Below are 72,089 nucleotides of genomic sequence, written 5' to 3'. Positions count from 1 at the left end.
CTTGATTTAAGCTTAAATCTGATTGAATCGAGAGTACTTTTTCTTATCAATGTTTTTAAGAGTCTGGACTCTAGATCCAATGTGTTTTTTTTTCCAGTGTACAACACGCCAACGATTGATTCCGTCGAATTTGTTTTAGGTGAGTGGAAATGGCCTCAGCGCAGGGTGCCTTTCCGTTTTTGTCGCATGCAGTCACATCCATCCCGACCCCTCCCCCGATCAGTGGCGTGGCGTGCTTTGCGATATATCGATTGCCATGCCATTTAGACCTATGGAAAAGGATCGATAAACAGGGTGTTCGCTGTTCGCAGCGAACACCTTGATAATCGATTCTTTACCATAGGTTTAAATGGAATAACAATCGATACATCGCAATTCACGCCACGCTACTGCCCCCAATGCACAGCCCCGCGCTCCGAATGTAAGTACTTATTTTTCTGCCAAAGGATCTGTTACCAGAGATCCAACCGACCACTAGTGAGAATTTGAGAGTCTCATTTGCAATCTTTATCATAATTTACTAAACTTAGTGCGAATTGAACACACTTGAATCAACGAACCACTCCCAAGTATATCTAACCTCAATCTCCATTCCCGCTGCGTCTTGCTCTTGCCCGTAAGGATTACATGTGAAAATTCCCACCTTTGTTACCATGAAATATTTTGAGGTGTGCCTTCAAAGTTCCTATTTTTTGAGTAAAGAAGACCGTGCGAAGTGCACAAAAAAAAAATATCGGTGTATTTACTAAGAAAAGGGTAAAATTACCAAGAATTCAGGGTTCTATTTCATCCCAGATTTTTCTTGGTAAAATTACCATTTATGGAATTGGTGATTTTACCGAGAAATCTCGGTAAAACTATTGAACTTTCTCGGTAATTTTACTGGACCTTGGTAAAAACGCCAATATTTTTTATCGACTGTGGTAGAATTACCGAGATAAAATGGCAAAGTTACCGGGAATTGATTACCAATAAAAGTGGTATTCTTACCTGAGAAAAACAGTAAAAATACCGGTTTTTAGGTAAGCTTACCAGACTGTCTTGGTAAAATTACCAATAATTGGTAAAAAAGTGAGATGGTAAAGGTACCAACGGGCCTTGGTAAAAACGCCGAGAATTTTTTTTCAGTGTAGTGTCTAACATGGGTTTAGATGGCAGCTTGCAGTGTGAGCCCAAGTACTTAATATAAATCAATTTCAAAATGTTACGCAGTGTTTGTACATGTCGGCCATTCTAAAGGTGTAGTTCGTTGACTTTAATGGAAAAAATCTGTCTGTGTTGATGCTATGTTTAGGATGGACACCGTATGAGCATTCCATCATTGCGAAGATTCACTCGATGTTACTTGAATTCTCTGGAGAACTTTTGGGAATTTTTCCTCAAATTGTTCTGAGACTTGTATTTGCTATGGGTCGCCGGACAGGGTCTGGTCTAGAAAAAGGGTCCCATGTTTTCATTTTACATTTTACGCAGAGAACGATCGACACAACAAAAAATTTGGAAAACATTTCCTAAATGACATATGAACAATTTTTTGCCCCAACGCAGATAAAATGGAAGTTGGATTATACGAATTTACAGAATTTGTATTTTTGCCTCTCGACCAATGTTAATGAAAAACGTGTCTATCGTTTAGGAGTTCATTTTTAGATTGCCTGTTGCGTGATTCAGTTTTTTCGTGAAATTTGGAGGGGTAAAAACGTGTCGCGTAGTGTTTCATTTCGTACCTTGTCTAAAGGCCCGTTGTAAATATTTCAATAGAACAAATGAATCTACACGGCTGTCATGTTCAAAAGGAACGGCATGTTTTGGTTGATGTAAGACACATTATCTGGAAAACTAATGAATATTTATTTATACTGCTGAGAGAATTTTATTCACAATTTGATCAAAAACATCCCAATAATCTCAAGGATTAATATTCGTAACTTCTCTACAAATTTGACAGTTAACATTTCATTCCGATCTAATCAGAATCAGCGGAACTAGTTTTATTCTCTGAACAGGAAGGCGAGTTACTAGCTGATTTAATTTTTTGAGTACATATCTCGAGGATTGGAATAATGTCATAAAAGATTTAAAAGTTATTAAATAAATTGATCTTAATCAAGAATCGTTTTATTACTCAATATTGACTTATTCTGAGTTTAAACCATCACTGGAAAAAAACACATTGGATCTAGAATCCAGACTCTTAAAACATCGACAAGAAAAAATACTCTTGATTCAATCAGAGTTTTGCTTAAGTCAAGGACCAAACGTACCTCTTAATTTGAGCAGATTTCCTTTTGATTTAAGCAAAAATCTGATTGAATCAAGAGTATTTTTTCTTGTCAATGTTTTCAAGAGTCTGGACTCTAGATCCAATGTGTTTTTTTTTTTTTTTTTTTTTTTTTCCAGTGACTCAGATCTTTAAAAGATCGGTACTAAAATGTGATAAATTAAACTAAAAAATTAGAGCGCAATAACATTAATAATTTTCAACCATGAAAAATATAAAAATATGTACAGAAATCTTTAGTTTTCGTCAGTTAGTTTCGTTATTTGTTTAGTTTTTCGCTACTGAGACAAAACATGAGAGGATTGAGGAAGTCAAAATACCACTATATTACAGTCAGGCTAATGGCTAAATCCTCCCATTCGTGAGGAAAAGATTTACAGGGTGAGGATGGCTTAATGAAGTGGTTTAAACAATGTCTTTAAAGAAAATGCAATACTGTACGCAGCGGACTTGGGTATTGTACATTTTCGGGTAACTGATGCGTCAGTGAAAGCGTATGTCACATCTCTTTAATTCAAAAATTTTTGCCACCGCTCTTCGTAATTCGAAATCTCGCCAAGTCAAAGACCCTTTGATTAGAAAAAAAAGCCTCGGTCCCTTGAATTTTGAATTAGCGAGCGTGCACTGTGTGTGCAAACATCCAAGGCTTGTATAACTTAGGAATGCTAGTGAAATCAAAAGAAAATCAGTAAGATTGGAAAAGGAAGCACTCCTGAGAACTGCTTGATATTCCATATACAAAGCAGAGAGTTTACCTCTCTGTAGATAGACTGATTTGCCGCTATGCCATACTCTCACTCAAATCATCAACATCCTCATTTGTGTACTTGACTGTTTTTTTTTAAACGGATAATGGATCTGTTGCACGCAAGAGGTACAGCCAACTGAATGTATACTTCAAGAGTAAATCCACTCAAAAATCACGTGAGGCACAACAAAAAAGTCTGAAATCCGCTCTTAAGCGCGTAATCTGCATCACTGAAAAAAAAAAGCTTGGTGGAATTTACCATTCCTTTCACGCTGTATTTCACACAGCGAGAAGGAATGGTAAATTCTACCAATCTTCAAGTCGATTCTGCCAGAGGAATGGTTACCTGTACCAGTTTATAGTAACGTTTACCTTTCTTTTGACAGAGTTGACTCTGAAGTAACGTTGTGTGCAATACAGCGTGAAGGAATGGTAAATTCTACCAACATTTTTTTTCAGTGTATTTTAAAACACGATTTTTCAAGTTTCCTGCGTTTGCGCTCAGTTTTTCTTAGTCACCGCCGACCAGGTTTGCACCGGCAGATGAGTAAAAAAGAACTACCTAGAGTAAACAAACTATTAACTTATTTTTTTTGTATGATTTCAATCGTTTTCAAGCGTTTGTTTCCTGTTTCTTTCTTTATTTTGCAAGAGTAAAAGATTTGAATCAATTGAAATCTTACGCAAGGATAGTTTCAACAGTTTGCGAGTTCATAGGTTTACTTAGGTTAGGTACCTCTCCTGGCAAACCTGATTGCCGGCCACCAACAAAAACTGCCCGCATACGCGGTAAATTTGAAAAAGCGTGTTACAAACTGCGCAGATGGTGCGCTAGGGTGTGCATTTCAGACTTTTCCATATGCCCAATGTGATTTTCGAGCGATTTCACCCTCAAAAAGTGTATTCAGTTGGCTGCATCACTTGCGTGCAACAGACCCATTTTTGGGAAAGAAGTTCCGTTGCACTTTTAAGGAATAATTTATGCTTAATCTTATACCATTCTGAGTTTCGTCATATGACCAATTATTCTGTCCGAAACGTAAGTTCCATTACTTTAACGTAGTACCAACCTGTGCAAACGCAACATTTACTTTTTTAAAATGGGAAGAACTTATTGCCGTCATTCATATTAAATGGTGTACTTAAAATTGTATAATATATCAATAATATTAAATGATTTGAAAGAATGACACTCAATTGACATATACGTTGTCAATTGTAGCTCTTCCTTTTGCGTCCGCGTTTGGCTGGCATTTTGCGTGGTGGAGCTGGAGCACTTGCAGGAGGTTGTGGAACCACGTACGGACCAACTATCCCGTAACTTTCAAGGCCTATTCCACACCTTCCTTTTTTTATGAGGGCGTGACCCTGCAACATATCGAATTTCTGAGTTGATCCAAATTCAAAACTTGCCTAAAATCCTGAACACTCTGAGCTTCAAGCGGGAACAATTCGATAGTCGGGTGGTTAACGCTTCGCCAACGATTTGTTTCATACGATAAATCGATTGATCTCTCGTTTAAACACATGGAAAAATATCGATTATCAGGACAGTCGTAACGAACAGTTTAGTATCGATAGCTAAAGTGCGAAATTGTGCGTGAAATGTGGTCTGCAGACTTCCTGCGACACTTTACTTTTTGTGTGCAAAACTGGTCACCATAATTCCCTGAAAACTTCCTTGATTTTCTTATATACCAGCAGAATATCGATATAAATTTTAAGCCATAAATACTGGTTGTTTTCCCCCACAAAAATAAAATAGGACCAGACATTTTGAAAAACCGCACTGGAAATAAGTGGACTTCGGCCAATGATGGTCAATATTTTACCATAGCGTCAAATGAGAAAATATGATTAACCGATGATTCATACCTCGCCACTTACGATCTTTTTATGGTCTCTAATGGGTCACTAAACCATGACCGAATTTTGACTTGCGAATAAAGTTTTCTGAAGGAAAATGACGCGTAGAACACGATGCGCACATTAAAAACGCGAACAAGTAACTAAATTGCCGAGAAATGCGCAGTTCAAATCGCTCAACTTATGCAAATTTAAAACGCCCCGGTTTCACGCCGCACCGAATGATGTCATCCGGCACCAATTCGAGGCGGGCACGGGTTTCCACGACGTCCGTCAAATGTCTATTGTCATGGGAACGGAGTTCCCCATGATATTAGAATCGTTCCGTTGCTTTCGCTATGGGATTCCCTATACCTCTGCGACCTTGAGCGTTTCGCCCCGTCTCCGATTTTTGGTTGATTTTCCGATGTATCAAAAACCGTTGTATTTTTTAGCCAATCATGTCTCTACGTCAAGTTGTGTTGATTGCTAAAATTCGCTTTCAGCGAGTTTTTTTCCACCTTAAGATGTCGTGTCTGACTGGTAAATCTGCGCAGAACCACGAAGTTCCGTTTTTAGGCAAATTCTTTTTTTTTGGGAGGTTCTGATTGGTTATTTTTCGCCATCAGTTTTCTGTTCGTTGGTGCAAAAGATCGCCTACCTCGGTGTTCTTGAGAAGCCGCCATTATCCCACCTCAAATTTTAAACATAGATATAAAGAAATAATAACCATCGTACAAGGTGGAAAATTGCTCTGGAGGACCCGTTACGGATATATGAGCCAAAATCAGAACTCGATTGATGGATTTAATCCATGAATACAGAAATATTGCCTCAGCTTACTGCCGCGATCGCAAATCCATACTGAGATGAACCTTGTGACATATGACAGCATAGGTAAACAATGTCTCACAGAGTAATGCGCTTTAATCCGATGTCTCTTATGACGCCAGTGGCCGAACTGCCGAAATCTCAAGGTCGTCTTTTGTGAAGCCCCGCTCAGCGTCCGAGATCACTTAACTGTGCTGTTTTCTCCCGTCGCTCTCACACGGCGAGATGGCTCAGTCAGCAGAGACACCATTCTGACGTCGGGTAAATGTCACTTTTTGTGCGAGCGGGGGTTCGAATCTCGCAGGGGACAGTTAATTTTTACTGGTTGTATTGAATGTTTTAGACCAATCATCAAACAATAATTAATACTTGGCAACTTAGGAAGCACATAGGTCCCTTATGATGCGTATTCAGGCATATGTGTAGAGTAAAAATATCATACGTAGGGTGTCCCAAAAGTACCGGGACTGGTTCTGTAACTTCAAAAGTAAGATAGATACAGACATGATTTTGGTCTCATTTTAAAGATCAACTCAATACCTATCGATTAAAACCAAGATCAGCTCAATCGGATAAAAATTGACCGAGTTATGACAATTTGAAATTAGTGAGGAAAGTTTACCCCTACGGTTTTTAGGAAGATTTTTCGCTTACCAGGATTCAAAAAGTTAATATTCGTATCCACTTTCCTCCGAATCTTCCATAACTTCCTTTTGCTTTTCAAAGTACCGTCCATCAAACCGGATGCACTTTTTCATACGCTCTTGCCACTTATCCAACATTGTTTTCCTGAATTCTTCCTCTGGGATGGCGTTGAAAAAGTTTTGAATTGCATTCTGGATTTCGGTCTTCGATTCGAATCTTCGTCCACGAAGCTCCTTTTTAAGTGTAGGAAACATCCAAAAATCACATGGAGCCAAGTCAGGGCTGTAAGGGGGATGAGGGATTGTTTCAACTCCATTTTTACTCATAAATTCACGTGTTAAGCTCGATGTGTGAGGCCGCGCTTGTCTTGATGGAGTATCCACGAAGCTTTCAAGTCCGACCGTTTCCGGGAAATGTGCATTCTCAACTCCTTTAGCACTTTGCAATAATACGCACTGTCAACTGTTGTGTTTGGTGGTACAAAATGTTGATAAATGACACCTCGAAAATGAAAAAAAACACAATAAGCATCACTTTATAGGCCGACTTTTCGATTTACGGCGATGAAGAATCTTCCTTAAAAACCGTAGGCGTAAACTTTCCTCGCTGATTTCAAATTGCCATAACTCGGTCAATTTTTATTCGATTGAGCTGATCTTGGTTTTAATCGATAGGTATTGAGTTGATCTTTAAAATGAGATCAAGATCATGTCTGTATCCATCTTACTTTCGAAGTTACAGAACAAGTCCCGGTGCTTTTGGGACACCTTTTGTATACTTTACGCCGAATAAGCGAACCTGAAACTTAAATGCGGTAACTTCCGAAAACCATAAATAATCCAACGAAAATAAATAATTGGTACATAACAGCTTTCTTGTATGCAAAGAAAATAATTAAAAATGTTAAAAAAGAGATGTCAACACAAAATTACATAGCCCCTTCAATTCAGAAGATACTACAAACGAACTGTACCTTAACATTTTCATATCCCAGAAGCTAACGTTCCCATGACGAATATTGCTATCGCTAGCGATTGCAAAATCCAACTTGTTTATTCTTCGTGCAGACGTTAATAGCCTGAGACGCCGAATGTCTTAAAATTATAATAACTAACTAAAGTCGAAATTATATCTTTTGAATTCAAGACTCGAAGCTCATTCACATGTTAGCTGTAATAAACAAGCAACAACTCTACATTGAAATACGTTTTATTTTGACAAACATCAGAGGAAAATGAGAGAAGATTGCGATATGACTAACGCAGCACATCAACCGCGTCAGTTTCCCGCCATTCGGGTGCGTTTGAAATGTCTTGCAGTTTTTAGATTTTTCAAAAGCGGTTTTCTCTGCGATTTTGGCTCCATGAAAATGCGGAAAAATCACCACGTTATCTCCTCACATAGTACTTCAGATTATTCAATAAAATAAACAAGGTTTAGTGACCCATTAGAAGTATTTCTATCAAGCGGAACTACGTGCATTCAGACATGAACCCCGAGACCCTTAAGAATATATGCATAACACGGCATGGGCTCACGCCATGATGCATATAGTTCCGTTTGGCAGAAATACGTCCAATCATTCGTGCTCAGGATCGGTTGGGGGCCAAAAATCCAAAAATGAATTAGGGCACTTTCCCCCATTTTTAGACCCTTCTTCTTCTCTAAGGCACCGTAAGGCATCCCTTAGCCCCCCCCCCCCCTCCCCCCTCCAAAAATTACGCAAGGCTCAGCCCTACCTTCCTCCCCCTCTCAAGGCACCGTAAGACTGTTAAAGACCTTCTCCCCCCTAAAAGCCTCACGTAATTTATGGACGGCCCCTCGCAGCATATTTTACGCAAACTCCGCGTGGAAATTTCCCATGTTTTAATAATGCGAGACTGTCGACCGTCACGTCAATCAAAATTAAACCAACATCATAGTATTCTCATATTGAGAACGATGTCTGACGCAAATTGAACATAGGTCATAGATGATTGTGGTACACAGTAACCAGCTTGTGTAATAAAACCCGCGTTCACAATGTGGCTGACGTCTCTACGCAACACTCCAAGAGAAGGGAGAAAACAAAAAAATCCTGGTGTATTTATAGTTTCCTGGACTTCTCGCGACTAATGTAGTAATCGATGGCACTAGTGGTGTGGCGTGCTTTGCGATATATCTATTGATCTATCATTTAAACCTACGGAAAAGGATCGATAAACAGGATGTTCGCAACGAACACCCTCAATGATCGATTCTTCACCGTAGCTTCTTATGGGGAAATATCGATAATCGAGTATTCGTGTCTCGTCACTGAATGCCACGCATTTGCCTAGAATACGATCTTTGAAGTGCATTTTGGGCGCTTCTGGATACCAGATGCGCCCTTTCCAGCCGTTCGACTCCCCCGATGTAACATGTGCTATACTACATACCGTTTTGCCTTATGGGTAATGACGCCATTCTGGTACACCCGGGAAAATTTGATTTTCTTCTGCATCTGGTATTCGTAAAAGTTTTCGTGAAATGTTTTGCTTTTAAGCATAACAATCTCGCACGGACGTATTACCTGGTTAAACTATTTTGGGGCTTCGTTATGCTTAAATGCCTCATATTCGAGGTTGTAGTTTCAGATTGATTCGAAAAAATCACGAACAGTCACGTGATCTCTTCATTTTAGTGACGTATTACTGTGCTATTTTGTGATTGGTTCATTTTCTCGGCGCAGCATCGTCAAGCGTCAGCTGTTTGCGGCTCTGGGTTGAAGGTTTAAGGTTATGTCAGAGAGAATAGAAAGTTAGAGGCCCGACTCGATGCTAGGTAATTGAAACAGATGCGCTCGCAGCGCGCTCGCTGGCAACGTACGCAACTACTATTTACTATTATTTTCCAGAGACTAGCGGCGGGTATGTTGCTGCCGGACCACCTTCACGTAGGCAATTTGTTATACATCGTCCGTCTGCAATACTCTCGCTTGGCCGTATGAAAACGTTCCTCGCATGCGCAGTGTTAAAGAAGCGCCCTCCGACGCTTTGGCGTTGGAACTGCTTGTTTTTGCTTTTTGTGGGTAATTGGGTATCGATATTTCGCAAAAATGTGACCATCGATTTTGCAAACCCTTGCAATTAGGCGAGGAAGAAATATTAAATTTACATAAATTGACAGCGTCTCTTCTCTAGATGAGAATTCAGCTTCTATCGCAGATTACACGTTCAAAATTCTAACATTTAACCAATCCTTAGCATGATGTCAACTGCGCATTACATACCTTTATGCCCCAACTGCTAGTAAAACTGTTCCGAACAATCCATGCGTCTGAAATCAGAATATAAAATACAAATTTTATTTACCACCTCTCAACGCAGAATTTACGTAGGTACGTTAAAAATGATGAAAAAAGAGAAATATTTTTCATCTTGGATCTTTCTTCTTTTACCTTCTATGGGAAACAATTTTTGGCCACATTTTATCATAGTCTAATCGATGAAAATTGAAAAGGGGGGAGCTTCTTGCAAATGTCTCGACGAAGTATCAGGTTGTAATCAGGGGTTGCACAAAAAATGTGCTCCAAAGGCGGGGGAGGTTTGGTTATAAATGAATAATTATATCACGTTAAACTCGAACTTTTCCATTCTCAAGGGTGGTAATGGTACTCATAAATGTCACGGAAGAATGCTACACACTGTCAAAAATTTTGGAGTGGAATTCTGTGCCGTAGTGTTTATAGTGCTTTGAAACCCCAAGTGATATAGCCTGTGTCACACTGTCAAAGCTACCCATCAAACTATCAAGGTCAGGTGTTGTGATCTGCTTCGTCGATGACTTGGTCCAATCACAACAAATGACCTTGACATTTTGATAGAGTATTTTGATCGTGTGACACAGGCTCATGAATGCAGAGCGGAATGAATTCTCCTCACGGAGTGCGGCTTACGATCAGAGACAAGAGACCCTCCACTGGCCTCCTAGCGACAGGTGGAAGCTTATTTTACTTTCGGGGTTTCAACAATTCCTACGGACAATTACTAGGGAGCAACAGTCATCCCCCTGCCTAGTTTCGGCTGTTGACTTACCTACATGGTCGATGATGAGCTTCGGATGACGTCGTGAGCCAAACAAGTTTCCAAAACGTCGGCCATTTTCGGCTTGTTTGCTAAACGAAACTGCCAACACGTTGTCGAACATCAACCATGTAGGTAAGTCAACAGTAGAATGTTGAAGTCCCGAAAGTAAAAGCTGCCACAATGGCCAAGATACTAGTGGAGGGTCTCTTGTCTCTGCTTACGATACTAGGGAGCTCTATTCTACTCGTATTGCGGGGTGTCTAATGATTTAATGGTGCTTATTTCACTTCGCATTCATGTCATTTGGAGTTTGCGGGTGCCATATAAATTTCGGCACAGGCGAGCAGTAAAACGAGGAGTAAAAACGCCTCGTTTTATATCAGTGCAAGTGAATCAGTGAGAACGAAAACACACCAACTCGGTAACTCGAAAATACTCACTTTTCACTAAGGACAGACAATTTTCATAAAGGTCATTGAAGTTATCGTATCTGTTCCAACTTGGACACTTAAACTGTCCTTAAGTGCTTGCTTTTGGACACCAAAAATCTTTTTCTTAGACCAAGTTCTTCACCTTATATGCAGTTTTGTGTGTGTCTTGATTACTTTCATTTTTTCGAGTTGGTGTGTTTCCGTTCTCACTGATTCAATTATAATTTTGCTATATTCTAAGGGTGTTGAAAATGAGCCATGTGCCTTGCAAATAACATCGTGATTTGATTCTTTGAGTATCCGACTATTTTCCATAATTTTTGGACCAGATTTGAAGTTCTCGATGATTTTCGATGAAGTTCAAGTGAAAAATGATAAAGATGGACATACCTTTAAAATGACCAACGATAACAACACTATGGTTTAGGTCTCCTAATTCGACACCGCCACATCGAGGTACATCAAACACTCCGGAGACGTAGTGCTGAGACAGAGAATAGAAGTTTTAACGCAGCCAATATTGTAGTTGACTAGGAGGGTTTAAATATTTGCCACTGCGGCGACTTTTTGAAAAAAAAAAAAAGTGAAGCTCTTCAAATAAAAGCATACGAAGTATGAATGTCAAAGTTTGTTTTGACTCACTCCGCTCTTTTCCGAGGAATACACCAAGCGACCTCTTTAAAAACAAAAACCACCTTTGTAGGTCATTATCGGAAACTTTATAAGCTTAAATGAAATTCGCAATTGAACGAAAATACCTGATCCAGCCCTACACGGAAAAAATTAAATTGCTGATTTAACAATTCAATTTCTTAAAAAAAGTGTCTGCAATGTTTCAATGTAGATTTTTCAACCAAAAATGCAACTTAAACCATCCCCGTGGTTGAAGTAGCATTTTTACGTTGTGAAATCTACGTTGAAATATTACTGTCACTTTTTTTTAGCAATTGCATTGTTAAATCAGCAATTTAATTTTTCCGTGTAATTTAACCGTAGATAGCCATAGGATGCGCCCTTATTAGGGTACAAAATTGCGGATCGTTAAGAAATGTCCCATATTCTCTTGAAAATAATCAGACAAAAGGAATATAGGTACTGTTTCTAAACTTCCCAAATCTTCGTGTAAAATCACAGATAGAATCTAAAGTAAGCTTGCCTGTACTAAGGAAAGGTCACCCAAAAGCGATGAAACAAAATGCAGATTAGTAATCGGAAACACCGACCACAATGTTACCCTCTCATTGTTTTTGAGTGAATCCGTTTTAATATGCACAAATTACTGATTAACAATCTGACTGCGATTTTTTGCAAGGAAGTTCGTTTAAAATCGCAGATAGGCGATAAAAGCAATTGTCCCAGTTTTTAGGAAAGTCACTCAAATTCAGAAATGAAACATAACCAAAAACTGCGCACTACAGACTTGAGTAAATCCGGGAAACTTAATATCACACAGTTTAAATGCCATATTGAACTTATACCTTAAAATGAGATTGAGTCACCTTTAACCCTACTTCCGAGTCACATTTGACTTTGATTGTGCAAATTTATGATAAATGGGACTATGTGCATTGGGTTTGCGTGAATCATAGTATTTGTGAGCTCGTCGAATTGACTCTAAATAAATCAATTACATTTATTTTAAATCGGAATCTCGTTTCACTCGATCCTCGAGCCAACTGATCGAGTCATTTTCAACAAAGGAGCAGGTCATTATTCTTCTGCACTTAAGGTTCAGTTACACGATCAAATTGAGCCATCAAAATGAAGCTCTGATTGGTGGAAAAAGAACTGAGGTGAGGATGCGACCAATGAGAGGCCCAATTTGATGGTTCAATTTGATCGTGTAACTGGACCTTAAGGACAATCGCCTCATGAATATTCGGAAGTCGCCTAATTTCTCCCAATTTAATACCTATTTTATGGAAAGGTTGGGAATATTTTTTGTTAAAGGATCCAGGTACTGTAGATTAAATAGCTAATGAAATTCTCTAAAAATGGAAAAAATACCCCCAACTTTCCTCTCAAATTCGTATTTTATCTAAGGCAATTTGGCAACGGTTAATGGCTCATAATGGTCATGGCGGGAAAATAAACGGAGAATTTACAGCGCCATCGTGAAGAGCATAATTACGTACGGGAGTGAGGTCTGGCAATTGAAGAAAAGATCTGAGGATATCTTACGGGCAACCGAAATGGACTTTTGGCGAAGGTCCGCAGGGATCTCGCGGAGAGGGCGCGTTCGTAATGAACGAGTGCGTGAGATAATGGGAGTTGAGAAAGATATTGTGCACGATATCAAAACCAGGCAGCTGGTTTGGTATGGACATGTGCGGAGAATGGCAGATAGTAGGTTTCCCAGAAAGGTATTTGATTGGGTTCCTCCCGGAAGAAGGCGGCGTGGACGTCCAGTAAAAGGTTGGCGGGAGGGAGTGGAGGGGGAGATCAGACGGTGTAATTTGCCCGATGATTTGTGGGAGGATCGATTCCGATGGCGATTTGGAGTCGCAGAGCGCTCTAGTGCGCTGAGTTAGCGGCTTGATATGTATGTAATGGCTCATACGACGTTCTACCTCAGCACGTCAGTATTTTCAAAAGTGTAGATAATATCACTTGAGAATGGACCGCTGGAAAAGGTACGAATTTAAGGATTCTGATTCATGTTTCATAATCAGAATTTCAGGCAAAACACGATTCTTGCACCGAAAATTGCCGAAATCATTTCATATCTATGATATTAACGTTTTTATTTTACCTTGGTTACGGGAAATTTAAATTGCCCAATCACACGAAACTCAATACTTTACGTGAGTCCAATCGCGTACTACAACGATTTTGGCAGGCTTCTCAATCCAGCACTGTTCATTTCCCACCCTGTGTTTTTGAAACTAAAAACAACTTGCTACAGCTGAGCCAAAGCGTCAAGATTGAGGTTGCCAGGTTCTCATATCGCAGAGAGTGTCACGGTAATTTTCAGTGTGCGATTTGACTCACGTACACCGTTGAACTTTTCATGAGTGGGAGGTTTGAATTCACGCGTTAAGAAACATTAAATATGTTGGTCCGGAGTTAATTTCAGTAATTTTTGTTGCGCGAATCGTGTCCTGTACGTAAAATTCTATTTCAGAATGCTTGTGTCACACTATCAAAGGTACAAAAAAAATATATCAAAAAAGATGTATAATATAATAAAAGCTTTATAGTATATTAATAATGTTAGTGAATAATGATATAACTGGAACAATTTGTATTAAATTATGCACTTCTTGGAGACACAAATTAAAAAAAAAAAAAATCAAGGTCAGGGGTTGATATTGGTTTATTCGATGGCTAGGACCAATCACAGCACTTGACCTTGACATGTTGATGGAGTATTTTGATAGCGTGACACGGGTCTAAGGGATGTAATGGTACATGCGATGTTTCTATTAGGGCCAATAATTGGACTGAGTTAAGCAGAAAGGAGCCAACCCACATTTTGGAAAAAATTGAGGTATGAGTGGTTTTGAACTCAACCACTGCTCTACTGTCTATCGCCAAATATTCAAAGTTTTTTGTTGGAGCAAATTTTGCAGAAATTGAACTTTAACTCTTACATTGAGTCTTATGCAGGAGCTAAACTGTAAGCCTCTTTTTCTCGGTTCGATCCCGATGTGGCTTGGTTCCTTTCTGTTTAACTCCGTCCAATTGTAGTTCCTATTTTGCGAATCGTGGTCCAATCCAGATTCTTACCAACTAGAGATAACCTCATACTACGGATAAATACTTACTTGGAACTCTACAGGAGCGATCATGTTCGTTGTGATTGGACTAATTTGCAACCACCTTACGTGAGATTCTATATCGTCTGTGAGCCTCACGAAGTCTGTAATCTTTGCGTAAGGTGGTACGTCTGACCTACACGGCTCTTTCTTTGCCCTGTATGGGTAAGCATTGGAAGTTGGCAGTCCGGATTTTTTAATGTAGTCCAGAGCGTTTGCAATTTTTTCCGCCTTTACAGCCATCGCCAGGGATGCAGTCAAGCAACGCTGCCAAAATTACCAAACTTTTGAGAATAAAGACAATAAGCTTGTTGCAAACTTTGCTGGAGCAAAAAAAAGAGAAAAAAAAATAAGAAAAAAAAAAAAAAAAAAAATATGGTTTATCCTTATAGAAAATGGCTCAAAAATAACGATGAGCGCACTGACTGAGTCTGAAATGCACTCCTAACTTCACAATCTGCGTAAGAAATTAGCGTTTCTTTGAGTTTCCCACTTCAAAAACGATACTTTAAATTTTGGATAAGCTACAATTTAAGATTTCCTTTATACAGGGTGATTCATGGTTAAACAGCCAGACTGCAGGAGCCAAAACATCCCCAAACCCCCTCTTTAAATTAAGATTTCGATTTTTATTTAGATCATTTATGAATTCAGGGCATAAAATTACAGGAAAGTACACATCTCATGAAATTTGGTTCACAACCGTTGCCAAAATTCAGGAGAGACTATTTGATTTCCAATTTTATTTTTTAGGGAGGGCGTAGCTGCAACTGGGGACAATTTTGGAAAAACTTAACTTTATACAACAAAAAAGTCCTTATTTTGACCCAGAACAAGCTCCCGCAGTCTGGCTGTTTAACCCTTTTTTTTCTTCTTCTTTTCTTCTCTAGTTGAGGGGGCCTTAGCCTAGCAGGGCATTCTACTGCCCCCTCTAACCGGCAATCTTTTATTCATTTGGCATCTTTTTATTTTCTTATTTTCTTACTTTTACTGATACATTCTTTTATTTTCTTGCTTTTTACTTTCTATTTAGCTCCTCCTCAATCTCAGTGTGCCTTCTATTTTGTTTCTCTCCTATTGATCTCGTTGTGCCTTTCATCATTTTTCTTTCTCTGTCTATGTTTTTTCTCTATCGGTTTGTTTTGTTTTACATTGCTCGCGGCTATTACTTTGGCTTGCGCCGCCTGGCTGTTTAACCCTGGATTACCGTATATATTTTTAATGTACAGCCTGTTTTGGCACTGCCAGGGTTTTAATACTTTTCCTCATTTCGGAAGGGATTTGTATTGCCTCACCTTGTTTGGAGAGCGGGGTTATTTCGCCTGCAACCCTAGCGAAAAATATCTCAACAGCAGCGGCAGCCGCAAACGCCCAACATGAGCCGCACACACATCCTGGTAGTGACTGTAAGCAAATTTGAGAAAATGGTAAACGATAACTTCGCAGATCTCGAATTTCGTTTATTTTTGAAACACCTCAATTGAGGTCTTGCATTTGCCTAGTATTGGCGCTGCAATGTAGATACCTGGTTTTATCCTTTGGCCATGTGGCTAACTGCAACATAATTTGTTGCACTTTGCCACGTTTGCCACACTAATTTTTCTTGTTTCCTTTAGCCACATAGCACCTAAAGTCTGTGGCAAGATGCAACATTTTTTGTTGCATTTTGCCACGTGGCTAAATGAGCTGTGCCTAAATGAAACGTAATCAATTTTTGTCTTAAATTTACAGTTTTTAGCTAGTAAAATAGAAAATATTAATGGATAATCGGCTTTTTCCTCCAAGACAAAAGAAGTTGCACGATCTTAGCAACATTGCAATGCTAGTGGTTCCTTTTTGCAAAATGCTTTCCAAATACATTAATAGAGTTGCCTTGGCTCCAGCTTCCTCGAACAAATTGGTAACCTTGGTGTTGTATTTGGCTCTATCTATGCATGATGAAGTGTTTGTGCGGGATATAAGCACGGAGGAAACATTGTATTGGAAGCTGCACCAATCGAAGAGAAGAAGATAAACTGCCCCTTTTTCTTGTCCTCTCTCTTTAGACTCACAGCCTCTGCGTACTGGACACAACTATTTTGCTCCCGGGGATGTGCGTGAAGTATCTCGTCTTTTAAAGGCGTTTTTAATGTCTACACCGTTCGCGGTTCGAAAGTCACATGTACCTCTCGCTACTTTAAGTTCAATTTTTCATATGATACACATATTTTACCTTCGCAGATGTGCTTACAGTATCTCGACTTTTGAAGGCATTTTTGTGGTATGATGTCTCATCGTTCCCCTGGTAACATTTTGCTTCTTAATCTGCGTCTTGGAGGCTTCTTGGAGGCTTCTGAAAAGTCCAAGAAGCTCTGAAGAAGACGATTTTTCTGTACTTGGTGACTACTTTGAGCATTCTTGAGTCCTTCTTCGCCGTCCGATCCATTGTTTTCATCGAAGGGCGATAACTACCCGTGACGGCCGCGAGACCCGGATTCGAAAAAGGTCGTTCCGCTTTAATGAGGGTCGTCGAGGGTCGTCACTGATAATCGGACCCTTCTTGAAGAATGCTTGTACTCTTCCTGCTCTAGAAGTTTCGCATGCGGCCTAACTGTCAGGCACTTAGACGCGGAATCTATCGTTGTAGTTCCAGTTTGAGCGATTCTTCACGCGATTAGTTCTTTTTTCAATCCCCGAGAGTGCGGCACATGCGTGCATCTCCCAGAACCTACTATTTGCACCACTTATCATTTATTTTTGAAGTTCAGAATGAAGTTTTGGAAATTTCTTGAACGTTGACATGCAGTTCCTCCTCTAATAAATACTATTACGAATATTTTGACATCTCAAACCTTTAGCTAATTTAAGGAGACTTCAAACAGAAGTGCCAGCAACGACTGATATCCAATCAATTATCCTTTTAGTCTATTAGATTAATTACATTAAATTCGTTCGACTGTTAAAATGAATCAATGTAGCCTCTTGTCATCATTTTACTCTCTAATAATGTGGTATAATGATACTCAGCAAATTTTTCCGAGGTGCAGTTGAACGGATTTTAACAGTATTTGCCCACTTCATTAAACATTGCCAAAATCACTCTCATTTTTTATTTTTTCAACAGAAAATTATCCAATTTTTTTCCTTGAAATGTGGGGAATTCATTCTCTTAAACTTAGGAGAAATTTACAGAAGTTTCAAGGTGTTATGTTGTTTGGTTCTCATTTTAAGTAAATGAAACTTGAGAGGAAAATTACGCGCCATGAAATGCACTTTTGTCCTTTGCTCACACGTCAAGAATGAGAACTAAAAGTGGGAGTCGTTTGTGCGTTGTAGAGTGATGCCCTAAATTTTTTGAGTGTCGCGCACTCAGCAATTAATGCGGATTGGATACTCAACAGTTATCAGCTTGTCTGAACTATTTGAATACATTAAGTAAGTTAAGTTAAGTAAGTTAAGAAATTCTGGTGCAATCCTTCCAATTCATGCGAGCATAATGCAATGTATAAAGATGCTAATACGGAATTCTTTATTCGCCCCAATATTCTCTAAAAAGTAAAAAAAAAAAATAGAAATATGAAACAATTTCTTACTCGAGGGAAAAAAGCGTAACTTTGTATGGTTTTTAGAGAATGTCTCAAAGCTCGCCAGTTTTCAGAACGCGAAAAAGCCTCGATGGCTTCACCTTCTCTGCATCTTTCTGCCTAAAAGTTGATCCTTTGTAATACATGTCAATGCGCGCTCGCGCGGTGTAATCCAGGGTCGTTCCGAAATTTAATAGAATATTGTGAACTGATAATTTCATTCTTCTGCCCCCGCAATCAGACTCGGAAGATGAAGGCCAATATTTCAATTGTTTAGACGAGTCACTGAGGTTCAAAATCGCATACCTACCTTTCTTTGAATTTGAACATAATTTTTTAAGATAATGGTTGCTGATAACGTCAATTTTCAATTTATAAAAGTCTTCCTCCCATCGGAAAATCATTAAAACAGCTGTCACCATATCTTTGACGCTGTCGCGTCTGATGTCATGCGCCGACTGGTCTCATTTTCGTGCCCAAAGTAACTGAGGATCATGATGTGGGCTAACGCTAACAACGGCTCACCATTGTTACCAATTGAGTGTAGTATTGCAAGCTTGTAAGAATACAGATGTGCGTTTTCCAACACAAACCGACATCGTCGAAGACCGTCAAACAAGGCTCCCTCCGAACGAAAGGCAAAATAAGAACAATAATATTCCGTGGCCGTGTTTTTTTTTGTTCGAAAAGAGAAGAGTGCGAACCTTTCTGGTGGCACGGCGTGGCGTTGGCAAAGGCTCCTATCAAGCATAGCAGGTCAATATCCTCGAAGACGCGCTGACCCTAACCTTTGAGATTCGTCACACTTTCCATCGCAACGTCGCTCCTTCATTCATGCCAGTTTTTTTCCCGCATCCACCGATCCGACCTATTTCGGTTATATGATTCAATCTGATCTTTCCCTCCCCTCCCTCATCTATGTTCACTTGACACATCCCGATCATTCGGATTACCAATATGTTGAATCGTATATTTTCAAGACGGCGCGGCCGCGAGAAGACTGTGAGCCTTGATTTACTTTTACGATTTTCTAACGGGAGAATCCGTGTTGTATTGCCGTCATTTCGTCAATTTCAGTTTTTCACTGATTTACTGTTTCTTTCTTTCTTTCTTTCTGTGTGACTGCAAAAGGAGGAGGGGATTTTTCACACTATTATCTGGTCTCAGCATAATTTTTTTTCAAGGGAAAAGTTGGAAATGTAACCCCTGATGACGTGTAATCGAGTCCCTTCTTTAACTTTCCAATGGAATAAAATGCATTCATCATCACATAAGACTCTTCAGAGACAATATTTTAATTAGTTTGTATCCTCAATTTCGATAAAATGACAATCATAAGAGCATGTTTTCAAGTAGACTTGCGTTAGGTGAGGTGAGCTGAAAGACGTGTTATAGTGTTTCACGCTGTTATGATGACATGACCCTCCGCTGTGACCAGCAGGTCGCATGTATGTTTTTTTTTTTTTTTTTTTTTTTTTTTTTTTTTTTTTTTTTTTTTGGCAGGGTCCATTGCAGATTGTAGTTACACCCTTATGTCAGGTAGGCGACAAATAGTGATATAGGTTACGTGCGTAACACCGTAACACTTCAATATTGTTGGACAAAACTTCACACGAAAAAAATATGACTTTCGACGCTAAAAAATCGCCTCACGGTGGCAAGTATTCATAAAAAACCGGACGTGGGGAGAAAGGGGTTGAAAAGAGCGTTACGGAAAGTGTATTACGGTGTTACAGGCTGCGTTACGGGTATGCGATGAGGGGGAAGGGAAGTCAAAATATCCACTTTTCCTGCAACGTATACATTACTAGGCCCTGCCCGCTGACTGCTACGCGGCCCAACCCCCGGGAGGGCGCCTCGCGCCCTCAGGCCCTCTTCGCGGGCCCTTTACGCATATGTATAGGCAAATGTATGTTCTTAGATTTTAATACACCATTTTGTGTTCGAGCTGCATCGATTTCAAAATTTTAAATCCATAATAACTGTAGGAAAATTGGCTGGTGCTCAGGACGCCGCCATTTTGATTTTTCCAAAATTGAGAAAACCCACGATCAGTTTTTTGGAAATATCTCATCAATGGTTAATCGCGTCAACGTCATTGAGATCAGAAACCAAAAAAAAATCCAATCAGAATTAAAAATGTTGAGCTCTAATGAGTACCAGTACATAACTTACCGTGTTGCAATACAAAACTTTTACTTCCAACTTTTGCTTCGATGCAGTCTTGGATTTTGCAAGATTTTCAGTTGGGTTCTCTGACGAGTGTGATCTACTGATGAGGTGTGAACACAACCAAAATTATAGATCTCTCGATGTTACCTCAATTTAATAGTCCAATGCAAACTGCCTGAGCTGAACACTCTCCCCCATCAGTTCTGTACTTTAGAGCTTTTAATTAGAGCTCAAAATTTTTGGATTTGATTGAAAAGTTTTGAACTTTTTGGCGTTGCCCCCCCCCCCCTCAAAAAATGGTGTGGGCCAAGCACTATTTTACCAACTTGTTGCACAGTTTCGGCCACGTTTTTCGGTTTTTTTTCTTCTTTTTTTCATGATTTCAAAGGAGATGGTTGCCAAAATCAAGGGTCGACAAATTTAAGGGAGGAGCTAATAAACTGCTTTTTCTCAGGATTAAATAAAGTTTAGGAACCATTGACATATGTTTTCTAGAAGTAAATTTTACGTTCTTTTCAAAGAGCATAACAGTTTTTTTTCTCTCAGATAATCATGGCTGGAGATATGAAGCAAAGTTTCCCCTAAAATCAGCAAAAGTACGCCTTTTTTTAGCTAATTTTTGAAGAAAACGATAATTTTACTACCAAAAAATTAAGCTTGAAAAACAGAGGAGGGTGATTTCGGTAGGAAATTTTATGTTCTTTCTGCTGCTTTTTTTTTTTTTTTTTTTTTTTTGTAAGATTAACCGTTGAGGAGATTTTTCCAAAAACTGATCGTGGGTTTTCTCAATTTTGGAAAATTCAAAATGGCGGCGCCCTGAGCACCAGCCAATTTTCCTGCAGTAATTATGGGCATTTTTGAACTTCTATATCACCTAGGAATCGAAAAAAATTGGTTTGGTTTGAAGGAAAAAACCCATGTTGAGCGGTGTAAGTAATGTTTTGTAAAAAAATTGGAGACCGCAAATCTCCCATTAAAAATCGGCCTATACATTATGACGGTTCGATGATGCGGATAGGAATGGTGAGAAAGTGTATGAAATAGTATATTATAGGATCACAATAAGTCCAAACCGCCGTAACATATATAGCCAAGCGTCAAGTCACAGCCGTCCAAAACCCTGAATCTCACTACAGTGCCACGGAGTTATCGCATTTACTCAGCTTATTTTCCCAACATCATCATAAAATAGAAGCATTACGAGGCATATCGGATCAAAATGTTTACCATCTTCGTTTTTTCCGAATTTGGTGAAAAATTCGCATTTCTACGCCGATCTTTTTTAAATTCTATATCCAACCTACTGACACTAGAGAAAAATCAAGTGGACGTGCACTATATTATGGGAGGCCAACAGATTCGCCGAACGTCCGATTTAAAGGGAAAAATTCACGCAGTGACACTCAATGATCGAGGTTTATTCTCGAATTTTAATATGAAATTGGCAACTCTGTCCGGAACTACCTTTTCCGTTGAACGAAGTTGCCACATGAAACACGGAGGATACGAGATTCTCAATAACATATTGAGAGGTGACAAGAATCTTGGCAGCACTGTTGAACGTTGCATCGTAGTCCGTATAATCTTCCGGATCTACAGGCGAAGTTCCGGATCTACAGGCGAAATTCCGGATTTCGGCCGGTTAGAACTACGTTTTCTGATTCTTTCTTCAACGGTTCTCTTCCCCCTCTTCCCCCAACATTACTCCTAGCGAAATAAAAATGCCTCCAAATCGATTGAGCTTCCCGTTTTTTTATCTGCAGATTTTTTTCTGACCTTACTGCCTACCATCCAAGAAGTTTTCTCCGAAATATGGAATTAATGAAACATTTTAGGAGTGAATACCTAATCAACACCTGGTTAGCGCAAGTCGGTGTTAGTCAGATTGTACGTGGGTGTCCCTTGTCCTGTAAAAGAACCTGAATTCTTTCCGTTATATTCATGCAATTTTTATCCGAAAACTTTTTACATTTTAGCTCTATTTCCACGACAAGAGTTATTATTCTCAGGCCTCTGGATTTTCTCAAAAAAGTCTTCATAGATTCCCATGCATTCAATCAGTTGGAAATTCTCCTGACTAGCTATGACCTTTAGGGAAAAAAAAAATCAACAACAGTCTATTTTTTCGTGTTCGAGCAATCGAATGGGCTATATTTTGAAAGGTAATTCGGTCAAAGAGACATTTTTAAAAAAAAGGGTATCCCGGGATAAGAATGTCAAAATGCCCTTGTGAATGGATTTTTATTTTAACCATTTTAAGTCATCAAGGGGGTCCTAAAACTTAGGTTTTGGGGGGTTTCAGCCCCCCAACCCCCTCCGCCCCCCCTCAGACCCCCAAAAACCGCTTTTTTGGGCTATTTTTGACTATGCTAACGTCATTTCCTCATAACTTTCGTAATTTTCGATAGAATTGAACCAAAATTTGTCAGAATCTACATCAATTAGCTTAGTTTGTGTAGAAAAAAATTCATTATCATCGGATAATATTTTAGCCCCTAAAAAAATTCGTAAAATTTTTGAAAAAATCATTTTTTTTCCTTTTTTCGCGGCTAGGTGGCGTATGGAAACATGCACACAAACAAAAATTGTCTCTTTTCTTAATTTATACACCCAATAAGATACAGGAAAAATTTCGTGTTGATCGGAGTGGTGCGCCATACTTAAAAACGCAATTTTCTAACCTCAAAACGGCCTAAATGCCACCATTAGCCTCCTTTGATGACTAGGCGTGGAGAAATGTAGAGAGAAATATCCGGTTTTATCGTCTCACCTCTTAAGTGATCCACTTAAGTACCTTGAGTCAAAATTTCGAGTCGATCAGAGTGGTGCGCAACACCCAAGCACGCAATTTTCTAACCTCAAAACGCCGAAATTGCCCATTTCGGCACCCATTATCACTCCGTGTGAAAAAATAAGAAGAGGTACATCCGATATTATTGTCCTACCTCATGAATTAGACACTTAAGTGCATTTAGTCAAAATTTCGAGTCGATCAGAGTGGTGCGCAACAACCGAACGCGCCGATTTCTAACCTCAAAACGCCCAAATTGCCCATTTCGGCACCCATTATCACTCCGTGTGAAAAAATAAGAAGAGGTACATCCGATATTATTGTCCTACCTCATGAATTAGACACTTAAGTGCATTTAGTCAAAATTTCGAGTCGATCAGAGTGGTGCGCAACAACCGAACGCGCCGATTTCTAACCTCAAAACGCCCAAATTGCCCATTTCGGCACCCATTATCACTCCGTGTGAAAAAATAAGAAGAGGTACATCCGATATTATTGTCCTACCTCATGAATTAGACACTTAAGTGCATTTAGTCAAAATTTCGAGTCCATCAGAGTGGTGCGCAACAACCGAACGCGCCGATTTCTAACCTCAAAACGCCCAAATTGCCCATTTCGGCACCCATTATCACTCCGTGTGAAAAAATAAGAAGAGGTACATCCGATATTATTGTCCTACCTCATGAATTAGACACTTAAGTGCATTTAGTCAAAATTTCGAGTCCATCAGAGTGGTGCGCAACAACCGAACGCGCCGATTTCTAACCTCAAAACGCCCAAATTGCCCATTTCGGCACCCATTAGGTATCACTCCGTGTGAAAAAATAAGAAGAGGTACATCCGATATTATTGTCCTACCTCATGAATTAGACACTTAAGTGCATTTAGTCAAAATTTCGAGTCCATCAGAGTGGTGCGCAACAACCGAACGCGCCGATTTCTAACCTCAAAACGCCGAAATTGCCCATTTCGGCACCCATTATCACTCCGTGTGAAAAAATAAGAAGAGGTACATCCGATATTATTGTCCTACCTCATGAATTAGACACTTAAGTGCATTTAGTCAAAATTTCGAGTCGATCAGAGTGGTGCGCAACAACCGAACGCGCCGATTTCTAACCTCAAAACGCCCAAATTGCCCATTTCGGCACCCATTATCACTCCGTGTGAAAAAATAAGAAGAGGTACATCCGATATTATTGTCCTACCTCATGAATTAGACACTTGAATACCTAGAGTCAAAATTTCGTGTTGATCAGAGTGGTGCGCAACACCCAAGCACGCAATTTTCTAACCTCAAAACGCCCAAATTGCCCATTTCGGCACCCATTAACACTCCGTGTGAAAAAATAATAAGAGATACATCCGATATTATTGTCCTACCTCATAAATTAGGCACTTAAGCGCATTTAGTCAAAATTTCGTGTCGATCAGAGTGGTGCGCAACACCCAAGCACTCAGGGAAACCTCTAAACTCCCAGGATATATATGACGGTAAGGAGGCTCGCCCATCCCCACGAAGAAGCGTTCCCTCCTCCAAACTTCCATAATACGTAGCGGTGCAATGAGTACTGGCAAATTCAAGTCAATAAATTAACAAGAGGTTAGAAAGAATCCTAAAGTGAAAGGAAATCACTTTTTTAGTAAAGAAACTTTGTTATGAGTGAAAGAAACGGGTTTTTTTTTTAAATATAATTAAGATAAAACGGTAAATACGACTATATGTATAGTCGTATTTACCGTGGTCTAGCATTGGCCTCAGTATACCCTTCAGCTCGCCCAGAGGGATTCCCTTCATGAATCCCCAGACACACCACGTGAAGTCTGACCCACTTCAAAAAAAAAAGGAACCACACCTTCAATTTGTTTTTTGTTTTTGTTTTAACCTAATATACGTACAAATTGTTTCAGAGGTAAACAAAAAAAATTGTAATGAGCAAGTGTTTGTTGACAAAGTCTGTTAAAATGAACCTTCTTTGCCAAGAAGAAATCATACCAAATACCCATCAAATTAGGTCAAATTTATCTCGTGCTTCTTAAAAAAAATCTATCCTGTAAATTCAAACGCAAAATTGCGATTGACACCAGCAAAATGGAGCAACTTAAAACCATTGATCACTCGTCTTTATTTCTTGCCACTGATTTTTGTTTATTTTCCGATTTGTATATCATGTCTTACCTTAAGTAATAATTTTGTCATCTCTACAATTGTAAATATTAATTATATTTAAAAAAAAAACCCGTTTCTTTCACTCATAACAAAGTTTCTTTACTGAAAAAGTGTTTTCCTTTCACTTTAGGATTCTTTCTAACCTCTTGTTAATTTATTGACTTGAATTTGCCAGTACTCATTGCACCGCTACGTATTATGGAAGTTTGGACGAGGAAACGCTCCCTCGTGGGGGATGAGCGAGCTTCCCTACCGTCATATATATCCTGGGAGTTTAGAGGTTTCCCTGAGTGACCGGGTCTGCTACGCGGCAGGGTGCCATAATAAACTTTGAAATGTGCATCATGCAATTTTCAAGCGGGATCTTGGCTAACATACAGTGATAATGAATGCCAAAATGGGAATTTTGGGAGGTTTCAGGTTAGAAAGCGGCGTGTTCGGGTGTTGCGCATCACTTGATCAACACGAAATTTTGACTCTAGGTATTCAAGTGTCTAATTCATGAGGTAGGACTATAAAATCGAATGTACCCACCTCTCTTTTTTTACACGGAGTGTTAATGGGTGCCGAAATAGGCATTTTGGCCGTTTTGAGGTTAGAAAATTGCGTGCTTGGGTGTTGCGCACCACTCTGATCGACACGAAATTTTGACTAAATGCACTTAAGTGTCTAATTTATGAGGTAGGACAATAATATCGGATGTAACTCTTCTTATTTTTTCACACGGAGTGATAATGGGTGCCGAAATGGGCAATTTGGGCGTTTTGAGGTTAGAAATCGGCGCGTTCGGTTGTTGCGCACCACTCTGATCGACTCGAAATTTTGACTAAATGCACTTAAGTGTCTAATTCATGAGGTAGGACAATAATATCGGATGTACCTCTTCTTATTTTTTCACACGGAGTGATAATGGGTGCCGAAATGGGCAATTTGGGCGTTTTGAGGTTAGAAATCGGCGCGTTCGGTTGTTGCGCACCACTCTGATCGACTCGAAATTTTGACTAAATGCACTTAAGTGTCTAATTCATGAGGTAGGACAATAATATCGGATGTACCTCTTCTTATTTTTTCACACGGAGTGATAATGGGTGCCGAAATGGGCAATTTGGGCGTTTTGAGGTTAGAAATCGGCGCGTTCGGTTGTTGCGCACCACTCTGATCGACTCGAAATTTTGACTAAATGCACTTAAGTGTCTAATTCATGAGGTAGGACAATAATATCGGATGTACCTCTTCTTATTTTTTCACACGGAGTGATAATGGGTGCCGAAATGGGCAATTTCGGCGTTTTGAGGTTAGAAAATTGCGTGCTTGGGTGTTGCGCACCACTCTGATCGACTCGAAATTTTGACTCAAGGTACTTAAGTGGATCACTTAAGAGGTGAGACGATAAAACCGGATATTTCTCTCTACATTTCTCCACGCCTAGTCATCAAAGGAGGCTAATGGTGGCATTTAGGCCGTTTTGAGGTTAGAAAATTGCGTTTTTAAGTATGGCGCACCACTCCGATCAACACGAAATTTTTCCTGTATCTTATTGGGTGTATAAATTAAGAAAAGAGACAATTTTTGTTTGTGTGCATGTTTCCATACGCCACCTAGCCGCGAAAAAAGGAAAAAAAATGATTTTTTCAAAAATTTTACGAATTTTTTTAGGGGCTAAAATATTATCCGATGATAATGAATTTTTTTCTACACAAACTAAGCTAATTGATGTAGATTCTGACAAATTTTGGTTCAATTCTATCGAAAATTACGAAAGTTATGAGGAAATGACGTTAGCATAGTCAAAAATAGCCCAAAAAAGCGGTTTTTGGGGGTCTGAGGGGGGCGGAGGGGGTTGGGGGGCTGAAACCCCCCAAAACCTAAGTTTTAGGACCCCCTTGATGACTTAAAATGGTTAAAATAAAAATCCATTCACAAGGGCATTTTGACATTCTTATCCCGGGATACCCTTTAAGACTTTTTAAACCCCTTTTACAATTAGATATGTCTTTTTGAGGATTTTTGAAAATTTAACGACAACAAAGGGACCTGCTCAATAAAGTATTCTGCACGGACACTGTACTGAGCTGTGCCCATTTTCTCAAAATTTCATTTTTGGTAATGTGGCAACACTACTTTTCCGAAATCCTGGCACAAAATGCAGGTCAGCGGACCAGGCATGCTCAGTAAAGGGACACGGCGGGTCGGGCTTCAACAACGACTGGCGCGGCGCGGCGGCGCAGTAAAGAAAGAAAAGGCCTCTTGCATTCATTTCCACCCTTGTTTTCATGAAATAATAAAAGTAAAGGCACAAGAGTCAAGACCACTTCCATCCCAATGTTGCCAACTTGGAGCAACTGTAATTAAATATGTCATGCCTTAAAGAGCCTGTAGCTGACGCATAAGAAATGGCAGGGAGGCAACGCAGAGGAGCCCAGCCCAGCCCCTGGTTCTACGGCAAAACCAGCCGTTCATTGGGGGTTTTATTCATTGGCAGCGTTGTGTCGCTAGACTCTCTCTCTTACCTATCCGAATTTGAAGACAAATCTAATCAATTGGTTGATTTATAGAACCGCGGAAAATTATATTATCTCTGCTACAAGAGAAGCGAAATTTCTTGTAAGGTTAATCCTAAGTATCATTGAAAAACACGCAAAAATAGCCCATCCGTCCTGCGGTCACAGAAATTCAAAGAGTTTAATGCAAGGCCAGATTTACAATATACGCACGTAGGCTCGTAAGGCCCCCGAGGGGCCCAACGTAAGGGACTGGTGGCTATTTTTGACCCTTCAAATTATTGGCAGTTTGACACTTTTTTAGTGTTCAGTTTTACGCAAATTTACAAGGGCAAAGAATAAAAGTAGTGAATATTTTATCCTGCACTCAAGTGATTTTGGCAACAGTGGAAAACGTCAAAAATAGGCATCAAAGGCTAAAAAAACAAAATATAATATTTCGCAACAAGTTGTGAGATATCTTTGTCGCCTCATCTTCGTGATATCTCAATTGAGTGCGATGAGAAGTACGATTATTTTGCTGTGCGTGGCGCCTCAAAAACGACTGCGCCGTGAACCTCCTACCCCCACCCATGGGTCACAAGTGTGATTTTCTCGTATCAAATAGGTCTCTAGATGCCTCCCTAAGAGATTATCATTATTTTCACCTGGGCGCATTTTATAAAACGTCTTGTTGAAAAACGCATTTCCGCGGATCGATCTGTTTTTCTCCGATTTACAGCAATGTAATTATTTTCAAAATGTTGACCGCTTTAAGTGGTAAGCTAAACAATAGCTAAAAATATTAAGATCCGTCCAAGCAGCAACTTTGTATGTTCAATATTAACCGGGATATCGCGATTTTTGAAACATTCGGTTTATGACGTCATCCACCGCGGTAGTGACACCCTGGTTTCTTCCACCTTGCTTTCATCCGAGTTTCATGTTGAGAAATGGTATCACACCCGCAATGGATGACGTCATAACCCGAATTTGTCAAAGCGCGATATCTTGGTTATTCAACGGTAGGAAGTTGCTGTTATGACAGATCTTATTATTTTTAGCTGATCTACAAGAATCAAGCATTAAAACACGATTCTAAGACCAGTGCAACTGATGCATCACCGAGAGGCGTACAAAATCGTGGTTCCTTTGGGGTAAGGGCGTACCTCAGTTTCTACGTGAGCCCTGTTCTCCGTATAGTTCAATGCTCTCCGTTACGCATACGGAATTAGAGATACCCCTTACCTCAGAGGAGCCACGAAATGTGCCACAAGTCAAGAAGTCAAAACGTCTTATTAAACGACTAGATAATGTGAATTATCCTCAGAGAGGTCCTAACTCATTTTCACACGAGGCACCTACTACCACTACGCACGAATTCATTGAGTCAGGATTCCAGGATTTTGCTCGTAAACCAGAGAAGCAGTGCCGGTCGTTGTAGTAATAAACAAACAACTTCACACTTGATTTTCAAAAGACCATCACTTTGTTTGTAGACAAAAGGCGAGACTCGCTGCACTCCTTCCGAAAGCATTCCCCGCATTTGACAGAATATAGATACACCTCCTACTAAACATTGCAGAATTATCCAGTTAAACGTTTAAATTTCAAATAAAATTATAATGGTGAGAAAATTTTACCGGTAAATGTGAAAGTCAAATAAATCTTGCTCGTGTTTGAATCTTACGCTTATTATTTATGATTGGAGGTATCCCTAATTTCACTTCTTAATACTGGATTAGACATTTTACAAGCTAAGATTCATTTGAGAACTGACTCTGAATGATGTACTAAAGTATGACAAGTGATAAAATAAAAATTGATGAAGTCTCGTCAGTGATAGCATATTTGAATTATCATATTAATAAAAATTATAAGAAAAAAATTAAGAAACCAACTCAATGTGTTTCAATTTAGGGAGAAATTGTTTGAATGAGTATAGAAGAAGGAATCATTCATTCAGAGTTCACTAGTGACAATAAGTTGGGATTTTATTCTAATTTGAGGTACAATCTGCACAAATTGACAACTTCGGAAATCCGGTTTGAGAAAATTAGTTAATTAGGGCATAGGCGTGCATATTGCTTTTGTGCGTTCAAAATCGGGACTTGTCAAATAGGGTGAGTTGCGTAACGCGGTGAATTTAATTTTCAAGATTTTAAATGAGTAAACCTTTGGATTCGATGTATTATTTTCTGCCCGGCACTTTCGACTGTTTTTATTTTTAGGTCAGGATTGGCTAATTTAGATAATTTTAAAACGAGTTCAAAAACTCATCAAAGAAAATTATCAAATTACGACGTCATCGATAAAAAAATGTTACACATCATGGTAAACTCACGTTACGGGGTACCTCAAATTTACATAGTGCTAAAAATACATTCCTTGAAAACGCAATGATACCTACGTAACCCTGGCAAAGTCTATAATTCCTTTTTTTCTCTGCAAACTACGCAGGTTAGCAAGTTTTCAAGCTTGCAACTTTGATAGTATTATGAAAATGAGACACCTCGATTTTCGGAAAATTTACAAGAAAATTAAGATACTTGCGAGTAATTTCATGGCATAACTCATAAAAAAAATTGATACAAGGAACAAAAATCACAATTTACGAAACGTCATCTAAAATGTGGAAAAGCGTGAATCCTTGCCATATTACGAAGTTTCGTGTTGGTTTAGTTTCATTTGAGGTTCAAAGAGAGGATTATCCTCTCGTTATAATGATAACGGGCGGATTGGTACACATTAGGATTTTAGGGTGGTTCGTCTGCATTCAAACCAGGCATTGCAACACCAATACCCTCCATTGCAAGGGAAGAACTTACAGAAATTGCCAATGCGCTCACTATGATTTTTGAATCATATTGCATACAATTCACATCCTTTCAGCCGTTGCAATTAATTTGCAGTAGTCTCGTTCAGCGTGTCTTGCTTCGGATACGAAAGCGCATATAGACCATCCCAACGTCACTTCATGTCGCAATAAGCCTATACCATACTTTGTTGGGGCACCATTTCTTTTAGGATAATGGAAGCGACTGCACGTAAACGTGACAAACTGAAATCAGGAGGGTTGAATTTCCTTCAATCTCGCACGATGCAATTTAAGGGGCACGATCATTTTCTACCTGCTTTTGAGCAGGTACGCGTTTCACTCAGTTGTTCAAATCTATTGTTGGCCCCAGAATGCTTCCAGCACGCGTCAAGGAGGATTGAAGAAGCTCTGCTTGGAGAAACCCTGAAGAATGGTTCAAGTATAACTCCGGATTCTTGGCCCAAGAAGACGGCTCGTCACGGTAAATTACCCAAGAAGCAAATGTTACAAGGGTCGCGGTTCGGAAGCCACGTATCGCTCTTGTTACTTAAAGATATTTCAATGCCTCGGGTGATACAAATATTTTAACCCCGCAGATGTGAGTCAAGTTTCAAGACTTTCGAAGGCATTCTTTGTGATTTGATGTTTTCATTATTCGTGGTTGGAGAGTGGCATGCAGTCCTTTTTACTGTAAGATTTTTCAATAGAGATGTTGCATGTGTGAGGAATTTGTGATTTGACTGTTGATTCCTATGTTAAAGTTCGCGAGAAACACGATGGTGCCACTGGTTTTCTCTCAAATCTACTAGCTCAAAAAAGCTCTCAAGTTGAGGCCAAAATGACCGGGGATATCCCACGCTATCCTGAGAGTCCACCTCTACATCAAGACAAACTCTCCATGCAAAGATAGGGAGCGAATATATTAGCAGGGTTGCTGTGTTTTCATTTCTGGAGTCCCCGAATAAAGTGGCAGCCCTGTCAATGTATTTGCTCCCTATCTTTGCATGGAGAGTTTGTCTTGATGTAGAGGTGGACTCTCAGGGTAGGGTGGCATATCCCCTCCATTTTGGCCTCAACTTGAGAGCTTTTTTTGAGTTTGAAAGTTGATTTCAGAGAAAACCAGAGGCGCCATCGTGTTTCTCGCGAACTTTTACATATGAATCAACAGTCAAATCGCCAATTCCTCGCACATGCAACATCTCCACTCTTCATTGATGGCAACTTACCTGAGATTCAACCTCCGGGTAGAACTCAGCAGGAATGCGCCAATCCAGTAGTGGTGATCCCTCGGGATATTTCCCGACAAAGAACGGGGACAAGTACTTGCAGTTCTTCGGGACGGAATTGCTGCGGGGGGGTGGAGGGACGTAGCCAGGGGGCTCGAAGCCGGGTGGGTATCCGAAGGGGGGCGGTTTGGGGCCGTTGGGTCCGTTGGGCGTGGGGGCTGGTGGCTGGGAGTAAGCACGCCTGATGCCAGAGGAATTATTCCTCGATCTGAGGCTCAGCATACGCGTTTCCAAGTTGGTGGATTCTCCAGAGCTCTCTTCCACTTCGTTGAAATGCAGCCCTGCCTGGAATTCCTCACCTAGGTACAATGGATGGTATGCGATGAATCGAATAGGTGAGATGGTATCGATGTGGATTGGTTCAACACGTAAACATAGCAACAAAAGTCAAGTAAGTAATCTGAGGGAGCATGTAGAATGTATAGCATGGTAGAATTCGGATGAATAGTGTCCTTCACGAAAAAAAATGTATTGCTGATTTAACAATTGGACGTATTTCTATCAAACGGAACTAAGCGCCAATTTGACGTCCTTTTGAGGAATTTAGAATGCCGGATAGCGCGTTCTGTCGAACGGAACTAAGCGCCGTGGAAAAGCATTGCGAGTATTGGACAGAATGAGCCCGACGCCTGGTTCCGCCGCCAATCAAAGCCCCCCTCTACCTTCCCCCCCCTATGCTGCCGTGCAACGCAAAAACGCCGTAAACGCCTTTTTACATTTTTTGGAAACAATGAATCATAGCAGAAAAACTTTTGTACTTTTGGCCAATGTTTTTACAGAATTCTTTCGCAAATACAATCAAGAACTCAACCTGAAAATTTGAAGTACATGGATACCTGAAACAATTTTTATTTTAAGAAGTGTTAAGTTCCAAAAATGAGAGAAAATCTTGATGGATTTACGGCGTTCTTGCTTGGCACGGTAGTATGGCGTTTAGTTCCGTTTGACAGAAATACGTCCAATTAAATTGGAAAAAAATGTGTCCGACACTAAAGTACATTTTACATGAAACCTTATTTTACCGCAGGGGTGGTTTTATTACCATTTATTTATTTATTTATTTATTTATTTATTTATTTATTTATTTATTATGTGCACTGGAAAAAATCACATTGGATCTAGAGTTCAGACTCTTGAAAACATTGACAAGAAACAATACTCTTGATTCAATCGGATTTTCGCTTGAATCAAAACGAAATTCGCTGAAATTAAGAGGCTTGGTCCTTGATTTAAGGAAGATTTTGATTGAATCAAGAGTACTTTTTCTTGTCGATGTTTTTAAGAGTCTGGACTCTAGATCCAATGTGTTTGTTTTCCAGTGTGAAAACGTACATAGAAACATGTCGGACACTCACAAAAGTATTGTTGCTGGATTGTTCGCCCATTTACCGTTCTAGCCATTGACGGCCGCTCACCGCTCACCAAAACGAAATAAAATGTACTTAACGTTGCAAATTGGCTCAATGACTCTTTTTAGCTCCTAGGCACACCTCCTAGGCGGTAAAACTCGGAAATTTTCAACCGTCACCAAGTTACAGCAAAATTCCGGTTCTTTTGGGTCCCTCCTCGAATTTTTAGCATCGCAAATAGTTTTCCTGTAGTCTCTCGTCTGTGTACAGAGTTCAAATTTCACCTACTTGTTCGATCCGTATATGGGCCCATTCCGTATACGAGATCTCCTGTTGCCGTAGCCATGAGCTTCTCGATCACAACCAAGTTTTTCTCGAAGATCTTAAATCTCTTGTATTCTTCTTCCTTTGAGCTGTACACTTTCTTGTAGGATTGCTTGAATATCTCGAATTGTTCTCGTGAGCTCTTACGGCCAAACCTCGCCTGTCACGCAAAAGGAAAACAACATCGTAACAAGGTTGTTAGCAACCGAAAGTACACTTTCAAGGTTGAACAAAAATTCACATCGAACCAAATAATGTACGATACTCAGTGAAATTCTGCCAATATTACATATTTATGATGCATTCACTTGTGTTTTAGTCGAATTTTACCTTTAACAAGTATTGGGATAAAAGGTATAAATATAAAAATTCATCCGCTTGTGGTTGGGTGTTGTTCTCTTTCGTTCCTTGGTTAGAGTCAAGATCCGATTTTTGGTGGGTTATTTGGACGTATTTCTATCAAACGGAACTATGTGCATTTAGACATGAGCCCTGAGACTCGTATGAATATGTGCATAACAGGGCTCACGTCATAAAGCACATAGTTCCGTTTGATAGAAATAGGTCCATTTGAGGGACTCGGAGGAAAAGGCGCGTAAGAGCAGTATTTGAAAAAATTGAGGTATTAATGATTTCAGGTAAAACTAGTCTTAACGCATATTCTGTGAAACATTCGCTTCCAAGTATTCAAATATGCAAACATCAAAAAGTCAGTTTGAACTTTCCATCCGCCATAAGGATCCATGCAATTTCGAAACTTCAAACACGTATTTCTCGCAATAGCAAAAACTGCACTCATGTGACTTTTTCTCCAAGCCCCTCATTTGGGCTGTCAGTAGTTCAGGGTTACTTTCATCCCTGAGTGACAACCTGTGTGTGCGTACCAATGCATGAGTTGTCATGTATATTCAAAATGTTTTTCGTATTTTTCCCTTTTATTTGCCTCGACACTATTTTCGCGCATCAGAACTTAATCTCTTTGAAAAATTGTGTTAAATTTCCACCCCAGACACTTCAAGTGGGCCTCTGTATAATGTATGAATTAAAGCACTAATTACAACATGTTTTCTCTCAGCATGTTTCTTATTCAAAATGTTACAAGGAAAACGAATCGCACATAGCGGGAAGTATGGAAATCAAGTTTTAATGATTGGACGTATTTATGCTAAATGGAACTATGTGCAACTGGAAAGATGGGGTGTGCTCGTTAGTGCGCAGGCCATGAGAATGAACGGGACTTAAAAAGCGCCAGTGACGTCAGTGGTGAGGACCGGGCGCGACGAGGCGCGAAACGAGCGACGACGACTAGGTCGTCAGTCTTTAACTCATGAGTCCTGTCCACAACGCTCTTGTTCAATACCCACGGCTCACGAGTTAGCGCTCAGTTCCTTTTGATTTAATGCCAAATCCCGCTTTTCCATTTTCTTAGAAGGAACAATATCCACCTTTACATTGTTTCTTATTCACCTTGCACGAGTACACCCCATCTTTTCACTTGCACATAGTTCCATTTAGCATAAAGACGTCCAATTTATATGAGTGTTCAGAATGGACCATTAGACAAGGTACGAATTTCAGCATCATGATACACGTGTCTTTACCAAAATTTCACGTAAAACACAACGGGCACAACAAAAACCACTGAAATCAACTCCTCCCGAAGATATTTGATGATTCTCAGTACGTGAATTATTGATACCACCCGCTCATGAAAACTCACTGTTCGATGTAAGTTAAAAATTTCCGTACGTTCTGATTCCGATGAAATAATTTCAAAATTTTGACATAAACCTTGACTTTTGAAGTACGGACCACCATTTTACCCCCTTCCCCCCCCCCCCCAAAGGGTTGCCAGGGGGGCTGTGGGACCATGAAATTCGGATTCCTTGGGGTCGATTCCTTATTCATCTCCGCGATCCTGGACTTCGTACGACCCAAATTAACCGAAAAAAAGGCCTTGTACGGTAGGTCTGGGCCACCCTGTATATTTGAAATGTTGCTCGACATGAAATCACGACAGAAAATTCTCAGAAAAATTCCCGTATATTTTCTAAAACTTCTCATTTTATTCGAGGAATTTTTGGCAAATACTGGAATTTTCATGCGGCGTTTTGACTTCGTACGGTGGCATTGCGATAAAGGAAACAAAAAATAATATGCACACAACGGGAAATATCAATAATCGATCATTTTTTTCCGGTCAGAAGCTTCTAAGCCCATTTTCTCAAAACATGTTTGCCTTTACTGCTCTCTTCATTATTACGGCAGTACTATTTATGTATTTTAAAGAATTTGGCCGTCCCTTTTTACGGAGCAAGTGCACGCCTACCTTAATTACTCTCTCAGCAAGCTTTTTCTTTTGTCGGAGTGGAAACCAAAAATATCTCTGAACGCAGGCCTGGCTCTCATATGAGTGGAGTTTCTTTGTGTTAAATCCACAAGCGCAATCGGTCCCCACGAAGGCTTTGGCCCACGGTACGTTTAACTGGGGGACCCTGCCCCATATCGAGTCGCATTGGACCTGACAGCTCCGTACGTCCCAAGGTATTGCTTCAGGCAATGCGTTTGGATCAACTAAAAGAAGAGACAAGAAAAAAAAAACACTGAAAATGTGCCTCGAACTGTGTAAGTAACGAGGCGGTAGAGAATTGCTGGGTCCACTACAGAGGCGTGGCGTGCTTTGCGATATATCGATCGTTATACCATTCAAACCTATGGAAAAGGATCGATAAACAGGGTGTTCGCAGCGAACACCTTAATAATCGATTTTTTACCATAAGTTTAAATGACAGAACAATCGATACATCGCAATTCACGCCACGCCAGTGGTCCACACTATTATGCTGCCGTGCCAAGGAAGAACGCCGTATAAACATTCGAGAGTTACCAAATTTCCCTTGATAAAACATGTATTTCTGATCACATTCATGCATATTTTTCCTTGAAATTTTCAGATATTTTCGATTAAATTGCGTACAAAATTGTCTGAAAATTTTGTAAAATAATATTCGCAATTTTCCCAGTAAATTCGGGTTTTAACGGAGGATACTTGCCAACGTCTGAAGGCTCATAAGGCATTCTTCCTTAGCACGGCAGTATGCGGTGGGATCAGTGCCAATAAAATGCGATACAGTCTAATTAGAGGGTCAAATAAAAAATTGGAGGTCTAATGAGTAAAACAAGAGTAAATAGAATGCCCTTTCGATGCCTCTATGAGTTTAAGTCTGTTAATACCTATTTAAGTAACCGGAAAAAAATAATTAAATTTAAAGTAATTTCATATTAATGATTTTAAATTACAGTAATCCATTGCGGAAAACTGGCAGTTGCAAGTCGAAAGAACGCTGACTCAGCGAGTTTAACTGATCGCGCCTAGTGCAGTGCGGTCGGCGCGAGATGCATCATTAGCGCCTACAAGACTGCATGAATACTTCACGCATTGCGCGTTCACCACGGTACACCATTTCCGACCAGTTCTTACGGCGAGCTTGCAATCCTAGAATCTAGGAGAATCCTCCTGAAAGAAAACTCTCTTGCAAGTTTAGCTAATCGCGCCAAAACATTGCGGTCGGCACTCAACGCATATTAGCGCCTACAAGACAGCATGAATACTTCACGCATTGCGCTTTTACCACGGTAAACAATTTGCGATCCGCGCACACCGCCAGCCTGCAATGGAGATGTTGCATGTGTGAGGGATTTGCGATTTGACCATTGATTCTTATGTCAAAGTTCGCGAGAATCACGATGGTGCCACTGGTTTTCTCTGAAATCATATCCCAAGCTCAAAAAAAGCTCTCAAAGTGAGGCAAAAATGGAGGGGATATCCCACCCTACACTGAGAGTCTACCTCTACATCAAGACAAACTCTCCATGCAAAGATAGGGAGCAAATACATTCGCAGGGTTGCCACTTTATTTGGCGACTCCAAAACAGAAAACACGGCATCACTGTAAAATATTTGCTCCCTATCTTTGCGTGGAGAGTTTGTTTTGATGTAGAGGTGGACTCTCAGGGTAGAGTGGGATATCCCCTCCATTTTGGCCTCACTTTGAGAGCTTTTTTTGAGCTTGGGAGATGATTTCAGAGAAATCCAGTGGCACCATCGTGTTTCTCGCAGACTTTTACATGAGAAGCAACAGTCAAATCGCAAATCCCTCACACATGCAACATCTCCATTCTGGGATCGCGAGATCCTGGGAGAGTTACCTATTTAGTTTTTCTCAAGAAAATCACGGGGAAGTGGGGGAAAACTTTGGTTCTCCACCAGGGAACAAGCTCCCTCAAATCAGGGAAAATGGAGAATTTGCAAGTGTCGAATTTTTGATGAATTTCACGTTTTAGTGGAAACCACCGAGTGAACTGAACACAAGGATACCATTGGTTCATAAATTGAACAGTTGTGGGAGGAGATGTGACAAAACTATCTGATCCACTAGGAGACATGTGTTTAAATGGGAAGTGCTACGAGATGACGTCATTAGGCGGTGCATTTTTTCACTTTTAAATCTATTTTGATACTATTTCCCATACCAGAGCAAAATTGAAAAAAATACTGCGACATCAGCTCTTGAAGCACTCTCTGCTGAAGCAATAAAAAATTTGCATGTAAATTCTCCATTAGGGAAGAGAATATTATTGGAATTCTCCATTTATTCTCCATTACTCAGTGAGTAAGCCTGGTGAAGATTCCCAGACACCATGAATTAGAGTCCAAAATTTGAGCCCCCCCCCCCCCAAAAAAAAAGGGAATTAGACCGGGCTTGGGGGGGGGGGGATTGGTGTCAGTGTTCCGCTCAAGCAAATGCGTACAAGTCACGAATTTGGTCTCTTTATGAGGTCTAAAAATACTCAGGACGTTATAGATCTCTCGGCGTGACTCCAGCTTGGTATTGCAATGCCTTAGCTGCACAGTCTCGTTTCTTATTATTTGTGCACTGATACTCATTAGAGCTCAACTTAATTACTCCATATGAAATCGTCGAAATTTCGTAGCGTTGACTTCTCGCAGAAAACGGTGTACCTACCAGCACTATTCTACCACCTTGTTACTAAAAAAAAGTGACACACAAGACACAGTTTCGTAAACCTGTGGTCTAATGACACACTGGAATACAAAATGGTTTCAAAAACTTTCCATTTCAATGTTCAAGAAACAAATTTCAGGACTTAATTGAACAATGTTGTGGAGCAATTTTTTTTTAAAAAGAAACTTCAGCATTTTTAGCTTGCTGGACCTTTTTAAGTGTTAAAAACATAATGATATTTATCTTATTAACTTTAGTTATTATCTTGAATGCCTTTTTTGTCAATAGTAAAGTGCTCAATAATGTGAGTCCGATTTCTAATTAAATGGCAAATATGGGACAAAATGGCCGTATTTTTTTTGAACGAGAGAAACACCGGAGTGAAAATTATGTGTGTCACGGTAGGAAAAATGCTCTACATCTTGTTACGCAAAAACCTAACGCCACTTCCATTAACTTCAGACAGAAACATCGCGAACCCCCCCCCCCCCCCCCATTAATTTTCAAACTAGAGGTTATAGAGGCTCTAAATACGCACAGTTTATAACGATTTGAGGGGAAGATTATCAATTTCATCTAGCTTTTGCAGAATCGCTCTCGACATAATTTTCCGTTCACAGATTTTATTTTCACTAAAAAACTGGTAGGAGTTTTTACTTGATAATAAACTGATTTCCCCTCAAATCATCGACTAATTTCACCAACATTTTGGACCTATCTTTTCGAGGTCTGGTAAAAGAACTGACTTGTTTGAGTTAAAATTGCAACCTTGGAATAGAGTTGCGCTCTTTTGTGCGGGCAACGACAATTTGTGAAGAACCTATTTTATTCTGCCATTGTTTTTTGTTTCTATTTTAGCGTTCCCTTCTTCAGTTAAATGTGACCACTGTTGACCACAAAAAAGTATTATTTTCGAAATCTTAGGGGTAGTCATGTTCATTTTCGACCTGCATATTTTTTGTCAATTTTCCATTTGTTTTAATTGACCTTTGTGGTTTGTATTCAGATGCAGAAGAATTTGTTGGGTATTTTTCTGGCATTTTGTCTTTTGTTTTTTTTCTGGCATGATATTAGAATCGTTCCGTTGCTTTCGCTATGGGATTCCCTATACCTCTGCGACTTTGAGCGTTTCGCCCAGTCTCCGATTTTTGGTTGATTTTCCGATGTATCAAAAACCGTTGTATTTTTTAGCCAATCATGTCTCTACGTCAAGTTGTGTTGATTTCTAAAATTCGCTTTCAGCGAGTTTTTTTCCACCTTGAGATGTCGTGTCTGACTGGTAAATCTGCGCAGAACCACAAAGTTCCGTTTTTAGGCAAATTCTTTTTTTTGGGAGGTTTTCATTGGCTATTTTTCGCCATCAGTTTTCTGTTCGTTGGTGCAAAAGATCGCCTACCTCGTTGCTCTTGAGAAGCCGCCATTATCCCACCTCAAATTTTAAACATAGATATAAAGAAATGATAACCATCGTACAAGGCGGAAAATTGTTCTGGAGGACCCGTTACGGATATATGAGCCAAAATCAGAACTCGATTGATGGATTTAATTCATGAATACAGAAATATTGCCTCAGCTTACTGCCGCGATAGCAAATGCATGGTGAGATGAACCTTGAGACACATGATAGCATAGGTAAACAATGTCTCACAGAGAAAGGCGCTTAGCTCATTTCTTTCATATCGGCCGGGAGCTACGAAGCGTCGAAAACAACTCTTGTGATAAGCCCCGCCCACCGTCAGAGTCTTTTGTATGCTATTTTTACGACATCAGCCGCGGAGCCGTGATAGCCTGGTTGACTTAAGCGTCATATTTATATACAAAGGAGTGGGCAATAGGCAATCGGGAGTTCGATACCCGACGATGGGTGTTACTTTTTAATGGTTGTATTGAATGTTTTAGACTAATCATCAAAAAATAATTAATACTAGATGATAAATGTACGAACATTTTCTCGTGAATTAATATGTTAAACTTAAATACTGGAATATACCTCCTTCATATAATCAGCCACATGTTCCCCCACATTAATGACGTTATTTTCTTTTTTCAATAAAGTTAATTTGCATTCAACGTTCGTAAGTTAAGCAAAAAGTACCTATTGATACAAATAGAAAGACATGAAAATAGTATGTCTAACATTTCAGTTGTTTTTTTTTTATTTATTTTTTGTTTTTTTGTTTTTTTGTTTTTTCAATAAAACAAATTGACTGGGACTAGAATCATTGTATCTCTGAAGACAAAAGCTAAGTTTTTTGATACAGAAATACTAATATCTTCATCCTTCATATAATCAGGGAGATGTTGACCCAAATATTGATGTATATTTTCTCTGTTCGCCCAAATTAATGATGGTATTTTCTTTTTTCAATAAAATTAATTTACATTCCACGTTCTTAAAGCAATATTTTCTCCAAAATTCAGCAAAAAATAACAATTTATACCTACGCAAAAAGTAAATAAATAAATAAATAAATAAATAAATAAAGCAATGACATGAAAGTAGTATAGGTAGTACACATCTAACATTTCAGTTGCATCTATTTGAATGAAAAAAATGGCAACTTAGGAAGCACATAGGTCACTTATGATGCGTATTCGGGCATATGCGTAGAGTAAAAATATCATACTTTACGCCGAAAAAACGAAACTGAAAGTTAAATGCGTTAACTTCCGAAAACCATGTATAATCCAACGAAAATAAATAATTGGTAAATAACAGCTTTCTTGTATGCAAAGAAAAAAAATTAAAAATGTTAGAAAAGAGATGTCGACACAAAATTACATAGCCCCTTCAATTCTGAAGATACTACAAACGAACTGTACCTTAACATTTTCATATCCCAGAAGCAAAAGTTCCCATGACGAATATTGCTATCGCTAGCGATTGCAAAAACCAACTTGTTTAGTATTTTCCCCTTTTTATAAGCCTTGATTTAATGTGGAAAAGAAAATTAAAAAAAAAATAATTTCATTTGTTTTAATTGTAGTATTTCTTACCTCCATAGTTAAAGGACGCCTCAGTAACCATCCCAATGATGTAAAAGTAGATATAAGGTTTCATCGCTCAGAATAATGATGCCGACCTCGAACACTTTCACAAACGGAGACAAGTGAAAGCAATTTTTTGCAGTTTTCACATTATCCGTGGAATCACTTGACGTGAGAGAGTTACACCTCTGTGTGATGACAAAAATACTATTCACAATGCGGTGGTAGAGCTAAGACCCCGTCATCTCCAAGTGATCACTGGAAAATTCAGAGTGCTTCGCGGAAATAAGAAGGTGTAATTACAAGTCACGTGGTATGACGCTCGACTCTTTACAAATTGTCCGATCGTTCGTGAAAACACGCCATTTTCCCAACTATAAACGTGAGTAATATATAAAGTCTAGCGCAACATTTTAAAACGGGGTTCGTCGAAAATATGAAAGATGAGGACTGAGTGTGAACTGGTACTTCGAAACCTTGTCGCTTAAATAATTGGTAACCTAACTTCAATTCCTCCCCCTCCCCCCTCCCCCTCCCCCCTCCCCTCCCCTCCCCCCTCCCCTCGCCCTCCCCTCCCCCGCCCTCAAGAAAAAATGTGAAAAGTTCGATCTAAAATTCAACTGCCGGAGAAACGTATGTTAATTGCAATGTGTTAGATGATTTGAAGTGTGATGTTCACGATCCCTGTTTTATTTTTCCAATTTTGTTTCCTTCTTTTTACAAGCTTGATCATTTTCAGTCAAAGCACAATCTAAGTTACAATCTTTAATCTCTTGCAACTTCAGTCATTAATTTTAATAGCGCTTTATCGCCCTTATCAAAAGCCTCGCTTCTCGAGCATCCTATTTTTCGTTTCAGAGTAACAGTTCTCCAGCTAGAGAGCAAGAGTAAACTTGCTGGGCAACCTCCGAATGCCTCGGCCGGTGGGAACCCTCAACTCTTGCCAAGAGTTCTAATAATTTATTTCTCTTTCAGGAACATTTTGTTTTTTATATGCTTTGCATATTTTATTATTATCCTATTACATTTTGTAAGTGCCTTCTGCACAGTATCATGAAATCATTTTTAGATTTTCACTTATCAATTTATTTAAAAACTTATATACATTTGAATTGAGCCTTTTGTCAAGCTCCCTATTCATTTAAGCGTCTTCAACGCAGTATTTTGAAGTCTATTGAAAGACTGTTTTCAATTTTTAAATATTTTTAAATTTATTTCCATAAAGGAAAATTAAAGATGTATTTTATTTGTGTGTACTAACCATCTTTTTGCAGCATTGTTATTTGTGCTTCGCAGAGGAAGATCTAGTTTTGTACCTCTGGATCCTAATAACTTTGGTGATGTAATTTCATTTTATTTTATTTTTTGTCCCCTTTTTTCGTGCCTTCAGCACCTTAAATTTGAAATATTAAAATCTGTCTAATTGAAACGCATTATCTAGTCTTCCATTATTTTGTTGTTAATTTTTAAGTTTTACCTTTTCTTTCGAATTCAGTTTTCTAATCTAGCTCTCCCACACTATTTTAGCAGGTGTAACTGTCCAAATACTTGGAATTTCACTTTAAGGGTGAATTTCAGAGTATTTCGTCAATTATGTCTTAGCAACTGCTCCTCCAGTGATAAGAGTTGATTCCATGTAAGAGTAAGTCGTAAAAGTATGAAATTACGCATTATATGGAATCGGGTCAATCTCTGAAGGAAGGAGAACCATGTACTTAGTATTTTAAATAAGGGGTGGTTCCTCCATGTGGTGCCGAAACCCTCCTTTCAATTTCTTTTGTTGATCGTAGAACCATTAATTATTTTCTTTTTCTCGATTTTCGAATAAGTAGTTTCAGTTTCAGTTATCTCAATTTTGTTATTTAATTTTAATTTTCAAAAGACAGATATGCGTTTTATAAAATTTATTTTCATTTTTCCCGATACAGTGTCTTTAATTTTTCTTTTGTGTAATTATATTTAATCTAATTTTTATTGTCAGTGATTCAGTGCCCTACAGGAATTTTTTATTCTTTTTGTTGAGTGCCTAAACTTGTTTTACTTAAATCATGCCAGTTCACTACAGTTTAAGGGTATTGCTGTGTCTCTGGGCAGCCATTGCAACATCCACGAGGTGTAGTTTAAAAACTTTTTTTTATGCTTAAAAATTATGCGTCAATTTTTTGTATTTTAAAATGCGTCGATTTCATTTTCTTGATTTCATTTATTTTTGCTTGCGACATTTCATTTCTCGTTTTCGTTTGTTCGCATAGCAAATAAATTTTCTGAATTCTGAATAACTTTCTTTAGTCAATTTTTAGTTTTCATTAAACGCGTTATTTTTCGTTTAAATTTGAGTGCTTTGTTCGTGTGAAACAGGCCTCTTATTTTTAGAACGCAGTTTAATTTTCGTTAGTGCTACTAGTTCCAGCAGAGACTAATATTTTACGTTTTGCTATATTAATGCAAAATCTTAAATTTTCCTTTTCGTTTGTTAATTTGTACATACATCGAACCTCTTGATTAGACCAGCTATTTTCTTTGTTCTTGAAACACTTGGACCTTCATCCTAGGCCATTTTTAGTGCCAAAGGCCATTTTTAGTGCCGTGATAAATCTACGTAGAAGAGTGAATGTTAGCGATAGGGAAAGCGCACCCATGTCATATGCAACTCCTCTTTCTACATTTTCAGGGATCCCACGAGCCTGTAGATGCTCTTTTTATTTTCTTTTATTACTTTTTTATGAGGGTTTTACCCAACAGACGAAAAAGTCTTCTTTTTTTTTACATTTTTGTGAGGGTTATAGTTATTCGCTAGGTGCTAACTTCCCAACAGGCAAAATTTTTTTTTTTTTATTCCATTTTTGGTGAGGGTTAGGTAATTCACTGAGTGACAACATCCCAACAGACAAAATGGTATTTGATTTTCTTTTACTTGCTGGGTTTCAGGTAATTCACTGAGTGACAACTGGCCCATGAATGTTAGTAATTCCATGATTAAGTAATTCACTGAGTGACAATTAATCTAAGAATTACATTTTATTTCTAGAAGATTGGTAATTCACTGAGTGACAACAATCTCAAAGAATTTTTTTTTTTAGTTTGATATCTTCAAGTAATTCACTGAGTGACAATTGTCGAATATCAAACATGTGCGGTAAGACAAGTAATTCACTGAGTGACAATTGCACGCATTGGATTGGAGAACAAGAGTTTCAGAACAAATATATATTGTGGTCGCCAAGCCTTACAGGAAACTGGTTTTTTATGACCCAATATATTCTTTCAGGGAATGGTGTCAATTTATTTTTGTTAAAGGCCATTTGAGAGCCATAATACTTTTTAGACTCAAAAGCCATATTTCTGAGTTAGCGCCGGCGTAAATGGCTAATCTCTTTGACAGTAGTCGTTTTCTTAAATAAAAAGCTATTAAATATTTGTGAGATTATAAAATTTGAATCTCTTAGCTTTTTGTAAATACTGTTTTAACTTTTTGCACTTAATTGTATTTTTGTTGTAAATTTCTTTCAAACTTGTAGTTTTCAGTAACATAATTTGTCGTTTTTCAATAATTTTGAGACATTTGCTACTTAAGTTCTGTGAAACTTACGAAACTTCATAGTACCTTTTTTCTTTTTTCTGAATAAAACGCAATATGCTAAGTTCATACGCATAAAATCAGAACATCGCGAATCAAATTTTCTGCTCTGGCTTACTTTTCTAGAAATAAATTTGTTTTTCCTTTAATTTTCTTATAAATGATGGGCCAAACGTGGTTTATCTTACATTTTGGTCAGTTAATCCGTTTACATTTTTGCTCTTAAAGCTTTTGAATCAGTTTATTTTGAAAAAATCATCTATTTTCAGTATGAATGTTTTGTGCACACGGTGTGAATGTAAACTCATGAGTTTTTCAAGTTACTTATGCTCTAATTTAGTTTACAAAAACGTAATATTTCCCGCTAGGCTAACAGAATTTTGATCTTGCGTGCATTACTCTTTTGTTAGACTTTGGTTGTCAATAAATGGATCTTTAAATCCTATTTTAAGTAATTTTTATGAAGCCTTTGAGCTTAAAAGTGCAAAACAGTATTTCAATTTTCCTTTCTTTTCTTTATTTCGATTTTCTTTTCTTAATTTTTATTAAATGATAAAATAGCTGAGTCAATCAAGTAAAGAGTGGTTTCGATATAGATATTTTGATTTTATGATCGGTTGAAATTTATTTTTGGCTTTTTTGAATCTTATTTATTTTTGGAAATTTATTTTTCTTTCCAATTTTCTTTCTCTGTGTCGTGAAAACCTATTTTTGCTTTTTCTTAAGCTCGGTTTCGACGTAAAATACCTTTTTCGTAGTCAAAAGACTACGTATTTTTCATATTTTCGTTTTATTTAATTTTTCTGGGTAAAATTCAGTCCCTTTTTTCAGTTTGGTTTTTGAGTTATTTGAAATCTATAAATAAAATCTGAACATCTTGCAAACAAGTGATTAATATAAGTTGTTGTTTCAGCTTAATAATTACGGTAATTTCCGCTTGAACTATTTGAGAGTTCTTACGCAATTTCGTTTTTACAGTGATAAAATAACGATCTTTTTTATTGCGGTTTGTTATGAAACTCTAATTCAAGCAGGAAAGTCCAATTTACTTTTATTGCAATGCAATTTGGACCCATCACTTTAAAAATTGATCCAAATCTATGGTCAATAATCAAATGTAATTAGTTTTTGATAAAATTTTAGATTGAGCCAGTGTTACGTGACGATTGCCGTTACTTGCAGTGACCTGAATTTATTGATTTTCATTATTGATAATAAACTTTAAATTTTCTTTTTTAACTATTTACTTATGCTTCAAAATGTTCATGTAATTTAATTTTCTTACAAAATAAAGCCTTCTTAGTTTCTCTCTTTTAAACTTAGGCAATTTTGTTTACTTTTACTCACTTTTTACTACATTTGCTTGAACTATTCTTCAATTCTACGTGGATATGCCTTCGAGCATAGGTGAAGAGAACTTCACATTGATGAATAGATAATTTTTCTTTTCCTGAATAAATACTTTTTTCTCTTGTAATTTTCTTTAAATTTTAGCTCTACGAGGACTTGCATTTCCTCAATTTTGTCTGATTATGCAAGGGTTGTGAAAGCACAACGCTAAATTTTTTTTTTTTTTTTTTTTTTTTTTTTTTTTTTTTTTTAATAATTTTATATGGTTTACAGAAGTTTAAATGCCTACTTTTTGAATCAGCAGTCAAATGATTGCATAAGACCGTATTGTGATGACTCTGAAGGGAATTGTTAAGTCAGTAACCCTGCTTCTGGGCTGGTCGTTCACCCAAAAAAGAGGAACCCGTACAATTCTTTGGCTTTGGAAGGTACCTTCACAGAATAAGGACTGTGGTGTTGCGTTGATTTCTTTTCCTGAGTCACATCCTTCGTTAGGTTCCCTCGCTTTATGCGTTGTAAAGTTTTCGTAACTTTTGCCAGAGGAATAAATCATGAGCATCCATTTCAAAGGAACAGCGCAAAGTATTACTATGGCGAGCTGGAGAAGTTAAATGTGACCACTGTTGACTACAAAAAAGTATTATTTTCGAAATCTTAGGGGTAATCATGTTCATTTTCGACCTGCATATTTTTTGTCAATTTTCCATTTGTTTTAATTGACCTTTGTGGTTTGTATTCAGATGCAGAAGAATTTGTTGGGTATTTTTCTGGCATTTTTAGTATATTCCCCCTTTTTATAAGCCTTGATTTAGTGTGGAAAAAAAATTAAAAAAAAAATAATTTCATTTGTTTTAATTGTAGTATTTCTTACCTCCATAGTTAAAGGACGCCTCAGTTACCATCCTAATGATGTAAAAGTAGAAATAACGATTCATCGCTCAGAATAATGATGCCGACCTCGAACACTCACAAACGGAGACAAGTGAAAGCGATTTTTTGCAGTTTTCACATTATCCGTGGAATCACTTGACGTGAGAGAGTTACACCTCTGTGTGATGACAAAAATACTATTCACAATGCGGTGGTAGAGCAAAAGCCCTGTCATCTCCAAGTGCTTCGCGGAAAATTAAGAAGGTGTAATTACAAGTCACGTGGTATGACGCTCGACTCTTTACAAATTGTCCGATCGTTCGTGGAAACACGCCATTTCCCCAACTATAAACGTGAGTAATATATAAGATACAACAATTGACCTTTGTGGTTTGTATTCAGATGCAGAAGAATTTGCTGGGTATTTTTCTAGCATTTTTAGTATTTTCCCCCTTTTTATAAGCCTTGATTTAATGTGAAAAAAAATAAAAATAAAAAAAATAATCTCATTTGTTTTAATTGTAGTATTCCTTACCTCCATAGTTAAAGGACGCCTCAGTAACCATCCTAATGATGTAAAAGTAGAAATAAGGTTTCATCGCTCGGAATAATGATGCCGACCTCGAACACTTTCACAAACGGAGACAAGTGAAAGCAATTTTTTGCAGTTTTCACATTATCCGTGGAATCACTTGACGTGAGAGAGTTACACCTCTGTGTGATGACAAAAATACTATTCACAATGCGGTGGTAGAGCTAAGACCCCGTCATCTCCAAGTGATCACTGGAAAATTCAGAGTGCTTCGCGGAAATAAGAGGGTGTAATTACAAGTCACGTGGTATGACGCTCGACTCTTTACAAATTGTCCGATCGTTCGTGAAAACACGCCATTTTCCCAACTATAAACGTGAATAATATATAAAATCTAGTGCAACATTTTAAAACGGGGTCGAAAATATGAAAGATGAGGACTGAGTGTGAACTGGTACTTCGAAACCTTGTCGCTTAAATAATTGGTATCCTAACCTTCCATTCCTCCCCCTCTCCCCTCGCCCTCAAGAAAAAATGTGAAAACTTCGATCTAACATTCAACTGCCGGAGAAACGTATGTTAATTGCAATGTGTTAGATGATTTAAAGCGAAAGGCTAAGTTGAGAGGCCAATCTGAATATTGGCATGAGCGGGACCGAAATGGAGTTTTTCAAGGGGGCTTTTTTGTGCTTCAAGTGCTACCAGACACATTTCAGGACCTGGTCTCCATTTAGAGCGAGATTGATATTTTTTCGAGGAAGATGCCATTGCCGTAACAGACACTAATCATTATGAACGTGTTTTTTAGAAAGATATTCGGTAACTCACAGCATGATTCAATTTTTTCATTTTTTCATTTCACAGCCTCGAAAAATATAATGAAAAGTCCAAATAGAATCCGAAAAAACGGTATGGAACTGAAAATGAGTTGATGTGCACGCATAACTAAGTGATTGAAATGTTTTCATCTGTATTTTCCAATTTTAGCCAGCTTTTATGAACGTGAATGAAGAACGTTTAAATGTTACTGGCACGCATTTCCTTCGGTTTCAACTTACATAGTGCGGCCACTCGGCCAGCCCTATTTTCTGTAGTTTTCAATAGTTTTGTCAATTCTTTATTTTCATAAGATTTGTATTTTTATTTTTTGTATAAATGTGGCTGCTAAGGGCAACTTGGTATGAAGTGAGTTGAAACTTAGCAATGGACCACTAGAAAAGGTACGAATTTCAGCATTCTGATACATGTTTCGTAACCAAAATTTCACGTAGACCCCGATACGCACATAGAAAATTACCGAAATTAACTCCTTACTAAGATATTTGATGATTCTAGATGTGTGAATTCAAACCACCCGCTCATTAAAACTCAATGCTCTACGTGATCATCGCGCGCTAAACGTTATCATGATAGTCTCTGCGATGTAAAAATCTGGCAACCTCAATCTTGACGCTTTGGCTCAGCTGTAGCAAATAGCTTATAGTTTGAACAACACATGGTGGAAAATGAACATTGCTCGATTGAGAGGCTTGCTAAAACCGTTGTAGTGCGCGATTTGACTCGCGTAGAGCTCTGAGTTTCTTGTGAGCGGGCAGTTCAAATTCCTTGTAGCCAATGTGAAATAAAAACGTTAATATCTTTGTTAGGAGTTGGTTTCAGTAATTTTCGTTGTAAGAATCGTGATTTACGTGAAATTCTGATTAAGAAACATGTATCAGATTGCTTAAATTCGTACCTTGTCTAGTGGTCCATTCTTATTTAAATTTAACTTGTTTCAGGCTTAATCTACCCAATATGAAAAAAAAAAAAAAAAAAAAAAACAAACATAAAGTCTGTTTCATTGCGGACATTAAGTGTTACGTTACGACAACGTTAAGACAAAATGTGTTTGTTTACGATCGAAGTATGGAAACATCAAACTGCGGTATATAGTTGTAATGTCTAAACACTAAATCAATTAATATAGTGAGTTATAAATGTGTTTAAACCTCGTAGTTGAGCACTTATTGAAACAAGCAAGAATTGGATTTAATTGTGCATCAAAGACCTAAAATTTCTGACCCATCCGTAAAAGCATCCATCGGCATTGAAAAACCAACGGCACATATGTTGTTTCTAAAATGAGCTAAATTTCCACGAAAATCTGCACAACCAATTTCGTGTTAAAAATCAAACCGCCCGATTTAATTTGGCAATAGCTGATGTAGCTTTGTCTCTTTCCGCTTAACGCGGTCCACCTTATCGATATACCATGGTGATAACATTTTTCGGAGTGCAGAGGCGAGGCGCAGAGGTGGATCCAGCAATTTGGCAACACAGGATTTTCTCCATTGAAAGCTATGTTAAATAATCGATTCTTGTCGGAGCACTTGCCCCCTCTAATAGGAATCAATACATTTCCATAGTTTTAAATGGAGAAAAGCAACGTTGCCAATTTGCTGGATCCGCCAATGGCGAGGCATGAATGATCGATTATCGATATTTCCCCGTTTGAGCTGTGGTAAAGAATCGATTATTAGGGTGTTCGCTGCAAACACCCTAAAATTCGATCCTTTTCCATAGGTTTAAATGGTAGATCAATCGATATATTGCAAAGCACGCCTCTCCCTTGTTGGAGTGTTTCTTGCAATCGAAATCATTGTGTTGAACGTGTCACTTATCGATTTTTGAGGGTCATCAAGAGAGTATAAGATCTCCTCTGAATTGTCTCACGAAACGGCAAGGCCAGAAAATACCAGCTATATCATTGGATGCAGCATAATCCCAGCTATCATTTGAGGCCTAATATTTTAAAATTGGATCACGGGAATGCTCAGAAGGCAATTGGACGTATTTCTGCCAAACGGAACTATGTGCATTCAGACGTGAGCCCTGAAACCCATAAGAATATATGCATAGTAGGGCTCACGTTATAATGCACATAAATCTGCTCGCAGAAATACGTCCGATTTTTCCGCTCCACCATCATTGCTTGCACCTCTTGCTCTGAGTTCCCCGAAATTCCTTTAGGAGAGAATGAAAATTCTGCATGTTCGTACAGTATGTGAAAGTGTAAAGGAGATGATAAAGTGATAAAAATTCACTTTTAACTTTTTAAGTTACTTTTCAACGTGATGGCCGTAAAAACCAAGCATTTTTTAATTCTTAGAATAAGTTGGGAATTCCTGGGAAAAAGTGAGAGCTTGAATTGAAGCTGAGAGCGTATTGAGCCCAACGGTATTGCTGTTTTTTAGGTTTAATGGATCGCGAGAAAATCCAAAAATGACATCACTTTTTGGATGACGTTGCTTGATGCTAAATTTTACTCACATGCACTTAAAATTTTTTCACATTAGGCTTTCGATTTTGAACACATTAGGCTCTACCGTTAGGCGTCAGCGAACTGGGTTGATTGGTTAGGAATCTCGATCTTGCTTGGCTTCGTTAAACGAGTGTTGCCGCGTTGTCATATATCTAAAAATTGTATTTTTTTTCTCGCGAAAGCTTTGCTAAATAAGTAAGTTTTGTGTACATACAAGTTTTCCCTTTCATGCTTTCCTCCATCCGATAATGTTGTGCCACTGCTGACTACCCCACCAAAAACATTTTAAGGGGAGTTACGTATCAAAAATTTTCAAAACTGTCAATTTTATTTTAACGTTCTTTAGCTCAGTTATACTCTCAGGTCTCATTAGACATTAAGTATTCTTTATTTTAACAATTATACCGCTGTCGGCTGATGTTTTAGTGAGCGTAGTCAAAAACACAATTCCTCTTTTTGCAACTTTCTGTACTGGTTTTGAATTTTTTTAATTTTTCTGCTGCAAAGTCTACTTTTTTATCACTCATGTACCTTTTTTCCTGGGTGTCATCAAGATATTTGCAATTTTTTTTCGAGAATTTCCATTACACAAACAAATGAAAGCATTTTTTACAGTTTGTGCAATTGAAACTTCTAGAGATTGCCAAAGTAAAAAAAAAACACATATTTTTTTTTAAAAATAATAGAAAAACGGTCAAAATTTGAAATTTGAAAATTTTCAAAAACTGGTCTGTACATTTGTGTTGGCGGCTGTTTTCTACAAAATAAAACAAAAATCGTTCAAACATCATCAATAGTTCCTGAGAAAAAAGTACATGAAGTGACGAAGATTTGCATGCTTTCGAATAGGACAGGGGAGTCACCTTAAGTTCTCAACTGATCTTTGAATCTGACTTTCAGAAATTATTGCGGTCTCCTTATGTAGCTCTTTTCACATGTACCTCAGTTGATTACGATAATGCCCGATTTATCCATATCACCGATTTTACCTTATCGATGTGTTTAAATAATTTTTTGGTTAAGTAAACGTTTTATTGCAACTTAGGCTATTTTGAATGTTTTAATACCTCTTGAAACTTGTACTGGATTCTTTGGTGACTCCATTTCTATTTGCCGTGTATCATCTTCTTGCCACAATACACTGACTGACTGATTCTGTTTTATTTGTTTTAGGTGAGTGAACACGGCCTTAGCACAGGCGCATTGGTGGATCCAACAAATTGGCAACATTGTTTTTCTCCATTTAGACATATGTAAATGTATCGATTTTTGGAGGAGTCAGGTGTTCTGACATGTATCGATTATTTATTATAGGTTTAAATGGAGGATATCTGGTGTTATCAAATGCAGTCACATCAATCCATGCGCTCTCCCCCTTGGCAAAGCTCCCCTGTCCGACCCCCAGCTTCAAATGTAAGTACCTCATTCTGTGCGGAGGGATCTGTCAGGAAAGATCCGTTAGACCACTAGTGATCTTGAAAATTAGGGAATTTTATTCGCAATTTGAATCGAGATATATATATCGCAGTAAAATAGTAAAATCAGGCATTTTGTCAAATGCCTAGGCAAATAGTCAAATATTCTGACTTACAAACGAATTTAAGATTTTTTTCCTAATTACAGATAAAATAATTACGCCTGAAAAAATCAATTATTTGTAGAAATGTGCATCGAACGATAGTATTTTGAACGATTTTTAGGTCCTGAACGAACATTTATCTTGAAATCTTCAGCATGTCTTAAAATACAAAATTTTCAAAATTAAAATATATCGTCGGCGTAAGTCCGCAATCATATATATCGTTCGCCGTGTCCGAAAATCTCCGCCTCTATGTTATTTTTTTAAAGGAGAACAAATTGACATCATTCCTTGAAGTTTATACAGAACTTCCTTCGCAAAGAGAAGAAAAATCACTGCAGTTTTACAGAATTGTCGTTGGGTAGTTTTCCGTTTAAAAAATAAAGTATGACAGGGAGGCTGCGACGGCGCAAACCGAGTTATGTGATTGCCGACTTACACCGTCGATATGTAAAGCATTTGTAGAGGAAGAAAGAATAAGAGTTCATATTAGATTTGATGAGCTATGTTTCCCAAAATATTGAAAATTCGTGAGCTTCTCGCCATGAATTTACGAAATGTCGTAATCCGTTAAAATTTAACTATTCGCCTAGGTATTTGATGATTTGCCTGATTTGACTAATCGCCTGCGACATATACTGCCGTGCTAAGAAAGAACGCCGTATGAAAATTCCAGAGTTGCCAAATTTAGCTTGATAAAACATGCATTTTCGACAACATTCATGCATATTTTTCCTTGAAATTTTCAGGTATTTTAGATTAAATTGCGTGAAAAATCGTCTGAAAATTGTGGGGGAAAATATTTAAAAATTTCCTTAAAAAAAAATCGGTTTTTATCGAAGGAAACTTAGCAACGTCTGAGGGTTCATACGGCGTTCTTCCTTAGCACGACAGTATACATAGGGCATGGGGCACGAAGAGAATGGGTCTGTTGCACGCAAGAGATACACCCAAATAAATATACTTTTTACGGGTGAGATCGCAAAAAAGTCACGTTTATCACGTTAATGACGTTGACTGAAATCCATACCTTAGCGCACAATCTGCGTAGTTTGTAATACGCTTTTTCAAGTTTCCCGCGTCTCCGCGCAGTTTTTCGCAGTCACTACCGACCACTTTCGCACAGGCAGGGGAGTAAGAAACTAATCTTAATAAACAAACGATTTCACTAACTTTTCTATAAGGAGATTTCAATGGTCTTCCAGCGTTTGCTTCCTTCTTCTTTCCTTAGTTTTCTGAGACAAAAGTTTTGAATCGATTGAAATCTTACGCGAGGAGAGTTTATGATAGTTCGCGGGAATGTGTGTTTATTTCGGTTAGGTCTCTTCCCGGGAAAACCTGATTGCAGGCCACCATGGTAATTTTGGTAAAATTGGTAACGTGGCAAACGTGGTAAATTTGAAAAAGAGTGTTACAAACTTCGCAGATTGAGCGCTGAGGAGTAGATTTCAGACTTTTTTTATGTACCCGACGCGCTTTTTGAGCAAATTTATCCTTAAAAAGTATATTCAATTGGCTGTATTTCTTGCCTGCAGCAGACTCATTAACAGTTAGTGTGGGCAAGTTTTCACTTTCTTCTTTAAACTTTTCAGAATATCAATCGCAATTTTATCTAAAATAATTGAAAATTCGGGCAAAATCACTCTTTTGATAACTCAGAGATAACTTTGCGAGAAGTTTGGCAACATCCAAATGTTCATGCGACGTGTATTTTAAATGCGTCAGTGATGTCAGCGTGAGTGCTAACATTAGGTGACTGGAGAAGATATTTTTGGCGCGACACTTTTTGCTTTTTCCGAAAGTACAGACTTCAACCCCACCAGGATGGCGCATGTGTATTTTTTAGGAAAATAAGGTTGGTAACAAGAGCGAGGTAATCTATGTTCTCAGCTCTCTGAGCAGTAGCAATGGAGATGTTGCATGTGTGAGGAATTTGCGATTTGACTGTTGATTCTTCTGTAAAAGTTCGCGAGAAAAACGATGGTGCCACTGGTTTTCTTTGACATCAACTCCCAAGCTCAAAAAAAGCTCTCAAGTTGAGGCCAAAATGGAACGGATATCCCACCCTACCCTGAGAGTCCACCTCTACATCAAGACAAACTCTCCATGCAAAGCTAGGGAGCAAATACATTGACAGGGCTGCCACTTTAGTTGGGGACTCCAAAACTGAAAACACGGCAACCCTGCTAATGTATTTGCTCCCTACCTTTGCATGGAGAGTTTGTCTTGATGTAGACGTGGACTCTCAGGGTAGGGTGGGATATTCCCTCCATTTTAGCCTCAACTTGAGAGCTTTTTTTGAGCTTATGGGAGTTGATTTCAGAGAAAATCAGTAGCACCATCATGTTCCTCACCAATTCTACGTAAGAATCAACAGTCAAATATCTCAAATTCCTCACACATGCAACATCTCCATTCTTGCCGGTTGGCAAACATTTAAATTTGTAGAAAACGGCCTTGAGGCTCCCTGACGGCTTTGGGAGGATAGAGGACTTCGGAGGTTAGGTGTCGCCAGAGAGCGCTAAGAGAGAAGCTTAGAGGTGTTGCAGGTATGTACTGCCGTGCTATATGAAAAAACGCCGTATGAACATTCGAGAGTTGCCAAATTTTCACCGATAAAGTATTTATTTTCGAGGAAAGTTGTCGATATTTTCCCTTGAAATTTTCAGATCAAATGTCAAGCTAAATTATCTGAGAAATCGGAAGAAAAATATTCACAAATTTTCTTGAAAATTAGCGATCCGTCAAATTGGCAACGCCTGAAGGTTCGTACGGCGTTTTCCCTTTGCACGGCACTGTAGGAGACGGCAATCATCTCTGATAATATTCGATTCAGGAACATCTGCCAAAAAAGGCCCTTCCTTGATTCCCGAGAAATCCGATGCGAAATCATCGTTCTTCACACAAACGGATATTTACAGAAACTTTCCCGGTGATGCCCGGGAACTTTCTATTCCCGGCACTTGACTTTCTCAGAATATTTTCATCCGAATCCTTCGGCTCTCGCCATCCAAAAGGTCCCGGGTTTCGTAAAAAATTTCTTTTATATTTAAAAGCAGTGATTTACAACTAAAAACGTGACTTAAATATACCTTACGGGTTTTTAATCATTTTTCCATTGACATCAGAGCTGATACGTACTGATATTCTGAAAAGTTCAAAGGAGAAAGTGCATAAGTCTCACAAAGATCCGTGTTTTATCGGAAGAAGTGTGGCAATATCCAAATGTCCGCATGGTGTTTTTCCTTTTTCACAGATCACTTGTCATGTTATGACGTAAGCTGAAATAGTAGAAAAGCGATTTGTATGTGCGACGTGCGATGCTATGGGTTTCCATTGAAATCGCGTAGGGCCGTATTCTATTCATGTTCATTTTTTATTCAACTTCTATTCCTAGGGAGTCATCATATTGATGAGTGAAGTCGCAAAATGCGCATACCCGATTGCAACGTTGTAAATCTCTGATCGATTTCTTGTTACAAGTTTGAACATTTTTAAGAAAACCCTTAATCACCCGAGCACTACTAACGAACCTCCTATCGTGCGTGTATTAATCAGTTTTTCATTTTTTCCATGCCTTTTTTTTTAAATACGTATACAATCAAGTTTTAATACCACTCTGCCTTGCTTAGGAAGAATGTCGTATGAACATTCGATAGTTGCCAGATTTACCTTGATCAAACATGTATTTTTGACGACATTCATGCACATTTTTCTTTGAAATCGTCAGATTTTCCAGATTAAAGTGCGTACGAAATTGTCGGAAAATGTTGGAAAAAATATTCAGTTTTCCCTATAAATTTGATTTTTATTGAAGGAAATTTGGCAACGTTTGAAGGCTCTTAAGCCGTTTTCCCTTAGCATGGAAGCGTAGCATATTGATTAAAGAAAAAAAATTGAAAGAAAGTTTTAATTGATCTGCTGAGAATCTTTTTAAAAAAAGATTGTGAAAGTTGATGATAATTTCCTCTGTTCGGTGATGCGCAATATACCAATGAATAATAACGATAGAAAGCTGCACGAGACACGCATGCGTAAAAAAACAACACAAACGACGGGAACTTGGTCCAGCATTTTTGCGTAAAGAAAAGAGCTCTTGCGCCCCAGAACTACAACGCCCAAAGGGAATGTGCAATCATGCTGAGGGCAGTTCTACCGTGCTAAGGAAAAACGTCGCATGCACATTCGAGATTCGTCAAATTTCCTCCGGTAGAATGATAATTTTTGAGGAATGTCATGAAAATTTGTCCTTGAAGTTTTCAGGAAATTTAGGTAAAATGGCGAAAAAAATTATCTGAAAACTTGGAAGAGAAACATGCATAAGTTCACCAGGATATTCGAGTTTTATGAGAGGAAATTTGGCAACTCCTGAACGTTCATACGGCGTTTTTCCTTAGCACAGCAGAGTCCCCGTCAGCTTATGCCTCTGACGCAACCAGCTTACTTCTGAGGCAAGTTTAGTTGCCTGAGTCTCTGATATAAAGAAGAAGATTCGTCATTGGATTCGACCCCTAAAAGAAGTAGAGCTTGGAATGCCACCGGAATTTGTGATGGAAGCTTTTTTCATGAGCTTCGCGAGAAACACGATGGTGCCTCTATTTTCCTCTGAAACAAGCTTTCAGGTTCAAAAAAGGCTGTCAAAGTTGAGGCCGTATTAAAGGGAATCGTCAACATTATACTGCCGTACAAAGAGAAAACGCCGTATATGGAAATTCGAGAGCTGCCAAATTCCTTCGAGAGAATGTTTATTTTTGAGGAAAGTTCCGAGAAATGTTCAAGAACTTTAGGTAAAATTGCGAACAAAATTATCTGAAAAATTGGAAGCAAAATGTTTACAAATTTCCCTAAAAATTCGTGATTTACCAAAGGATATTTGGCGACGCCTAAAGGTTCGTACGGCGTTCTTCCTTACAGTATTGAAGATTCGTCCCCTATGTCCAGTCGAACGTTCCACGCACAGATAGGGAGTAAATACATTTGGAGGGTAGACGTAGTTGCAATGGACCACTAGACAAGGTACGAATTAAAGGATTCTGATACATGTTTTTTAACCAAAATTTAACGCAAAACACGATTCGCGCGACGAAAACGACTGAAACCGACTCCTGACGAAGATATTAACATTTTTATTTCACATTGGTTACGAGGAATTTGAACTGCCCGCTCACAAGAAACTCAAAGCTCTACGTGAATCAAATCGCGCACTACAACGGTTTCAGCAAGCTTCTCAATCGAGCAATGTTCATTTCCCACCATGTGTTGTTCAAACAATAAGCGATTTGCTACAGCTGAGCCAAAGCGTCAAGATTGAGGTTGCCAGATTTTTAAATCGCAGATACTGTCATGATACCGTTTAGCGCCCGATGTGAATCACGTAGAGTATTGAGTTTTCATGAGCAGGTGGTTTAAATTTACGCATCAAGAATCATTAAGTATCTCCGTAAGGAGTCCATTTCGTTAATTTTCGTTGTGCGCATCGTGTTCTACGTGAAATTTTAGTTAAGAAACATGTATCAGAGTGCTGAAATTCGTACTTTGTCTAGTGGTCCATTAGAGAGTTCCCATGCAAAATGGCAACCCTGCTAATATTTATGTGCTCCCCGGGCCTGTAAGTGGAATCGTGGATAGATTGGCTGGATATAAAAATTGACTCTGTTATCATTCTAATGCCATTTTTTCAGAGTGTCGTCAGAGCACTTGGATTGATGTAGACTGCTTCATGGAACAAGAACGGCAATGTTAGTCTGACGTCAAACCGACTCATTTCCCTGAGAGGGGCAATGAATGAAAATCTGTACAGTCGTAGTTATTGTCGTAAAATCTGAAAAATCTGAAAATGGGCTAACTCCATAAACTGCCGTGCTTAAGAAGAACGCCGCAAGGAGAGTTACCGAATTTCCTTCGATAAAATGTTTATTTTTTATGAGAGTTGTGTTGAGTGTACGATTTCCCCCTGAAATTTTCAAATGCTTTGGATTAAATTGTGGACAAAATTGCCCGAAAAATTGGTGGAAAAGTATCCAAAATTTTTCCAGTAAATTTTTTTGGTATTGAATGAAATATGGCACCGTCTGAAGGCTGATACGGTAGTATACGTCAGACCCCACGCTGAGCTTTGAGCTTGCCAATTGGCGGAGTTCTGCTGGAAAATATGAAAACGCAAACGGCGGCCTTTAGAGTCTCGTAGGAGAATATGTTGCCTCAGAGCAAGAAGACTCAAAAACCGCTGTCTGAACCGAGCGTTTGGGCCCTCTTTTTTGTAGTAAGACTCACAGGCGAGAAAATTATTTTCCCAGAATATAAAATAATGTTCTTCATGCATTTTTCAAAATTATGGCCCAATTGAAGACTCCAAAATTGAGAATATTCGGTTAAAATCATTATACAGAGCCTTCAGGATAGGATACAAAAGTGCGCCTTCAACAATCAGTGTAATCTCAATGAGAAATTCTGATACCACTATTCGTGCGTCACGACAGTCATAATGCATACCCGCCTAATTGAAGGCGAATATCCGGTTTTCAATGGACCAGAAGACAAGTTACAAATTTGAGCTACCGATTTTAGCCATGATTCTAAACCGAAATTTCACATAGAATACGATTTCCGCGCCGCAAATTATTGAAAATAATTTCCTGAGGATATTTAAGTTTCTTTTAATCCATCAATTCAAACTTTCCGCCCATGGAAAAAGAAAATTTTACGTGAGTCAAATCGTGGAGGTTTTGGCAGGTTGTTTGATTTAGCAATGCCCCTTCCGCGTTTTGTGTTATTCACAGTGTTATAACGACGACGTGCAGCAGTGGAACTAAAGCACCGAAATTTATGTTGCCATATTTTCACACCGCAGATGCTGCTGCGGTAACGTTTAGTGCTCGATTTAACTCGGTAGACTTTTTTTTTCCATGAATGGGAGGTCTAGATTTACGGGTCAAAACATTAAATATCTTATTTAGAAGTTAATTTCGGTTAACAACACTAATCAGAGCACTAAGATAGGATACAGAAGTGCGCCTTCAACAAACTGTGTAATCTCAATGCTAAATTGTGATACCACTGTTCGCACGTCACGACAGTCATTTTGCATAGCCGGCTAATTGAAGGCGAATCTTTGGTCACGGATGGACTAGAAAACAAGTTACGAATCTATGCAATCTGATACGTGTTTTGAGCCAAAATTTCAAATTTATTGCGGACACGATCATTGCGATTACATACGTTTTGGCCCCCGAGCATAAAATGTTATTGATTTAGTATTTTATAATATCATTAAATGCCAGCCAGAGGACTCATGAGAGAATTGTACTAAAGAAACACGTCCTAAAAAATCTACGAATTTTACTTTCAACTCTCTAAAAAAGGCTTTTTCATTTCAGTGTTAGGTAAGATAGCCGTAAGTGTTACCATCCGCGTCCTCTCGTGGTTAAGTTTTGAATACACAACAAACAAATTCTGAGGTCACACATTGGCGGAGGAGGGCTTCATTTAACTTAAAAGTACAGTTCTCATTCGCTCTCTAGTGGAATAATACCCATTGCACCTACGTCTATTATCTTTAAAACAACGTCAAGGATTGTGCGCTCACGACTTTTTAATAGGTCTCGTTTTTATACAAATACAAAGAAGGCACACATACAAATACAAAATACAAACACTTTTTCGCGTGATTAAAACCCCAGTCTCTGTCTTTTTGTGCTTCGTTGACTTTGATAGGGGCCTTGTACTTGATAAGCCCTCGATCCTATGCCACATATTCCTTTTCTCAGCAGATAGTGACCCTGCAAGAAAAGCAATTTCTAATAAAAGTCGACAAGTGTATGTCCTAAGCCGACATGGTCAAATCAGGCATTTTGTCAGATCCCAAGGCAAATAATCAATTATTTATCTCGAGAACGTGTAAAATCTGCGATTTTTCCATGATTTTTGTCTAGAAAATTACTCTTACAGACCCCCCCTAAGAGTTGCGCTAATTTCGTGTTATTTCCTTCAATTTTCAGCTGTGAATGAATATCGATCTCAAATCCGCTCTTACATTGTGCAGTTTGGAAGCTTATGAAACAGTTACAAAGTTACATGTTTAAAACAGTTGTAACTTTGATGAATGTTGCCTTTCCAAGATCTAAAATGGATAAAATTTTGCAATAAGGAGCCACTGTTTCCTGCTCATTTTAAAAACAACATACAGGCCATCAATGTCCCTTTGCAGATACGTGCTTTTATGAAAGAGCCAGAGATGAACTGCAAAACGTAATCCAAATAATCTGTGACTGCATTGACAACTTGCTAACCTTGCGGGCCTTTAAAATTTGACTGTCTGCCTAGGCATTTGACTATTTGCCTGCTTATCGACAGTGCAACTCTCAAACCTCGTATCTCGGTTTGCGATGTTCCTGTCATACTTTATTTTCGTAATGGATAACAACTCAACGCCATTTCGAGAAAAGTACCACGAGTTTCCCTGTGCGATGCACAACGGAACTCGCGAAACAGAAATTTTTAAACTTCAAACGGGTTAAGTGGTTTGGGAGTTTTCCCATTGATATACATATTCAACACCTAGGCGTTAAGGAAAGTAGAGCAGGAAATCATTTCGCCTTAATCAAGAGGACTGCTGACAAAATATGCAATCGCTAATTTTACAATGGACCACTAGACAAGGTACGAATTTCAGCATTCTGATACATGTTTCTTAACCAAAATTTCACGTAAAATACGATGCAAACAACGAAAATTACCGAAATCAACTCTTTTCGAAGATATTTAGCGATTCTAGATGCGTGAATTCCAACCACCTGCTCACGAAAACTCAATGCTCTGCGTGATTCACATCGCGCGCTACACGTTATCAACAGCGTCTCTGCGATATAAAAACCTGGCAACCTCAATCTTGACGCTTTGGCTCAGCTGTAGCAAATTGCTTATAGTTTGAGCAACACATGATGAGAAATGAACATTACTCGATTGAGAAGCTTGTTGAAACCGTTGTAGTGCGCGATTTGACTCACGTAGAGCCTCGAGTTTCTTGTGAGCGGGCAGTTCAAATTCCTCGTAACCAATGTGAAATAAAAATGTTAATATCTTCGTTAGGAGTTGGTTTCATTAGTTTTCGTTCCGCGAATCGCGCTCTACGTGAGATTCTGGTTAAGAAACATGTATCAGAATCCTTGAATTCGTAGCTTGTCTAGTGGTCCATTCTGCCTTCCTAATGGGCCTGTTGCAAACTTTTGCTAGAGCAGAATGAAGAGTTGTTTCCTATAGATAATGCCTCAAAAATCACGATGAGCGCATCGGCAAAGTCTGAACTGCACTCATAAATTCACAATCTGCGTAAGAAATTTGCGTTACTTTGAGCTTCCCGCTTCAAAAACGATACTACTGCACACGAGTGCACAGGTGAACATTTTGTTAGAGGAGTCGCTCCATCGTCGGCAATATTCATCATGCCCGACGCTTGCGCAGTTCCTCGCGTAATTCGAGGAGAGTTTAAGGTCAATTAAGGCGGGCGAGGAAAATATGAACGTAAACACGCCGATTGTTATCTGGTTTAATCCTGTTCAGGTGTTATCTCGTCCCATCACACGTGTTTTGGCGGACTGGCGTCGGCCATGATGAGTATTGCCGCCAATGGAACGACTCCTCTAACAAAATGTTCACCTATACCGTAGTATCGTTTTCGAAGCGGGAAGCTCAAAAAACCGCAAAAATCTTACGCAGATTGTGAAATTATGAGTGCATTTCAGACTTTGCCGATGCGCTCATCGTGATTTTTGAGGCATTATCTGCAGGAAACAACTCTTAGTTTTGCTCTAGCAAAAGTTTGCAACAGGCCCATTATCACAATATGACGAAATGGCTAATGTGAAGGACAAATGTATCGGAAAAAGTAGAGAGTATTTTCCGTGGCATAGTTCAGATAATTGCACTCGTGTAATCCAAAATATTCGAAAGTTTGGCGAATAAGAGTGTAACATAGCGCCATATTGAGCTGACTCAGCGGCTCCACACTGAGAAAAAGCTATGGCTTATAAACCTATTAGAGGTAAATATGGAACACCACTAATAGTAGTACCTCTACATATAATAATAGCACATATACCTTAGTTATGGTACGGGGTACCTTAATTAGGTACAGAGACCTTAGTATGGTTCACAGACCGAGAATCATTAGTTTATTTACGACTATTATAGGTGTTCCATATTTACCTCTAATAGGTTTATAAACCATAGTTTTTTCTCAGTGCAATATGTACATACACGAATTGAAATATTGTATACCTGTAAGCCCCAAGTCGGAAGTTCACTATCTCGAAGAATCCACACGTCTGAAATCAGCACATAAATCAAACATGAATTTGATGTAAACTTGATTTTTTTTCATTTATCACTCATAATACTCAATTTCGTCTGACAAACTATGCAGATTGTGGAGTGAGGGACTTGAGGGCAGTTGTTCTTATTGTTATCTAGTAGGGGTGTCGCGAATTTTGTTTGTAAGTTCATTTGTCGAAAGCACATAAATACCTATGAGAATGTACGTGTCCATCGGTTTTTTTTTTTTTTTTTTAAATTTCTGCCTCTTAAAACAATGCCTCTAAAATTCGCCATAAATCCATCCCCAGTTTTTACTTAGATATATTTTCTTCGATGCAAAAAGAAGGTGCTTTGTCTCGTAGGACAGACATACTCTTGTATGAAATCTCTAAGACATTAAAATTCCTCAGGTTATCATAATGTTCCTCCGGTCAAATACATACATGTTTTGTCATCTTAGAATTAGTATCCTTAAAAAAACACACATCCTCATGATTAAAACAGGATTTTTTGTTCACTTAATATAGTTTGATACTTTTTATCCTAATGTGAAGAATGGATCAGCGGGCTGATTATTGAAATTGATAGACAAAGCTATAGACAAAGAAGACAAAAGGGATATGGAGGAATACTATTGGTGGAAGCGGTTGGTTGCAATGGACAAAGGACGTGGGTGATAGACTAACTAACGGCAACGCACGAGAAACCTGACTGCAGTTAGTCCATCATGTTCTTCCTTAGTCTATAAGAACTAATCATGTCAACCAATAGGATCGCTCTATACTCCCTATGTCTCCTTTGTCTATAGCTTTGTCTATATCAGTTTCAATAATCGGCCCGCAGGCACGCAACAAAACACGGAGAAAAAAACTTCGTGCGTGGGACCCGAAGTTTAGGTCATATGGATCTCTGAAGTTTTCGGATTGAGCATCTGAACGCTTAAGGTCTAGCTGCCGAAGTTCAGGTCAGACATCTGAAACTTCCGTTCTTACATCTGAAGTACTTCAGTTCTTACATCTGAATTACTTCAGATGTGAAAACCGAAGTACTTCGGATGTAAGAACTGAAGTTTCAGATGTCTGACCTGAACTTCGGCAGCTAGACCTTAAGCGTTCAGATGCTCAATCCGAAAACTTCAGAGATCCATATGACCTAAACTTCGGGTCCCACGCACGAAGTTTTTTTCTCCGTGAAGGTAGTAAATTATTTTTTCGTCATCGACGAAGCATGTCATCCTTTTGACCGCGTACAAGGCACATAGTTTTGTCAATTTGTATGCTGTCAAGAGGTTTTTGTCTTCGCTCATTCTACCTTCCCGCTCCCAAAAACTGCGAAGACTACTCTGGTCAAGTCGAACATTGAAGTAGGTTCGGTAAATTTTACGATGGAAAAAGTACCTAGTGCTTTCACTTTTTTTTCAACAGTAAGGCCACCTTTTGATAAGAAGAGGATGAAAATGTTTGTTTAACTCAAGCTCTAGTTATTTGCTGAAAATATCGGTTGATTTTAGTACCTAATTTGGCCTCAGTTAATGCGGGTTTTTTGTGAGCGGGAAGCTTAAACTCAGAGTGGCGAAATTGCAAGAAAAATATAATCTTGAAATTTCACGTGACATATTTCATGAAATTTCAGAAATTGATGGAACATACTAAAAATACCAGTTCCTTTTCATGTTTCGCAGAATGTCAAAAATTGTGACTTTCTTTAATTTTTGTTTTTAAGTGCGGGTTGCATACTCTAACCTCTGAAAATATGAAATATTTCCTAGCCTCGTGGAATTTCGTTAATTATTTCACTAAAATTTCCAATCCTTCATTTCTCTATTACGTTTCATGCCACCCTGCTTAAACTTAATGGGAAGTGTGAACTACGAATTACGTCCTTCTTCAAAAGAACCGTTCAATGGACCATTAGACAAGGTACGAATTTAAGCGATCTGATACATGTTTCTTAACCAGAATTTAGCGTAGAAAACGATTCACACAACGAAAATTACGGAAACCAACTCCTAACGGAGATATTAACGTTTTTATTTCACATTGGTTACGAGGAATTTGAACTGCCCGCTCAGAAGAAACTCAAAACTCTACGTGAGTCAAATCGCCCACTACAACGGTTTCAGCAAGCTTCTCAATCGAGCAATGTTCATTTCCCATCATGTGTTGTTCAAACTATTAGCAATTTGCTATAGCTGAGCCAAAGCGTCAAGATTGAGGTTGCCAGATTTTTATATCGCAGAGACTGTCATGATGACGTTTAGCGCGCGATGTGAATCACGTAGAGCATTGAGTTTTCATGAGCGGGTGGTTTGAATTCACGCATTAAGAATCATTAAATATCTTCGTAAGGAGTTAAGTTCGGTAATTTTCGTTGTGAGCATCGTGTTTTACGTGAAATTTTGGATAAGAAACATGTATCAGAATGCTGAAATTCGTACCTTGTCTAGTGGTCCATTCAGAGAGGAAAAATGAAGATTGAAATACCTTTATAATGCCCAACGATGACAACGGCGTGTGTTGCACGTTGTAAATCATTGACGCACCTTTCGTCATCAAACACGCCTGAAACGTAGTGCTGAAACGAAAATCAACCACTTCGTCGGAAGCCATTACTAAGATACGACTGATTGTAATACTTGCCATTGTGTACATGTAGGAAGGAAATTGAAATGTTTTCATTTTGACAAGTGGACGTAGTTCTACCAAAGAGACCTATGTGGAAGTGAGAAATATGGGGTGTGCTCGTTAGTCTCTGGCCGTAAGAGTGAATGAGAATAATAAAGCGCCAGTGACGTCAGCGGCAATGAAAAAGCGGGGGTGAGACGTCGTCGTCGTCGTCGGGGCTCTTTAACTCATGAGCCCTGTCCACAAGGCTCTATTGCCCTGCCCGCGGCTCATGAGTTCTGCATTCAGTTGGCACATAGGTCTGTTTGATAGAATGCAATATCCCGCTTTGCCAATTCTTCAAAAGGAACCACGCCCACTTTTACATTGCTTCTTATGCAGATTTCTAGAGCACACCCCACATTTCTCATCGCCACATAGGTCTGTTTGGTAGAAATACGTCCAAATACACTCCTAACCTCACAATCTCCGGAAGAAGGATGCGTAAATTCAAGTCTCCTGCCTCCGAAACGATAAGACAGTACCGTTGAACATAACGTACAAGGAGTTATTCTATCCAATCCTCACTGCACACAAGAATGCTACACAATATTTAAACATGCCTGACGTTTCCTCGTGCAGATCGTGAGGAAACACCATGGTCTTCCTTAACGCAAGAAAAATGTTAGTATAAACACACTGGTTGATGAAATTCAGTCTCGTCGTGCGTGTTTTGGCCGGTTGGCGTCGGCCATGTTGAATGTAGCGTAGCATCCTAGTGCGCAATAGAGTCCCTTTATAGTGAGAGTCAAGACAACACCCCTCATGGAGTCACAAATGGGAATAAAGATTACAGAAATTGAATGTTTTTTGTAATCTTTGATCGGCCCATTTTCAAATTCCTTTCTCCATTCCCTCTCTCATTCCGTTTGTTCCTTGCCGAACCCGTGATTCCCTGGTCCATTCCAGATTATAATCTTTGCAATCGGTGAAAATGTAATCTTTATTCCCGTTTGTGGCACTGTGAAGGCCTAAAATACGGGAACCAATCAGGAATGGATTCACATTGTCTTGACTCTCAGTATAAAGGGACTCTAGTGCGCAAGGGCTGGATGGAACGATATATCACACGAAATGTTCACCTGTGCTGTAGTATCGATTTTGAAGCGGGAAGTTTTAAAAAAACATATTTTTTACGCCGACTGTGAAGTAAAGAGTGTATTTCAGACAATTCATTGCGCTCACGGTGATTTTAGAGTAATTTTTAACAAGAAATAAATCTTCTATTTGCCCTACTTGACGTTTTGCAGCAGAGGATCATTCGGTAAGGTTGTCAGACGAGGATAGAGGCATCATATTTAAGAAGTAGTATTCCTATTGAGTGGTGGATGCTTTCTGCGATGAATTTCCGAACCAAGATCATCGAAATTCTTCGTCACATGCCCAAATGTGTATTTTCCATTCGCGGTACACAAAATTTATCAAAATTAAAGCGTTCAATTTTTTGGTTTCCCAATCGAAGATCAAAATTTTGCTATGTTACCGAGGAGAACAGCGTGTGCTTACATATCAGCGCCTTTTTGATGCAATTATTCGTACCCACAGGATGCGCGTGTTGCATACTCACAGAATTGAAGGCGGTTTGACCTTTATAACGTCCACTGCTGCTTCCGTTGTTAAGACGGGTGTTCTAAAATGGATTATTTGTGACAGCTTGCTCCCTGAACGCATTGCAACTAAAGATAGATCAAGTTGGTAGATGTTTTCCCACTACTGTATTAAAAATAGCCGAGGCCTTTTTTGTGTGCACGTTCGTGTCGATTTGCATTCTCATTAGTCCTTTCATTAACCAATCAGAAAACGCCATCGAAAATCCCGGGGGACTTTAAATGAAATCTTCGATATATCATTCGATATTTTTCTATTTTATAAACCATATTTGTTCTAGCTGTCAAAAAATGTGCACTAACAAATAAAAATATATTATTATCATATAAAATAGGATGGACATGGATAAAAAGGGGATGTATTGATATTAACCGGGATAAAAGGGAGGAATTTTAAGAAAATGGGAAAAATTAGTGTAAAACGTGATTGATATTGATAAAATAAGGTAGATAGGGATAAAATAGGATAGATAGGGATAACATAGGATAGGTGGGGATAAAGTAATAAAACCTTTCTTACTTGGAGTATCTTAGGAGCAAACACGTTTGTCGGGATAGGACTGTATTTCAAATGTTCCTCCAGATTATCCTGATCTGCTGTGAACCAGTTGGTTATTTTTACGTGAGGTTTTATGTTCTTGCATCGGCCGTTCTGCGCCTCGTATGGGTATTTCTCGGCGGTTGGTATTCCAGAGTTCTTTATGTAGTTCAGTGAGTCTCGAATCTTCCCGCCCACACAGCCGAGCTGTTCTGCCTCACGATCGCAGTCAACCAAAGCTACGAACAATCCCGCATGTGTACGAATTTATGAGAATGGGTCTAACTGCAAATTTTGATGTTAATTCGACGTTTTAATTTTCAATAGGTGCTTAGAAAGGATAATTTTACGAGGAAACCAATGGAACCATTGTGAAAACCTCAAAGTTTTGTATGACCGGAGTTAAAAGCTTTTATAGTTTCCAAATTTTGTCCGACCTCTACCATTGACTCCATCCTCTCTGCGGTGTGAGAAGAATGTCCAGAACTACCGCGGGCGATTACTCGTGATTGGTAATCGCCAAAGAAGAGTCAAAACAAAGAATGAAATGGTGAAATGCCCTCAATGCGACCGCATTGAGGACATTTCACCATTTCATTCTATTTTCTGTGATCAATTTTTGGAGCTTTGAAAATTACATCTCTTATAATTCTTCGTAGCATTGAGAATGTTTTAGCTGCAGCATAACAGATAGATAGATAGATAGATAGATAGATAGATAGATAGATAGATAGATAGATAGATAGATAGATAGATAGATAGATAGATAGATAGATAGATAGATAGATAGATCTCCATCTATATCAGGGTTTTGCCAATTCTCTTACTTTTTCAAAAACGATGATGCCAGGTGAATGGGTCAGTTGCGCTGGCCATAGAATCTTGTTTGATGCTTGATTCTTGTGGATTCGCCAAGAATAATGAGATCCGTCCAAACAGCAACTTTCTTCGTTCAATATTCACCGAGATATCGCCCTTTGAAAAGTTAGGGTTTTGACATCATCCACCGCGGTAGTGATACCCTTGGTTTCTTCCACCTTGCTTTCATCAGTCGGTGTGACACACATTTGCACTGGTTGTTAAACGTGAAACTCGGATGAGAGCAAGGTGGAAGAAACCAAGGGTTTCACTGCCGCAGTGGATGACGTCAAAAACCCGATTTTTCAAAGTGCGATATCTCGGTTATTATTGAACGTAGAACGTTGCCGTTTGGACGGATCTTATTATTTTTAGCTTATCTAACTAATGCACTAGCAGAGCTTATTCAGAATCTACCGTGGATAAGTTGGACGTAATTATGTATTCGTACACCGTATACTGTGTGAATATAAATGAAACTAGAAGGTAATATGTGCGAATTGATTTCATTCATTCGCGCACTGCCGTGATAGCGAAGAGAGCAGTAAGTGTCTTTTCGAAATCGAGTTTTCTTCAATATTCGTCTAACCTCTTTAGATGAAATCACTGAAATAGCTAAAACGGCAAAATTCATCTTAATGGACCACTAGACAAGGTACGAATTTCAGCAATCTGATACATGTTTCTTAACTAAAATTTTACGAAAAACACGATGCGCATAACGAAAATTACCGAAATGGACTCCTTACGAAGATATTTAATGATTCTTGATGCGTAAATTCAAACCATTCGCTCATAAAAACTCAATGCTCTACGTGATTCACATCGCGCAAATTAAAAATCTGGCAACCTCAATCTTGACGCTTTGGCTCAGCTGTAGCAAATCGCTTATTGTTTGAACAACACATGGTGGGAAATGAACATTGCTCGATTGAGAAGCTTGCTGAAACCGTTGTAGTGCGCGATTTGATTCACGTAGAGCTTTGAGTTTCTTGTGAGCGGGCAGTTCAAATTCCTCGTAACCAATGTAAAATAAAAATGTTAATATCTTCGTTAGGAGTTGGTTCCAGTCGTTTTCGTCGCGCGAATCGTGTTTTGCGTTAAATTTTGATTAAAAAACATGTATCAGAATCCTCTAATTCGTACCTTGTCTAGTGGTCCATTGTATAAAAACGAGACATATGCGAAAGCCGTATTTGCACAAAAAATGACGTAGTTTCAGGCAAGACAGCAGCAAGTGACATTATTACTTCAGAGCGCCAATGAAAACAGTGCTTTCAAGTAAATTGCCGCCCTCTTCTGCCAATTTCTAACCTGAAAATGTGTTTGTCGTGTGTCCAAAACGCAACCACGAAAGCATGCAGAAGATAGCACTTACGGCTGTCTTGCCTAACACTAGCCTGTCATGAAAATGAAAAACATCCTTTCATGTACTTGAAATAAAATTGGTCAATATTTAATCATCCAAACGATTTTTAGGAGTTAGTATGTAGGAATTTTTTAATTTTTTTCCCCCCACCAACGTTCGTTAAAAAACTCAGAATTAACCTGCATTTCTCACTACACAGGGAAAAACTTAATCGGAGTACTGTTCTCCCTCAAAGAGATATGCTGTTTGGTGCAACACTAGTTACCTCCATTCATTTTCATTTCATTTGTAGGAGTCTCCCAGATGATTAGTGGCAATTTTACAGATAACGGAGGCTTCTTTCGATATAATTTTCCTTGGCAGATGCTCCTGAGCCCGCTTTCTCAAAACTTGATTTTTGCTCTTACTGCTCACTTCGGTATTACGGCAAGTGCACTGAGTCCCTTTCGGTATACCGACCGAGTTGCGTGGACTCACCTTGGTGGGAAAGCTGGGTGACTTTGCCTTCTGCCCTAGCCAAAAGGATCTCAACGGCACCAACTGCTGCAAAAATATAACATGCGTCGCATTTCCGTCCGAACTGGTTCTGCAATTAGAATTTTCCCGAATTTTTGTAGTTTGTATTAGTTTGATTTTCGTACCTACCAATGATGGTCATCATGAGGATAATCGGAAGTAACTTTTATACTGTATGGGAAATAGGGCAATGTATCATTGCGTCCATGACATTGGACTACATCCTCTCCTATAGGATGTTCGGCCGCTCATCCCGTCTAAAATCTTGGAAATTATTTTCCAGCTCACTTTAATGAGGAATATTTTTTTCGAAAAATCAAAACTAGCATAGATTCCGAAATTGTGGGGTGCAGATATTCTCAGACATTGGTCGATCATAGACATCATCAAAATGCGTCAAGACAATTTTTGTGTAATAAAGACGGAAAAATTGTGTTCTCGCAGAAAATTGTTCATTGGTTATGTTAGGTTAAGTTAGATAAGGTAAGGTTAGGTTAGGTTAGATTAGTTCAAGTTAGATTAGATAAGAAAAATATACGATTTTATATTATGATGAAGAATGGATGGACATGAAAACTACGGGAGGTCTCCTTGATATTGGACGCCATGCTCAAGCGAAGAAGTGAAAAGTTCAGCGATGAGCATGGATTCCAAGATCTTTCACGAGATAAGCAGGCAAGTATATCAAGGATGAGCAATTGAGCATGGAGTCCAATATCTTGGTCGCAATGCTACATAATCTGAGATAACACAAGTAAAAAATGTCCGTGTTTCTGTCCACAGTTACACTTGATTCCTTCTTTTTGAGATTGGGAGTTGATTTCGGAGGAAACATGTGATACCATCGTGTTTCTTTCCAAATTTTATACGCGGTTAAATCTCAAATGGACCAGTAGACAAGGTACGAATTAAAACATTCTGATACATGTTTCCTACTTAAAATTTACGAAACGAAAATTACTGAAACTAACTCCTACCTAATATATTAAAGGTTTCTTTAAGTGTAACTATAAACCTCCCGATCATGAAAAAAACAAAACTCTACGCGCGTCCAATCGCTTACTGAACGTTGCTGTGATAGTCTCTGCGGCACGATGCAATCGCAAACTCAATCTCAGGATTTCGACTCAGTCGTTGGTCACATCCTAAGCGACACAAGGTGGAGGAGGACCATTTTGACCTCGTTCAGCAGAAAGGGACCAAGCCACATCAGCTACTGCCAAATTTTATAGGGAAATTTAATTCTTTACAGGAAAACGGTTGTAAGGATCAGCGAATTGTTTACAAGATACGAAGCAAATTGACGGTGTACGTCGGTAATCACATAACTCGGTTTTCGACGTCGCAGACTTCCTGTTATACTTTTTTTTAAAACGGAAAACTACCCAACGGCAACTCTTTAAAACTGTCATGATTTTTCTTCTCTATGCGAAGAAAATTCTGCAAAAACTTCAAGAAATAATGT

General features: G+C 38.7%; 1 protein-coding gene across 1 annotated transcript; it reads right to left on the bottom strand.

Annotated features, from left to right (window-relative positions):
• Positions 1–14,643: 14,643 nt before the first annotated feature.
• On the bottom strand, positions 14,644–41,987 carry LOC109030334 (uncharacterized). Its single transcript, XM_072304493.1, has 6 exons — positions 41,563–41,987; positions 35,868–36,112; positions 33,503–33,698; positions 31,806–32,164; positions 15,881–15,989; positions 14,644–14,852 (listed from the first exon to the last, which is right to left on the bottom strand). The coding sequence occupies exons 1-6, from the start codon at positions 41,624–41,626 to the stop codon at positions 14,782–14,784; spliced, it is 1,044 nt and encodes a 347-aa protein (XP_072160594.1). The 5' UTR covers positions 41,627–41,987; the 3' UTR covers positions 14,644–14,781.
• Positions 41,988–72,089: the final 30,102 nt, after the last annotated feature.

This window comes from Bemisia tabaci, chromosome 9 (genome assembly GCF_918797505.1).
Source record: "Bemisia tabaci chromosome 9, PGI_BMITA_v3".
Lineage (NCBI taxonomy): Eukaryota > Metazoa > Arthropoda > Insecta > Hemiptera > Aleyrodidae > Bemisia > Bemisia tabaci.
Note: the sequence above shows the minus strand (reverse complement) of the source record. Positions and strands in the feature narration are given on the sequence as shown.

What these genes read in the sequence shown, in the direction of transcription:
- LOC109030334 (XM_072304493.1), bottom strand. Translation starts at nt 41,626, where the DNA reads ATGAAACCTTATATCTACTTTTACATCATTGGGATGGTTACTGAGGCG. An exon ending in CCCATATACGGATCGAACAA is followed by an intron (nt 32,165 to 33,502) that starts GTAGGTGAAATT and finishes CATTGTACCTAG; the next exon opens with GTGAGGAATTCCAGGCAGGG. An exon ending in AACCCCGCTCTCCAAACAAG is followed by an intron (nt 14,853 to 15,880) that starts GTGAGGCAATAC and finishes TAATTTTGGCAG; the next exon opens with CGTTGCTTGACTGCATCCCT.